We start from the raw sequence: 72,089 nt of genomic DNA on the forward strand, positions 1-72,089 counted from the left end.
GTCAATCTTAAAGGAAATCAACCCTGATTGTTCATTGGAAGGACTGATAATGAAGCTCAAGCTCAGATACTTTGGTCACCTGATGCGAAGAGAGGAGTCTTTGGAGAAGACCCTGATGCTGGGAAAGATTGAAGGCAAAAGGAGAAGAGGACGGCAGAGGATGAGATGGTTAGATAGCATCACTGAAGCAATGAGCATGAAACTGAGCAAACTCAGGGAGGCAGTGAAGGACAGGAAGGCCTGGCACAATATGGTTCATGGGGTCACGAAGAGTCGGACGCGACTTAACGACTGAACAACAACAACCACCAGGCACACAATCAAACAGTAAACATATGCTAATCAAGGAACTACCAGAGGAGCAAAACAAAACCCCCACCCGCAGCAGCACTGGCAAGGCAGGCCACACTATATAAATAGAGAGCAAACCCCATCCCATTTTAGCACTGAAGATGTTACCTAGCCAGGTAATGGAACGTTTGCAAGAAAAGAACCAAGCTCAGAGAACCCCAAGGACTCCACTGTTCAACCCTGAGCTGCATATGTTCTCCTCTATTGGGGTCACTTTTTCCTGTCATAAGCCAGAACCTGCATTTAGCAGAACTATATAAAATAACTAAACTTCATTTTGACAGCAATTCTACAGGAAGCTCTCTCCATGTTTATGTAAGTTATTAACTGACTTCTAAGGCCTCTGCATGAAATCACATCTGATTAACCATTTTGTATCTAGTCAGGTTGGTGCAGTTGCTGTACACAAATCAGGAAGCCACTGTGTGAACACCATATGGAGACAATGATTGATTCAAGATAGAGAAAGGAGTGTGGCAAGATTGCATTCTTTCACCTTACTTATTCAACCTTTATGCCGAACAGATCATGAGGAAGCTGGAACTTGAAGAATCAACAATTGGAGGAAAGATTGGAGGAAGGAATATGAACAATCTTTGATATGCTGATGACATAACTCTCCTCTCAGAAACTGAAGAAGGCCTGAAACATCTGATCAAAAGGATTAAATAAAAAGCGAGAAATTTGGCCTCTTCTTGAACATCAAAAAGACCAAGCTCTTGACCACTGTGAGGAATAGAAATGTCAAAACAATTGAAGGTGAAGAGATTGAATGCATGCAAGAATTCACTTTCCTAGAATCGCAAACTAATGAAAGCAGTGAATGCAGTCCAGAAATAAAGTGTTGAATCACACTGGGTCACATAGCAATGATGAGCATGAATTGAATATGGAAAAGCAAGGACATCAGCCTGGCAGCTAAATGCAGATTAGTTCGCACTATCGTATTTCCCATAGCTACTTACAGTTGTGAAAGTTGGACTATTAAAAAACTAGACGGGAGGAAAATTGACTCATTTGAGCTGTGGTGTTGGAGAAGGCTCCTGCACGTTCCTTGGACAGCAAAGGTGACAAACAAGCAAGTAGCACATAAAACCAGACATATTGCTGGAAGGCAAAATCATAAAAGTCTGCCTTACTTATTTCAGCCATGTCATGTGACCAAACTCACTGGAAAAGGCAGTTATGCTCAGAATGGTCAGCAGTAAAAGGAAATGAGGCTGCCAAAAAACACAGCGGCTGGACACCATCAAAGCCAACATCAACCAGAGCATAAAACAACTGAAAGAAGCCATACAACATTGGAAAATGTGGAGAGAGCGGGTCCATAGATTCACAAAGAATCGGACACCGTTGAATGGATATCATCATCATCACCATCCTGTTTAGCGTGACCTGGATTGCTTTCTCCTTCATGTCAGATTCAGCCGGCACAGCAAACGCCGCTGCTCAGCTGCTCAGTTTCACCTAGTCAATTTCACCGCCCCAGGCGCTAGCAGCGGAAAGGGGGAACTCATTGCCAACAGGTGCCGGCACTTAACTCCAACCACAAGTGGATACATTGTATCACTGCCGGCTTCCCTTAAGCGCTGCAGACAAAGGGAAGCTCAGCGGCTTGGAAGCACAGCAATCAGAGAACTCCTGGCTTTACACGCAACAGGAAAACCCAACAAAGGCAACAACCACACAACCAATAGATGCCAATCAAGAAGTCAAAAGAACCGGACTGAATCTGCCATTTGGGCAAGGGGGGATTACTGTGGGTAATCGGTAACTAAGCAATGGGGTAAAGCATGGGAATGGGGAAACTATAAAATACCATGTAAGTTATGCCAAGCCAACCTTGGCTTTGTCTGTACCTACCTACGTTACACTCTAGTAAACTTCTTTGCTGAACTTCCGTGTCACGAGAGTTTCTTTAGAGCTGAACGGGGTAAACCTTACACTTCAGATATTTCTTAATATCTTCCTCCATGACTCACAGAGGTTAATATCACTAAAATGCTGTCAAGATAAAAATGTTAAACATGCTATTGTTGTTGTCAGCAATAAAAATAAATAATGGCCGCTCCAAATTTTGCTTAGTTCAAGGAAACCTTGCATAATCACAGCTCACGGCTGTACAGCTGCAGACGCTGTAGGGTTTCCAAGTTTGTACTATAATACTACTTCACAGTAGCAGCAGAATGGCCAGAGGCTGGATGATGCAGACGATCCTTTACCTTGCAAGCTGCATTTGCTCTTTCGATGTATGAGGAAAAAAATCTTATGACATTGTTAAGAAAAACTGAGAAGTTTATCAAATATTGAACCACTCATATTGTAAGCATTTATGTATGTCTTAAAGCTTTGCTTTACTAGCCTGCTGCCTTCTCTCCTTCTTTTTGTAGTTAATGTTATTAAAACCCAATTCTTTCTAATTAATTTTTGACAATATCGAATTAGTACATCCACTGTTGTCTGTTCTTGCTATATCAAAACCATTTTTTCTGGCATAATTGTTTAAATCATTTCTTCTTAAAACATTTGAACTAGTTCATTGTATTGTAAGATGTGATGCTTTTGAAGCTTGGAAAAACAAGCATAACCTAAACTTTGTATACATACATACAGACACACAAAAGAGTTGAATTCAGCTAAAATAATGTTAGTTAATTAAAACTACATTAGTTTTGTAGTGGTAAAACTGAACGCAATTGATTCTTATAGCGTTAATCAAATTCATATTCCCTTTGATTGCAGTTGGTGAAATTGGGTCTTTTTACACAAGAGGTAACCAATGAGCAACAGCTATCAGATGAAGGACTCAAATGACAGAATTTAGCAATGGATTGAAAATATAATTTCTTTCAATAGAATTACTAAGGATATCCTTAAGTCCTGCACACTAACATGAATTATCATTGGCCTTGGCTTTTTAACTCTTAGTTCTTTGTTAAATTTCTTGCAATATTATCATCATCTTTCATGATTTATAAACCTTATTGAGATTTCTGTAATTAAAATAGGGTGTTTAATGAAAACACAAAATGCATTGAATGGGTTTCAATCAAACTAGCTATGTTTCACTTGTGCTTTGAGATTTTTTAAAATATAGTTTTTAGTTTATTTATTTTCTTTGGGTTTTTTGGTTTGTTTTGGGATATATCTGCCTTTATTAGGTTCTCACAGGAAGGCAACATAGTAAACACATTATGTTATAGATTTATCACCTTAAAAGTGTTAATTGGCCTTTTGTATAGCATTTTGAAAGTATGTATCAAAATATAATTGTCAAGTCCACAATGTCCAAAACCCTATTCAGAAGCATTCTCACGCAACCAGTCTTGGTTCAGAAAAATACTTCTTTATTAAGGGGTACCTGTAGCTTGCAAACAGAACATTGCTAAAACTAAAGCCTTGGGTAAACTTCCCTCTATTTATCCCCCCTCCCCTTATTGCCTGGCGTCTTGATTCTTCTCCACCTGGTGGTGACCTCTTTCCTTCCTCCCCCTCCTACCCGAGCTCCTTCCTGGCTCTTTGGGCCCCAGCTGCCTTGCCGGCAATCAGGCCAGTCTAAATTGCCCATATATGGTTAAGCTCCTTCCCACCTCCCGTTACTACTCCTATTATATAACCTTTAACAGCAACCACCCCCTCCTTAGTTACAAGTGGCAGAAACAAATCAATCCAACTCCCATCGAATGCAATACAATGGAAAACAACAATAGTTGGGTGATGCAGGTTCTGACAATAATTATGTGTGACAAATATGCCACATTTTTTTTTTAAAAAAAGCATTTGCTTGTTTATTTTGAAGAAATGTGTCAGCTTGGTTCAATTTCAAACAGTTCTCAATTTTTAATATTATATATTCAATTTAGCCATGGTACAAATTCTATATAAAAACATTAAATATATATATTGTCAAAATTGTTTTATTCATCTATAGGCATTCATCTCAATGAAGCAAGCAAGATCTTTAAAGTATATAGATTTCAGGAATAAAGCAGGATCATTACTGATTCTGGCAATACAGTATATTACCTTCGAGAATTCAATTAGCAGTGGCATCTCAGTTAAAACTGCTTGAAGGTGTCAGGTTCAGCCTGCACCGCCTGCCTAGGAACTTGCCCAGCCGCGCTTTACTCAATTTCACCGCTCGAGCGCTAGCGCAGAAAGAGGAAGTGCGAAACCGCAAGCTAATGAATGGGCCGCCTGGCGCCACTTCACTAATCTGGAGCGGATGCGTTGTGTTAACGCCAGAGGGCCGCGGGCGCTATAGACAAAGGAGAGAGCCTCGGAGGAAGAGGAAGAGATCAGCGTGAGGGGATGCTCCCGGCTGGGCGCGCGACAGAAGCCCCAACGAAGGCAACGACCACGCCACAGGCAACAACAGTCAAAGAAACAAGAGAACTGGGCTGAACCTGCCATTCCAGTAGAAGGGGGGATTACAGGGGGCAATCTGCAATCTAATTTGTAATATGTAACCTAGCAACCTAGGGGCCCGCGGGGGGGGGATTGAGACAACTATAAAGGAGTAAAGTAAATGTACCAAGCCAGTCCTGGCTTTGCTTGTGACTGCTACGTTACACATGAGTAAACCTCTTTTGTGAACCACACGTGTCACGGGAGTTTCTCTGTCAAAGGGCAAACCTTACAGAAGGAAGACAGATATCATTATAGTCATTTTAAAAATAGTTACCATTGATTTTAATTCTCACCCAGGTAATCATTATTATGTTGAGTTTTACCAAATATTAATTTGTTTTTTGCCTGCATTACTTCCTCTCCTCCATCTTCTCCAGTTCTTCAAATAGTGAAAGTTCAGTTAGGAAAGGAATATGTGAAGCTGTTAGTTTCAACTTCTGTCATGTTCTCATTTTACAATCTTAAATTTGTTCTGCCCAATTTTGGGATAATTCTGCAGCTATTTTAAAATCTGCATAAAATGTATGCTTATTTCACCACAGTTTTGCCTAATAACAATCTACAGGGCATTTCTCTACATTATTTTAATTATTATACACATTTCTGAGGTGTGGATATAAAAAGATAGCCGCGTTAGTGATTACTGGTCCAGAAACAGAACTACATTGTAAAATCCAGAAAAACATGAATATGAAACCCTATCTGTAGTGCCATCACTTACCTGAATCAAGTTGTTCCTGAAAGGAGGATACGTCAACATAGCATTCATCATTTCTATTATGACATAGGCTATTCTAATACGGGAGAAATGAACTCACATGAACTCTCCAAGGTCCCATTTCCTTCTGCCTTGCTTTGCCTTGCCTATTTACTTCAAGTAAGGTCCAGCCTTGATCCTTTCTCCCAGCTCAGCCTCCCACTGCAGTCCTTAAACAGCCACAGAGTAGGATAATCAGCAGCTACTGGAATATTTGCATGGACACATTCACCACCATTCACTACCATGGCAATGGTTGTGCTTGTCAAGCAAAGTTTTTGATGGCTTGGGTCCTTGACTGAACAGAATACTTATTTAAGAATGAATTCTGACAGCATGAAGTATTCAGCACAAGGTGTCTCCCACCGGTAGAAGAGGGCACATGTGTTAGTGTGTTTCCAATGAACACTGTCTAATTGCTCTTATCATTTCCTGAATGCTTAAATGGATTTGCCCTAAACAAGTCTTTTTAGATTTGGAGGAAATACTCAGGTGACAAGATAATATTCTAAGAGGGCTAATTCCTGACCATTGATCCATAGGACAGCCAGGCATTGTTTCCAGTGGCACAGGACTCCAGGGATTAACACTGCAGGCACAGCATCTAGTAGAACATAGGACTTATTAATACCTTCTATAACAAAAATAAGATAAAATAAAATAAAATAGATGAACCCTTACCAGTGCAAACCATTAAAATATTGTTTTAGTCTTCAACTCCTATTTGCACAATAAACACCAGACCTTTGAAAAATCAGAAAGTAGATTTTAAAATCATAGTGCTGAAAGGAGACACATAGGCCATAAATTCAAGCACCATTGCCTTTGTTTAAGCAGATCCTGAAAAGCAAAGTTCACCAGTTTCATCTGTAATTGTTTCCATTGTGAAACTGATCTTAACTTCAAGGTTTTTCCTGTCATTCAATCAGAATCTGTCTTCCTATATTCCTTAAACACATATTATATACCCTGCTCTCTGAGGTGATAGAGAACAAGTCTTGATCTTCTTTGTGCACCTCTTCATATACTTGAGGAATGGTATCATGATCCCCCTCTGTCATCTGTTTTCAAGGGTTAAATATACTTAGTTCTACCAGTCCTGTCCGACTCTTCGTGAACCCATGAACCATATTGCGCCACGCCTTCCTGTCCTTCACTGCCTCCCTGAGTTTGCTCAGTTTCATGCTCATTGCTTCAGTGATGCTATCTAACCATCTCATCCTCTGCCGTCCTCTTCTCCTTTTGCCTTCAATCTTTCCCAGCATCAGGGTCTTCTCCAAAGAGATTTCTCTTCTCATTAGGTGACCAAAATATCTGAGCTTGAGCTTCATTATCGATCTTTCCAATGAGCAATCAGGGTTGATTTCCTTTAAGATTGACTGGTTTGACCTCCTAGCAGTCCAGGGGACTCTCAAGAGTCTTCTCCAGCACCACAGTTCAAAGGCATCAATTCTTCGGCGCTCAGCCTTCTTGATGGTCCAGCTCTCACAGCCATACATTACTACTGGAAAAACCATAGCTTTGACTATGCGGGTCTTTGTCGGCAAGGTGACGTCTCTGCTTTTTAATATGCTATCTAGGTTTGCCATAGCTTTCCTCCCAAGGAGCAAGCGTCTTTTAATTTCAAGGCTGCAGTCTCCGTCTGCGGTGATCTTGGAGCCCAAATAAATGAAGTCTGTTACTGCTTCCATTTCTACTCCTTCTATTTGCCAGGAATTGATGGGTCCAGATGCCATGATCTTAGTTTTTTTAATGTTGAGTTTCAAGCCAGCTTTTGCACTCTCCTCTTTCACCCTCATCAAGAGGCTCTTTAGTTCTTCTTCACTTTCTGCCATTAGGGTGGTATCGTCTGCATATCTGAGGTTGTTGATGATTCTCCCTGCAATCTTAATTCCGGCTTGTGATTCTTCCAGCCTGGCATTTCTCATGATGTACTCTGCATATAGGTTAAATAAGCAGGGTGACAGTATACAGCCTTGTCGTACACCTTTCCCTATTTTGAACCAATCGGTTGTTCCATGACCGGTTCTGACTGTTGCTTCTTGGCCCACATACAGATTTCTCAGGAGACAGGTAAGGTGGTCTGGTACTCCCATCTCTTTAAGAATTTGCCAGAGTTTGTTGTGATCCACACAATCAAAGGCTTTTGCATAGTCAATGAAGCAGAAGTAGATATTTTTCTGGAACTCTCGTGCTTTCTCCATGATCCAGCGAATGTTGGCGATTTGATCTCTAGTTCCTCTGCCTCTTCGAAACCCAGCTTGTACATCCGGTAGTTCTCGGTTCATGTATTGCTGAAGCCTAGCTTGTAGGATTTTGAACATAACCTTGCTAGCATGTGAAATGAGTGCAATTGTGCGATAGTTTGAGCATTCTTTGGCGTTGCCCTTCTTTGGAATTGGAACATAAACTGACCTTTTCTAATCCCGTGGCCACTGTTGCGTTTTCCAAACTTGCTGGCATATTGAGTGCAGCACTTTAACACCATAATCTTTTAGTATTTTAAATAGCTCAGCTGGAATACTGTCATCTCCACTAGCTTTGTTGTTAGCAATGCTTCCTAAGGCCCACTTGACTTCACTCTCTAGGATGTCTGGCTCAAGGTCAGTGATCACACCAGCGTGGACATCAGGGACATTAAGATCTTTCTTGTATAGTTCTTCTGTGTATTCTTGCCACCTCTTCTTAATCTCTTCTGCTTCTGTTAGGTCCCTGCCTTTTTTGTCCTTTATCATGCCCATCTTTGCACTAAACGTTCCTTTCATATCTCCAATTTTCTTGTAGAGATCTCTAGTCTTCCCCATTCTATTGTTTTCCTCAATTTCTTTGCATTGTTCATTTAAGAAGGCCTTCTTATCTCTCCTGGCTATTCTCTGGAAATCTGCATTCAGTTGCTTATATCTTTCCCTTTCACCCTTGCTTTTCGCATTCCTTCTTTCCACAGCTATTTGTAAAGCCTCATCAGACAGCCATTTTGCTTTCTTGCATTTCTTTTTCTTTGGGATGGTTTTAGTTGCTGCCTCCTGTACAATGTTACGGACCTCCGTCCATAGTTCTTCAGGCACTCTGTCTACCAAATCTAATCCTCTAAATCTATTCATCACCTTCACTGTGTACTCACAAGGAATATGATCTAAGTCATACCTGAGTGGTCTAGTGGTTTTCCCTACATTCTTCAATTTAAGCCTAAATTTTGCAGTAAGAAGCTCATGATCTGAGCCACAGTCAGCTCCTGGTCTTGTTTTTGCTGTCTGTATAGAGCTTCTCCATCTTTGGCTGCAAAGTATATAATCAATCTGGTTTCGGTATTGACCATCTGGTGATGTCCATGTGTAGAGTCGTCTCTTGTGTTGTTGGAAAAGAGTGTTTGCTATGACCAGCTTGTTCTCTTGACAAAACTCTATTAGACTTTGCCCTGCTTCATTTTGTACTCCAAGGCCAAACTTGCCTGTTATTCCGATTACTCCTTGACTTCCTACTTTAGCATTCCAATCCCCTATGATGAAAAGGACATCTTTTTTTGGTGCTAGTTCTAGAAGGTGTTGTAGGTCTTCATAGAACCGGTCAACTTCAGCTTCTTCAGCATCAGTGGTTGGGGCATAGACTTGGATGACTGTGATATTGAATGGTTTGCCTTGGATACGCACTGAGATCATTCTGTTGTTTTTGAGGTTGTACCCCATTACTGCCTTTCCCACTCTCTTATTGCAATGAGTGCAACTCCATTTCTTCTAAGGGTTTCTTGCCCACAGTAGTAGATATAATGGTCACCCGAATTAAATTCACCCATTCCCATCCATTTCAGTTCGCTGATTCCCAAGATGTCGATGTTCAATCTTGTCATCTCATGTTTGACCACATCCAGCCTGCCTCGGTTCATAGATCTTACATTCCAGGTACCTATACAATATTGTTCTTTACAGCATCGGACCTTCTTTTCACTTCCAGATACATCCACAGCTGAACATCCTTTCGGCTTTGGCCCAGCCACTTCACTCTTTCTGGAGCTACTTGGAATTGCCCTCCGCTCTTCCCCAGTAGCATATTGGACACCTTCCGACCTGAGGGGCTCATCTTCCGGCGTCATATCTTTTAGCCTTTTGACATTGTCCATGGGGTTTTCTTGGCAAGGATACTGGAGTGGGTTGCCATTTCCTTCTCCAGTGGACCACATTTTGTCAGAACTCTCTGTCATGACCTGTCCGTCTTGGGTGGTCCTGCACGGTATAGCGCATGGCTTCACTGAGTTACGCAAGCCCCTTCGCCACAACAAGGCAGTGATCCATGAAGGGGTCCCATTCTGTACCTCTGTTTTTTATTCGGTTTGTTAAGGAGGATGCAATATTTGCCTTATTAAAAGTCATTCTGTTATTTTCAGCTCACTTCTCTAAACTATTAAGTCAGTCAGAAAAAACCAATCACCAGTCACTCCTCAGTAAATCTGGCAAGGTGGGGATACCTGATGGGTATGTAAGCTGTTGCTTTTATTGTTTCCTTAATTTTGATTTACTTTGCTACTGGAGTAACACAGACATATTGTGCACCTGTGCTTTCTACTACACAGTCTGAGTGCAGTATGCTTCACATTTCCAAGATGCCAGTCAGCAGCAGCAGCAGCATAGCCGTCATTGTCATAATCATAATTCACCTAATGAAAAAACGTGGAGATTTATTAAAATTATGAAATCTTTGGGTGGGTGTGTGTTGGTGGGGGGTATTCTGAGAAATAAAAAATGGAGCAAATGCTCACATTGATAAAATAAATATCTAAGTACTAGAATCCAAAAGCCACTTGAAGACAACTGGAGCACTGATCATACATTGTTCTCCCCACCATTGCCAATTAGTGACAGTCATACTAAAACGTATTTGTAGATGGTAAGATGGGAGAATAAAAGACAGTTGAGATATTAGCAGATAAATACAAAACCACTCACAAAAAATATGTGAGACATATTGAAGTAAGCTGAAGTGGATAATGGGATTATAATATAGAGATTGTATTAATATCTGCTGCTTGCCCCATATTGTTACCTTCTCAGGTGGAAATGCAACACTAACTAGGCATGAGCCTGCACTAGTAAAACATCCAAAAGTTTCTTAGCATTAACCTAGAAATTGTAGTAGTAAGAACTCTGCATTAAAAAAAAAGAATGCAAATGATTCCACAATTATAGAATTAACAATGATTTCATGCTATCAAATGTGGGCCACAGCAACAGTACAGTATTAGTGAGAGCAGAAAGTACGTATTGCTCCCCAAAGGATTTTGTTCAGTTAATTTAATTGGAGGGTGATGACCTTGGACTGGGCAGAAACAGACAATGAACTGTTCTCAGTGATGTGGCAATAATTTTGCTACCAAGCATTTTCCCATATTCTCTCTCCCTCTCCCTCTCCCTCTCTCTCTCTCCTTCTCTCTCTCTCTCTCTCCCCCTCTCTCTCCCCCCCCCTATATTCATTACATACAGTATTATATTATATACAGTATATGGAAAAATATTCTTTTTTAACTGAAAATTGTTGAGCTGCTGGAATTCTTATATCCCTATCCCATCTAGCTCAATCAATCTTGAGAAAGAATTCTGAGATAATTGTGGTTGGAAAAGAATTCCAAAGATATTTTAAAAATCAGTAGTTGTTCCCAAGTTGTTTGATGAATAAAAGTGGTGGTGAGGAGATATTCCCAGAGATAATCTAAATATGATCTTGATTTATAGATAGTGAAATATGGGGGGGGGGGGGGGGAATCAATCCATAGCCAAGAACAAATGGGCTGCCATTAAAAGTAACCTTGTGTTCCACACTCAACTTGAGTTTAATTGGAAATTAACCAAGAAATGTTCTAAATGCACTTGGAAATATTTTTCTCATTTCTGCCCCCTTATTCCATCAAAGTTCTTTTATCTGCCTCATTGTTAAAACATATTCTGTTTTTTCTCTTTTCTTAGCTCTGAATCAGAAGATGGAAACAAAAGATTCCTATTCCACACCAATTTTTGTCAGTGGCATCTTCAAAAATGGCCACCTTTCAGAGACTTACCTATTACCCATTTGTGGCCACTTACCAAACACTCATTTACCAAAAGGAAAATTATGAAATTGCTCCAGCCATTCTTCTTCTTCCCACCACCTCAATTTACTCTGTCTTTTATTGGGAGTGGGGAGGGAAGGTGACATACTTCCAAACACTCTGGTCTACCAGAAGCAGCCATTTCTTTTCTGGGGTGGGTTGGTACCGTGTTATCTTCTGAGGTACCAGGTTCTTTATCACAAAAAGAAGGCTTTTTGCCTTCTTATTTGTTTCCTTAAGTGAGGCAGGTTCCATGTTTCCATCTCTCTTCCTTTGAAGTTGGGCTGTTCATGATTACAAGGTGGATGAAGTTGCTATCATTGCTATCAATTTTACCAATGAATAGGGTTGTGCAGATTAGCTGCAATCTTATTAAGAGCAAATCTTCAATTTGAAAAAGAGGAAGACTTCAAATCACAGCATAAAAGTGTATCAATTTGCTTTGATCAGCTGCTTTGAAATGAGGAAACTGTGTTTTGTGCATATATGCACATATGCAGAAGACATCTTTATTATCTCAACTGAATATGACGCAACTACTCCAATCCAATTCTTAACTCTAAGGCACCACTTTGATTCAATGTTTTACTTTGAAGGGATGTTTTGATTGAAGTTTGTTGAACTGAGTGCTTCTTTGAAGCTCTGTACAGCCATATTAATGAATATTCATTCATGATTTCAATTTTTAAGTATTTTAATACTACCGAGCATTTCTCTCTTTCTCTCTCTCTCTCTCTCTCTCTCAAAAAAAGGCAGTATGACAAAGTTTTAATAAATTTGTCTCTGATAACAGTCAAATAGCAGTAGGGCAAATTGTAATTGTATAACCTTTGCAAATCATTTTCAAAATGATTTACTATAAATGAAACTGTTAAATTCTTGGACAACAATTAAGATTCTTTCTAAATATTGCCCTATTAAGTGACAGAGAAGCAGCTTTATTTCCTTAACTATCTTCCCTCACAACCCATTACTGGCTATTCCTACATTCATTTGGTTGGCTGCATAAATGGTGGCCAACACATGAATATCACTGGGAGTTGGGCAGCATATAAATTTAATAATAAAAATATATTCTTGACTGACCAAGCCTAATAGCATAGGGCTGCAATTGAGGCATGGAAATTTAGGCACTCCTGCAGAGAAAGAGCCTGACTCCGAAATTAAGCCTGAATCCGTGAAATTAAATCTGACCCATTACGGATAATGCTGTGCTTAATCATATCAGGATCACAAAATCAGTAAGACTTCAAGGAGTTATTGTAACTTAATCATCTCCATTTGCAACAGTGGAACTTGCATCTGGCTACTACAATTCTTCAACCCAGCAAGCTGAGATTTAACAAATAGCATCATGACTTACATTTCTAGAGAACAATTTATTAGTCCAACAATTTTAGAAATAATACTTTATTTTACTTTTACTGCCTCCAAAGTCCTTTCTTCATCTAGAATCGGTTCAAAACTGAAGGCAGGATCAAAGTAACCTAGTTTTTCAATTTCACCTAGAACAACAAATAGCTTGTCTGAAGATACACAATTTAGGTACCACATTTATATGGCACAATCTATGAATAGATTAAATGGCTCAGCTATTTGGAGAAAATTTCATAGAATAGCTCAATTGTATTCATTTGAGTTTTACAACTGCAATGCTTTTTGAAGGCAAAATAAAAAAGTGGAGCATGGAACAGAATGTTCATATAAAAAATAAACAAACAACTGCCTTATTTACCCATGATCTCTTTTTTATTTCTGCCAGGCTTTATATAAAATATTTTGCAAAACTGGATATACATTAGCTAGCAAAGGAATTTGAGGCTGATGTTCTCTAGATTATTTTAATCATTACATAGCAGGAAGCGGAATATAAGACACAAGTGAATAACCAAATTATCCACTGTTCTTGAATCTTGGGGATCTGTGACCAATTCTTCCATCATTGGTTACAGTGGAGAAAAGTGATCTTCCTCAGGGTTACTAGATACACACTTAAATTTCTCTTCCCATCCTGTAAATTAAGAGGATCTAAGCTGCTTTTTTAAAAATAATAATCCTGTAACATTTATTTATAAATAGTAGTTATAGTACACTACTGTATAATAGACGTGCTGGTCCATGACTATAATAAACTTTAGCATTTTATTAGATGTGCAAGAATCCAGGGAGGGGTGGAATAAGGAATTAGAGTGTATAGTACACGGACATCAGTGGAAGACCATTCTGGTACCTATATATCACATTTTTATTGATGTAAAGTTATGCTTAATTCAACAAAGAAATTCATAGGTTCAGATAATTGGTGGATGTGATACATGGTTCATATGTCTTGTGTTATACATGTTCACTTTGAATCAGAATATATATATTTCTAATTTCTATCAGTTATACAGTGTCTGAAAATTTTACATGTATTTGCACTAGCATTTTACCAATGGAAGTCCTGTTTGGAGAGTGATTTAGAAATTTGGGCCACATATTTAATTTCTCTTTTTCTTTCTCAGCTGATTAATTTTAATTAGTATATGGGGCTGAATATTTTTGTAGTTTTTATTCTTTTTCTTTTTGTTTCTGCATGCTACATCCTTCAATCAAGATGACAGGGAAAGAATGTTAAGAGAGGCTTTAATCATTCACCTTCTAGATCTCCCTGCCGTTTCCTTGCTCTGATTAGAAGGTGGAAATTTTTTATCATGATCTCTTGATTTTTCCTTTTCAGAGTTCCTGCTGAGGGGAACCAATGCATTATTCTGCAAAACGATAGTAACCTTAATGCCATTTTAAGCAATTAATATCACAGTTGCTTTTCTCTAGCGGAGTGAAGTGATTTGTTTTATTTTTATAATCTTTGATGCACTAGACAGTGGGAAACATTTTTGTGTGAGCCATAAAAACTGTGCAGGGAAGAAAAAGTATATAAGCAGAAGAGAACTGGCAACTGCATTTGGTGACAATGCAAGTGTGAAGCAACAGTAGCATCACGCTGAATCCAAAAGATCCATAAAGCTGGTTAGAGGGTAATCATTTGTGCAGGACAGAAACAACACTTACAAGATTAGTAGCAGCCTAGATCAAACAACTTACCCTTATATTATGTTAAATTGTCATTGATTAAAGTGCATATACACAAGAAATTCTACTGTTCAGCAAGCAGATTCAGTAGCTACCAAAGACTAGTCTCTCTACATGTATGTGTGAGTAATCTCCTCCAGAAGTGTAGCACACAGCAGATTAATACATCTTGCTTTAACAAGTGGGTGAATAATTCCTTCTGAATGAAGATCAGTTAGTTCAAACAGATCAATCCATGTTGTAAAATTGCAGAATTTTATTTAAAGCATATGTTACCAGAAAAGAAAAATATCTTGGTTTGGTTTATGTACAACATTCCTCACCCTTATCTTTGCTTTATGTACAGAGTTGGAAAGTGAGATAGACCCTCCCAAGAACTAACACACCGGCCTCTAACAGAACAATACAAAGATGGTAAAAAAATATTTTAAAGTTACAGAATAATTTTCTCACAATTGGTACTAACAGGATTCAAACAGGCTGTGATTAGGAATTTTGCAGCATGCATTGGTTAAAAGATGACTTGGTCGATAACTGATATTGTTGTTCTAGTCATGTGCACTCAGATCAGAGGAAAATATCAGAAACTGGCTGATGCCTTCTAATTATTCCTGCTATTTCAAGGAAAGCAGCCAGTGGGTGTCAGCCCTGCCCATTCATTCACCCATCAAACTACATCAGCTCTCCCTGTCTCTTATCTTCAGTGATGGAGTATGCAAATACATTAAGTTTATAAAGTCAATGTGCATCAGCCAAAATCTTGCCCTAATATGAGCAGTATGTAAATTTGGTCACTGAAATACCTGTACTGTCCTGCGTGATGATCACATGGCAAACATTTATTTGTTCAGATACAAACCATTTAATCACTATGGCTTTAATTATATACAATTTACATTCATAGTACTACCCAGGTTAATAATTTGGTGACAATTTAATTCCACAGTCATTTTTTTAAATGATGTTTTGATAATGAATAAGTCTACTGAGGATCTTCCAGGGAATGCAAAATTACCTCTCAGTTGACTTTCAGTTTCCTGCAAAATATGAAGCCTGTTAATTTAAAATAATCTTGCATGTTTTTACCATAATATATAAATAATGAAAATAATTAGTTTCCTATGGAGATAGTTTAACTTGAAAAATTAATGCTTAGGTGTTAGATCTGGGGGAGGGGGGGGGGGATTCTCTAGAGAAGCAACAGATCCACCATCTGTGTTTATTACCTCTGTGTAAGAACGGTAATGTGACAAATCATTTTAATAGCATAATTGGTCCCCAGTTACTAACTATTTCCATCCGTACTTGAGAAAAAGCTGTAAGCACAAATATATTTGCATTCCAGAAAAATATTTTAAATTGGTGATTAGCTCACTTCTAATTTAATATCCAATTTCTTTTTCTATACAGCTGTTCATACAGTATCATAGACACAGGGAGCACTTCTAAATTTCATTAATAATAATTTGTCCATGGAAGTATGAAATTTTCATTTGTCATCACTTTGGAATTAGATCAGAATTTTTCTCATTGTAGGTGATAGTCTGCAGTCCTACTGTGGAATAAATAGGCTGCTGGAATAGAGAATCCAAAAGAGTTTGTGTAAAAGTTGAACTCTGTTTTTCATGTCGGAAGATCTTAAAACTTGCCGTTCAAAAGATATGCTGAAATATTTGTAAGAGCCCACAGGATTTTGTTCACCTTAAACTGAATGGACAAAATCACTTTGAAGGATGCTTGTCAACATAGCATGATGTCAGTGTGAGTAGTTGTGGTGGGCAAACTGTTTTAAGCTGGCAGAGTGTTGTAGATACTCAGAGCCACAATCCTCAGAGCCACAATTCCAGACAGTATGAAAGTTCTGCTGGGTCCAGCAATAGCCTCTTGAGGAAAGAGTGGATGACCACCTCTTTCAAAGCATTTGGCTCATTCATCCCGCAAAGAGCAATTAACCACTGTGTCGACCCAACCACATGTGATGTCTCAGGAAGCCTTAACCAACCAGGGAGGGCCAAGGATCTAAGCCACGGGTGGCCAAACTCACAGCATTAAGGACTCCATTCGCTTCATCTGGACTAACACGTTCAAGCTCTTCCCAGATATCCAAGCAAGCCCACACCCTCAGCCCCTCCATAAGGCGTGTCCAGCTCTGGGCATGTCAAGTCCACGATGTCCAACTCTCAGTTCTGAAGCATTCTCACACAACCAGGCTTGGGTCAGATAAAGACTTCTTTATTAAGAGGTACATGTAGCTTGTAAACAGAACATTGCTAAAACTAACGCCTTGGGTAAACCTCCCTCTATTTATCCCCCCTCCCCTTATTGCCTGGCATCCTGACTCCTCTTCACCTGCTGTTGACCTCTCTCCTTCCTCCACAGCTTCTTCCTGGTTCTTTGGGCCCCAGCTGCCTGGCCGCAATCAAGCCAGTCTAAATTGCCCATATATGGTTAAGCTGCTTCCCAACTCCCCTTACAACCATTAACAGCCACCCCCCTCCTTATTTACAAGTGGCAGAAACAAATCAATCCAACTCCCAACGAATGCAGTACAATGGAAAACAACAACAGTTGGGTGATGCAGGTTCTGACAGGGCGACTTATCTGATGATGCTCAGAAAAACCCTCCCAGGGGTCCTATAAATGTAATTGAAGCATTTTAATCAAGCATTCTTGGTTAGAGTAATAAAATGTTATGCCTATTTAACTTATGGGCAGAATAAACCCTTCCTTGGAGAGTTCAAATATTAGAGCTTGGGAAAAATCTAATGTTATGCTGGCAATAGACAAGTTGACAAAGGGAAGTTTGCATCATTTTCCCTCCTTCTGTTTGTTTTGGATTTCCTTCTCCTCTTCTTCCTGATCCTGAAAAGTCCTCTGCCAAATTCTTACTACACATATGGGCATTGGGAAACTGACAAAAAGGTGGAGTGAAGACATTTGCCACACTGAATTCTCCCTCCCAAGCTTGGAGCTTTTTTTTTTTTTTTTTGTCCTCAAAGGAGAAATCTCATTATTCCTGTGATGAAAGAAACACAGGAAAGGCAACATCGTGTTACAGATTTGAACTCTGGGACCTTATGCAGGAAAGGAGAACACAAGAAAGCACAGGCCAGACAGCAGCTCTGTTAACCTTAGCTTTATTGATTACGTTTGCTTAAGCTACCCGCCCATACATTCATGCTTCCCAGGCTCCACTACAGTACTAACCAGGTAATGCAAGGGGTGGAGAAGACGATAGCATTGGCTGCAGGCATAGATGGGGTCTTCTGACAAGTCCCCAATCAGCCCTTCTTTTAATCCAACAGCCCTGCAGCACATACTACCTCAGCTGCCATTTTATCCAAGCTCACTGGGTGCTGCTACAGCTGGGTTAAGTTAAACTTGGCTCCTTGTCATTTCATGGTCATGAGCATGTTGTTTTCTTGTTCACTATAGAGCAATGCTGGTATGGTTTGCTGCTGGCTTCCTCTGGCACTGTTGTGCCCCCCCCCCCACCTTCCCCCCCAAGTCTATCATACTCTTGTAACCAGCAGGTCAGTTCCAAAAATGGTAGTTAGGACTAAATGGTCCTGTCAACACTGTCATCTTCTTTGCAGGCTGTGGAGCTGTAAAGCATTTTGATGGCATTGGAGTGATAGACGATGTTATATAATTACATACACATGCTGTATATTTCATATTTAAGTATTGAAACATTTAGGCTTTTATCAAGGATTCCTGTATCCTGTTTTCTTCTTTAAGTCTGTAAGCTTGGAGGCCTTTTTCACTAACCTTAATAGATAAGGAGCTGTACCCATAGAGATAAGATAAAGTGTACATTCCAAGGATAGTTTTTCCTAGGAAAAAGGTGTTTAGTTAACTGTCAAGGGGCCTGGAAAGGAAGGAAGGACGTTCCTAATATGGAATGATGCTGAGTGGGAAATGGGTGACAGAATAAGGGGTGGTATTCTACAGGAGGAGCTGAATGAGTTGTATATATTGTGCCAAAAGGAGGGGGTCAAGTGTGGCCACCCACCTAACAGCTTGCTGTCATTGCTTTTGCTCTTGGGTGAAGAATAAAGAACTTAATTTCATGCAACTGCCTATTGTCTCTTTGATCCTGGCTCAGAAACAAACCGGTAGGAAATAATTCTAACAGGAGACAGAGAAAAAGTAAAGACTGCCTTGAGTTGAGCTTGAGGGTTGGCTGCCTGGACACATCCATATTGTTCTTCCCACACCAATATAGATGTACAGTAGTTTGCTATTCCTTTTTTTTTTTAAGGGTTTTTTTCCCCCAACTTCCTAGTCATTGCTCATTCAAGCAAACTCTAACTTTTTCAGTATCAGTCAAGGTCTGCTAGATCCTGTGCTGTTGTATGCAGTCTATTAATTTACTTAGAATATTTCTCTACTAAAACTGGACCTTCTAGTCTGCTAACAGTGAAACTATATATTTTGCAATTTATATTTTACTTTGAAATCAAAAAGTAGGTACATTGGGTGAGCAAAGAACAGCCAGACAGATGAGGTCCAAAAACATAATGCTGTCCAGAACATAAATGTTTTGCATTCTGAATAAAAATGATTTGTAGGGGCCTGATGGGAAGGGATATTATAAATGTTAGACACAACATCTGTGTTCCCACCCATCTCGTCAGATTAGAACAACACTGGAGCAGAACAGCCTAAAAGCTGTTAAACTGCAAATAATTAAATTATTAATTAAACCACTTTGCATATAGTTGAATGATGATTATAAATGTCAAAGGAAGTTCAGACTACATAGTCATATTTTTGCTGGTACTTTTATCATGAATAACCATCCCAAATAACTGTTTCCAATTGTTAGGGGACTAACTATAATGTATTATGTAGACCAAAAAAAGCCCCAAAACAAAACAAAAACAAAAGTAAACTAAACCAGTCATGAAAAAGTATAAGGTGCAAAAACATCAGCCAGCATTTACAAGCAGCCAACCCCTTTTCCATCTGTACAAAGAAATGTGTTCAATGAAGCTTATCACTCATGTTAGTTTACATAGGATTACAGCCTAATTAATTTTTTTAAACAGTGCAGAGACAAATAGATCAGCAGAACTGGCCAATTTTATTGCACAACAGATCTTTGATGAGCTCTGCTTTAAATATCTGTGCATCAATAAAATGAAATGTAAAATTGTTATGGCTCTCAAAATGCCCATATAAAAACCATAGAATTTAAGCGACAATTCTCTCTCTCTCTTCCACATTTATTGCAGCATTCTGTAGTAAGTTAATCAGATGTTTTGGAATCCACTAAACACCTCTAATGAAGATACTTGGCTGAGAAGATAATTCACAAAAACACTTATGCAGATACAATCAACTTAAAATGTCAAAGTTCTGCACTGGTTTGGATTTACACTATTTTAAATAATCAAAATACATTATTTGTGTCTAGCACATCTGTGTATTGTAATTTCAGTAGATGTCAAGCAATCGCTAAGGCACAGCCACAGCAGGCAAAGGTATCAGAAAGACTTGGTGCCTTATCATCATTTAGAAAGGTTAATCTATTAGGCAATTCATGGCTTTTGCTAATAGCCATTTACTGCATCATGAAGTTGATGGTCTAATAAACTATTTCTTATTTTAATCTTTTGTTATGCGATCTAATTTCTATATATGATCTCTATAAACAATTACCCCAGTACTTAGATGCCCTGTTAACTAATCCATCATCTCTCATTGTAACAGAATATTGAAGAAGTAGGATGTGTGTGCACACATGCATTCTACAGAAAGATCATTAGGTTGCTAATGATTCTGTGAAGCTTTAAGAGAAAGGATGCCTTTAAAAAAACTCAAGACATTGTATAAGATAGTTCTATAGTGAATATGCCATATGCTTATCACATTCCCACAGGTTTCATATAAGGAGATTGGCCCAAAGATTGGCCCAAAGAGCTTTCTCTTACTGCTTTCTATATAGTGATGCTTCTGAAGAAGATGTTACTTGGAAATCTTTTGCAGGAAATGTCGTAACAGCAGGCATGACATATAAGATTAGTGCTACAGTGGGAAAATAGTGCCAGCCGGCAGAGTACTTTCATCCTTGTGGGGAGATATGATGTATTTATTCTGCAATGAGGAAGCATATTCCAGGGCCACTCAATTTCCCCAAGGACTGCAATAGGATCCTCTATACAATTTCATGTGGCTCTTAGCCTAGTTTCAAATCCCTCTGAAAACAGTCTGATTAGCTCTCCAGCCAGAGCTTTCTCTCTCTTTCCCACCAGAACTGGGTTGGCTGATCTGCATGACCAACTTGTCCTCACATCCTCTACCCACCCACAGCCCCCAGGGAAGGCTACCTCTGCCTGTCCTTTTCTGGTGTCAGCTCAAGGAGAGCAACTTACCTGCTGAACTTCATTCCACTGTGGACAGATGCCTCTACTCCAATTGGCCACTGTGCCCTGTCTATGAATGGCCCTCCCCTCTAGTCTCTGGGTGCTGGTCTTCAAGGTCATTTTTTGTTTTACAAGTTCACTGATGGAACAGCAAAGAGATGGACCTCCCCCCCCCTTTTTTTTAAAGTTCATTGTGTAAGGTTTACCCCATTCGTCTCAGAAAAACTCTCTTGACACATGTGTTCAGCAAAGAAGTTTACTCAAGCGGTATGTAAGTAAGTACAGACAAAGCCAGGGTTGGCTTGGCGTAGCTTGCATGGTATTTTATAGCTTCCCCGTTCTCGCACTTCCCCACTGCTTAGTTACAGATTACGCACAGTAATCCCCCCTGGCCCAAATGACAGATTCAGTCCGGTGCTTTTGTCTTTCTGATTGCAGTCTATGGGTTGTGCTGTTGTTGCCTTTGTTGGGTTTGCCTGTTTGCGCGCAAAGCCTGATTACTTCGCTTCCGAGCCTCTGCGCTTTCCTTTGTTTGGAGCGCACCGCCACCTGTCAGTTATCAGCCCGCGGTTTCACTTCCCCTTTTCCTCTGCTTGCGCCTGGGCGGCGAAATTGACTTAGTCGAAGCTGAGCGGTGCCTTCGCCATGCCGGGCCATGCCGGCTGAATCTGACACATTGAAGGAAGAACAAAATGATACTTACAAAAAAAAAAAAAAAAGTGAAATTGTCAATAATTCTGTCACTTTTCCCTTTTAGCCCAACTTACTAAAAAATGGCAAAACTCAGTTTATCCTGCTCTCCAGGCTAAGAAGAGTCAAGAAATAGAGAATCTACAGCAGGGCTGTGATAAACAGGGTCAGAGCATCAGGCCATCATTGTGGCCAAAAGGTTGAAATCTGGAAAGAGAAGGCTGCATTGTGCATTCCATACAAAGTGGGGAAATAATGCCCTTATTTCAATATATGCCTTAGAAATTAAGTTGCTGTTAACAAATTGACAATCATTCTATGAAACAAACAAACCCTTTAATGGTCCATTGGTTTGTTACAACCTATTACAACCTTTTTGTAATCTAAAGATCTTACCTATGTCCATGCTTTCTTACAATAAAAGGACCTAAACTTATTAGATATTTACGTTTTTTAAAAAACTCTTTAAAGAAAAAGATCTGAATGAACTTGGAAATAATAACAAATCAGAAAATGCCTCTGTACTTAAACACAATGCAAAAATGTTGTTCTAGTTACCTGTGATGACAAATTCCTGCATGAATGAGGAGAAAATATTCTTAGGTAGACCAATCTCCTCATGGGTGGACCAAGTCTTTAATAACCTAGAACAATTAAATCTGCTATATAAAAAAAGTAGCATTGTATGAGGGACTTAGTATAGTCTTCTGAGAATCCTATAGAACAAACAAGCTGCAAGATTAAAATATAGTTCTGACTCCTGAGCGTGATTGTACTGAGGCTTATGACAACTCAGTAATGAAGAACAGGACTCCTCTTGTTATTTTGATCATTACAATTTTGTCTCCAGAATAATCAGAAAAGTAGGAGAATCTGAAACACACTAAACAAGTGTAATTTTTTTAGCTAATGTTATATTTTGCTGGGAAAAATAATTTTAAGAAAAACTTGAGGAATTATTTCTTTATTTGTAGAGCCAAGGGCCACATACAATCTTTGAATGGTATTCTGAGTGCAATTTGATTTAATTAATGTAAATTTAATTATAATTACATTGGTTAAATATAGTTTAATAGGGATTACTCCTCATATATTTTTTCAAAGAAGCCTTTTTTTCACACACAAAAAGACCACTTTGGGACCATCTGGGGGCTGTACTCAAGACTTTAAAAGGCTGCAGGTTGTGCCTTAAAGAGATTTAAAATCCTCTAAGCTGCTTTTCTCCTATGAATCATCAAGCCTGCATCTTCCATATGATTTGTATACAGTTCTCATAACTCCATTGGCTCTACTGCCTGTGGCTGATGGAAGCTGATTTTCAAAACATCTGGAGCATACCTCATCTTGTCAAAATTCATCAAAATTTTATACTGTCCTTGTTTATCTTCTACGTTTCCTCACACGTTATGGGGAAATGAAAAGTTATCATCATTAGAACAATAGATGAGTAATACACTTTTAATAACAACCTGTGATTAAAAGATTTAGCCAGTGAGAATTTCTCTGAGAAGGAGAAAATTAGCATTTATTATCTCATTTATTATCTGCTAGAATGATTTTTCTATGGTTCTAGGCGAATTTTCTAACACAGCTTTTTGCAATGGGTGGTTTCCACCAATTGGTAATTTCCAGCATGCACAACTCCCAAGGGTTCCTGCAGGGGTAAAAAAAGTCAAGATGGCAGCTACAACAGTGCAGTCAAAGCTCTACCTGTTTTTTATGTGGCTCACATACATGATGCACATAAAAAACAAGCAGAGCTTCAACTGCATCATCGTGGTTGCCATCTTGCCTTTTTTTGATCACACCCCACAGACACCCCTGGAATTATGGGAGCTTCAAGCCCAACACCAGATTAGGAAAACCTATTTTAACAGAGTTCTTGTTGAAATGCCTCCCCATTTCATACCAAGGTATACAATTCCTTTTAATAGGTTTTTACAATGAAATACATATTTTTAGTTTATTAGCTTTTGGTAAATATATTTTAAATTAGAATTACTATTAAAACAGAAAATAATTCTTATTAAATTATCAATCTTTTCATTTTTTAAAATTATTTTTTATTAAATAATTTTTTACACAATATAAGCAATACAGTAAATAAAAGTAAAATAAAAGTGATAAGTAAATAAGAAACACAGAAAAGAAAAGGGACAGAAAAGAAAGAAAGAAAAGAAAAAGAAAGATATAAAGGAGCAGCTTTTGATCTTCTTTACGGCAGTTATAAATGCATTTATATTTTATCCTCTCTATAGTTATATTGTGGCTCCCTTCTTTCCATATTCTACCCTTTCTAATCATTAAAATCATAAACCATAAGTTCATTTTTTTCCACTTTCAGCAAAAAGTCCATAAAAAGGTTTCCAGTCACCAACAAATGGAGTTTTCGTCTTTTCCCTAATCAAACAAGTCAATTTTGCCATCTCTGCAAATTCTGTCATCTTCACCAACCATTCCTCCACTGTGGGTGTTTCAGAGTCTTTCCATTTCTGTGCATATAATAATCTCAGTGCAGTTACGATGTACAAAAGCAATCTTCCACAAGTCTTTTCTAGTTGTCTTGAACATGGTCTTAATAGTGTGAATGATAATGATAAGAATTCATTCTTCTAAGCTGAAATAAAAACCTCAGAATCATATATGAGACAGTCCCTCCTGCAGTTTTTTCCACAACAACAACTCTGTAGTATAGGCTTGGCTGAAAGACGCTGGTCCAAAGGTACCCATTGAGCTTCTATTCCCTCCTGTGGAATTGGCTGCCCTGCAGAAATAAGATCAACATCCACATTGCTAGCATTTCAAAAGCTTGATTGTTTCAGCAAACATTCAGGGATTGAGACTTAGAGGATGTATTAGGACAGGTCATGATGTCTTGTTAATGTGACTGTATGATGATGTCATTTATTACTATTATATGTATTACATCAGTCTTTTAGAGTCACTTTTGACTGAAGTGGCATAAAAGCACTTCAAATAAATAAATAGGTAGAGTAGCAAAGGCCCAGTCTGCTAAGGAACGGAATGCCATCTGGCAGGGCCCAGGAAGAGAGCCTTCTCTATCATGGCGTCCACCCTCTGGAATATCATTCCCCCAGAGATAAGATTGGTCCCGTCGGCCTTCCGTAAGGCCTTAAAGGCTTGGTTTTGCCACTGGGCCTGGATGCTAAGCCTGTATGTTGGCTCTGCTGATTCGTGACTAATGAGTCTGCTTTCATCCTGGCAGCTGTTTCTATGTGTACTGTTTTTCTGTGTTTCTTTCTGTTTTCTTTTAATATTGCTAGCCTTCCAGAGTCATGAATTTGAGATGGGTGGCCATATAAATTGAACAAATAGATAAACAAATAGATAAATAACTGCCTGCCTGAAAGTGGATGTATGAAATTTAGTGTCATTAGCATTCAAGACCATGTATAGTTCCATTATTAGTTTTTAAACAAGTTACGATTTGAGATTCCTAGGGCCTCACTTCTGGATAATCCCAATTAGGTTCATAGTATTAGTCAAAACTATGGTTTTATACAAATGATACAGCAACCTTGTTGAATTAAGAAAGATTGTCGCTTTTTGGGGTTCACATAAACGTGAGACCCCTTGATGCAAGCTAGGCCATGGGAAAAGTAGCTTTGGATATTCCTGATACAGTTACATGGAGGCTGCCACTATATGGACTTCTACCATCCCTAAGTCCATTTTGTAATCAAAGTTATGTGTATCCTACCCTACAGATTTGGCATGAATTGTATTGTTACATAGATAAATCTGTCAAAAACTTTTAGCCATTTTTCCCCCAGAAAAATAAATCATGATAGAGGAATGGAAAGGCAGAAGAGAGACTGTTTATGTTATACAGGGCAATGCAAATCAATAAAAGTTCAGGGTTGAAAGGTTTTCATTGATTGGAACGTTCTGGTAGCACAGTAATTTCAAAAACCAATGTAGGGTTTGCTTGCCACACCACCTTTGCTGATTGTACACAATGAATGTTGTGACCTACAAAGCACTCTATACAAGAGGGGTCTTTTGAATGACTTTATATGTTTGACTCTACCATGACTAAGCTGAATATTGACCCTGTCATATATAATTGTGAAGAATTATATTACTCGAAAGTTGTGTATAGTGAAATGTTTCAAAGATGCGTACATGCCACAAAGAGAAGAAAAAGCCATTTGAATTCCAATAGCACTTTAAATACATACAAATTTATCCAACTCAATGTTCTCTTCCACTCCAAATTATTCCTCTCTATATCATACAAATAATAAATAGTTCTTTCTTACATATGATGGCTTCCTAGGCCATCATATGTATACTTACCATGTTAGATGGGGCAAGACAGTGCAAACACCACCCTTTCATACTTGCATCCTGATGTCTAATGCAATCTTGTGACATTTGATCACTTGCTCCTGCTGTCCCCTTTGGAGAACACCTGTGGATGGCTTATATAGTCCAACTGAATTCTAGCTATTTATATTCTGTATTTGTCTTGCAAATCCCTTAGTTGCAAATTAGCTGGAGTCATAAAATCATAGGATTGGAAGGGATCTCAGAGGTTTTTTCCAATGCATTGTCCAATGCATTGTCCAGGACAGGAATCCTTAGACCATCCCAGACAAAAGGCCATCCAACCTTTGTTTAAAAATTTCCAGTGATGGGGCACCCATGACTCCAGGAAGAGACTCATGGTCAGGAAATTCCTTCTTATTTTGAGTTTGTTTCCCTCTGTAGAGCTTCCATCCAAGACTATTCTCCTATCCTCAAGTACTATGGAGAATAAATCAACACTCTCTTCCCTATGACAGCCCTTCAAGTATTGGAAGATTTATCAAGATTCTTATCCTTCTCTTTTTTAGGCTAGGCTTATTCAATTCTTTCAACCATTCTTCATAGCATTTAGCCTCCAAGCCCCTCACCATCTTTGTGGCTATCCTGTGCATTTTTTTCTAGTTCTTCAGCTTCTTTCTTGTATTGTTGTATCCAAAACTGAACACTAATCAGTGCACCTAATCAGTGCAGCATACAGCAGAACTATCTCAACATTATATCTCTGTTGATGTAGCCGAGTTTTCATTGGTTCTTTTGGCAGCTTCAGCTGGCCATGCTTGAATTGAAGGACATGCAGATCCTTCTCATAGGTTCTACTGCCAGTTTTATACAGTAGTTCACCTCCAGAACCATCTGTTCCTTCATTGGGCCATGACTTTCAGTTGCAAGTTTAAATGAAAACACCAGCTGTTCTTCTAAGTCCTATTTCTTCCTAGCTCCTTGTAGTCCTCAATATTCTTTCCAGGCTTTCTGGTAGTGTTATTTGTTCCAACATGAAACAGAAGAAATGGATAGTGTCAGTATTTTTGATCAGTCAGGGCAGCTCCTCCATCATATTCTAGTTCTTCACACCTAGGAGACAACAACTTCCCTGGATATCATGTCTGATCTGCAGATTGCTGATTCTGAACTTCCCCAGCAATGAACCACCCATCACCACCACGCTCCTTTCTCTCTTTGGGGCAGCCACTGGATTCCTCACTTCCATGGAAGTCCAAGCTGCTCTCCTCCCCAGAACATTGTGTGGAAACACATTTTTCAGAAATCTGTGAGTCACTATCCATGGGGAGAACCTGAAATTGATTGCAGAACCCCAGCAACAGAGAGGGACAATAATTTCTTCCTTTCTGTGTTCATTTTGCAGACATCCTTTTTGCCTTATTCAGAAACACCTTGCTTTCCTTTAATGAGTCTCAGTGTGACAGATGCCTCTTCAGACCATCCACTTTCTCTTCCAGCAATGTAATGAGTTTGCATTTGATGCAGGTATAGTTGGAATCCTCCTCAGGCAGGAACACAAACATGACATATACCTTGCACATCACTATAATACCTACCTCCCTGTCCATGTCTATATGACCAATGATCATGCAACTCCATAAAGTTCCTTCTTTCATATATTCCCTCATCTAGACTCTCCTGGAAAAAAAAAAAGAATGAAGCAAAACCAAAAAAAAAATGTGTGTCCTATATGCTGAAGGAAAAGAGAGAGAAAAAAAATTAAAAAGGGGGAAGATAATTGATTTGCCAGCTTGAGATGATGAGACAAAGTCACAAAGTCCAATTTCTGTGCTGTTCATGGTGACCTTCTGCTCACTTTTCAAAGTCCTCTAGGAGTGGGATAGCCCGATGTGTCGGTGTTCAAGAAGTAAAACTCCTTCAAACAAATGTTTTCATGAAAACTCCTATCACCTTATTGATTAGTATAATTTTCATCCTTAAAAATAGAAGTCTTAATAATCCCTCATTTTTGACAATGTGGGGATTTTAAAAATATTCTTATAAATTCCCAATCTAATAGCCAATGGTTCCTATATAATAACTCCATATTATCACATTTTGGAAAGCTGTCAGTACGGGATATAGACAAATTTATAGATACACACACACACAAATTTATTTTGTGTGCCATTTGTGCCTGCAGCTGGAAATAAAAAGATACAGATCACTGAAGGAAATTAGATCCATGGCTTTATTATAGTTGTAATTCAGCTACAAACAAGATAGCAATAACCAGCCTTAAATAGGAGTAACTCATCTGCAACAATACTTTAGAAGCTAACGTTATGTAGATTTAGGGCGAATCATATTTGGCATTGATTGGTGGCAACCTGTTACCTACCACTACCCCACCGGATACATCTCTTCAGGTGCTGAGGAAGGCCTTTCAGTGTCACTCCGTCCCCAGTCCTGGAGCCCTTGGAGGGAATGAGCCAAATTGTTTCCAAGCTATTCTGGCTGCAGGCCTGACGTTGGCTGTTTCACCAGCAGAGCAGCGTTAATGGAAGGCTGACAGGCCCCTCGAAGTTAGCCAGCCAGAGAGAACAGTGCCAGCAACTGAGCTAAAAGGGTGGACAGGAGGTATCTGCACAAATAGAACTTCCAGCTGTTTCCCCTTCCATTGGTTCAAGTTGGTGAACCATGAGAGGAGGATGGGGGGGGCGGGGGGGGACAATTCTCATGCCAGCTCCCATGACTAGCTGGAAGTGTGGAGTTGTCGACTGTCATTTATCCACTAGAGGCTGCTCCTGCTCCTTCTGTGTTTAATAAAGCAAGGCCAGTATAGGCCCCGTGATAACCACCTGTACAGTCAGTTAGTTATAGTAAATGATGGTTCCCAGAATCCTGTGAAAATCTCCCCAAGATTTGCAAAGTAGTTTTTCAAATAAGTCATTAAACATCATTCTTAAAAAAAAAAAAATCAGAGAATCCCTGCAACAGTAGATCTCTGTCCTTATCATAATACAAGCAATCTCCAAATACAAGATCGTTTCTTCCATACCACAAATATCACACTGTCTCATTTCATCTCTTCAAGTTCTGAAAAGATTCCTCCTTAATGCACAATGACTTGACAAATTAACTTGTTTAACTCAGCCCTGACAGTTAAAATGGAAATATCTACATCAACATGACACAAGCTCTCCTTAGCTGCATGATATATTTTTTACTTAGCCAAAATACCCACAAGCACAATGGCTCTTTCAACAGCAGGAAAGCATTAAGACCAGACCAGCAAGGGCAATAGATTGAAAGGGCCTGGATATTGCACAGGTTAATAATAACCTGGGGTCATAGTCAAGCTACTGGGTGGTAAAGTTTGGGCTCATGGTGTCGCTTCTCCCAAAGGACTGAATGATTCATTAAGATGGCCAGGTCCAGGACAATTACTGAAAGCTGATAGATTCTTCAATGTTTTAGGAGATATTCCAGAAACCATAGCCAGTGATCCTGTCAAATTGATTTAAGGATTGGTAAGAAAGAAATGGCCATGGGTACAATTACTTCTGTAGAGACTGGGTTTCTTCCTGGTTTCCTGGGGAATTCCAGATGATGTAGCAAAACAGGGGATGGCTAGAACTAAAGGTGTAAGACTCACCTTGAAGCTGCTTGTCCATATTTTAGTGAAATGTCCTGTACGAGCCAACACAAAGTAGAAAGCAGGCAATTACAAGTTTGAAAGGCTTTATCACCATGTCATAACTTCCTGATAACAGCCAGGGAAGTAATTAGCCATACTAGAAAAGTTCACAAAGTCTAGTTTGCCTTGTCATTTGAGTTATGAGCAACTGCAAGCAGAAGAGATACAAGAATTGTCTGTAACAATTCCAGGGTTTGAGTGCCAGAGAATTCTGGGAGCTAGCCCAAATGTCAAGCCTCGGGTCCAAATGCAGGGCAAAGAACAAGAATGACAGGAATTTCAGGCCAGAGTCAGAACAGAGGGGTAAGAGCCTGGAGACTGCTCTTACATAGTCCCAGTTGTTGGCTTGGTTAGAAGTGTTGCTCCTCTTCTCAAGGAAGTGTGCTAATTATCTGCTCAGCCTTTTGTAGCTCCAGGTATGTTCTTGAGCTAGGCACTCTCCTTACCTAAATAAGCTGTTTAGGCTCATTGCTCCTGGAGCAGCCACAGGTATCTGTTTGAGATAATTCAGAGGATTCAGACAAGACCATAACATGTATACAGCCATAGCTACTGTGTGGTTGTGAAGACTACAAAGGAAGTTAATCTTGTAGCATCCATCTTGCAAGACTCTTTAGGATGTTAAGGGATTAATGTATTGTCACTTGCTTAAGAAAATGTAATGTTGGAGCTCACAGAGATCAAGTGTATCAGAGTTTTGAGAATAAAAGTACTCATTTTTGTTGACATGAATGCAGAACATACCTAGATGTCTACTGCACATTCTGGGCTGATGGATCCCTTTGGTAGTGAGGCCTGAGAACACGGACTAGCACATGTACCTGTTCTCTTGTCTTCTGGACATTCTGGTTTAATCATGCTGACTGGGAGGAGATTGCAACCAAGGAGTGGTTGCATTCCTTTTTTACATAACAAAGTGGCCCATCTATTCTTGAAAATCAGTTTGCTAACTATTATCCTCTTCCAAATATTCCTGTTTGGGACAAAGGTTTAGACAATTGCTGCTGAGTGTAACATGTCTTGGCATGGTTCCATGCTCAGGGTTTCTTTCTGTAGTAATTTTCACAATGTGCAAATTCTTAAGTTATAACACATGTCACAGTAAAATATTGTACTCTAGAAAAGTTCCTTCCCTCCCTCCCTCCCTTCCTCAGTTAATTTGCTGGTTTCTTTTATTGAGTTGGACTCTTGGAGAGAGGCAGAGTTATGGCTGTGAAGAATGTTCCATCTTAGCACTTAAGCAAAGTTTGCCAAGGAAAGATGTCTGCAAAGCTTCATAGTGTTGTAGAGATGCTCCTTATTTTCCCTTATTTATTCCTTGTATGAACTAAATACCTTTGGAATTTCTTATTAATTTTACCCCTAAGAAATAGGTGACAGATTAAATAATATATTTTCTGCTTCAAAATAACTACAGTGGCTGGATTTTCTTTGTATCTGATATACAATTTTTCTTTGGACCCCATTTTACCTACTTGCACTAAAAATGGGGATTTCATTTGCAATCTTTCTAGTATATGGAATTTTTAAGTTTTTCTGTCCTTCTAACAGAGAGGGTTTAGGCCTGGTTGTACTCACTTTTTTTCCCTTACCCATCCCATTAGTATGAGAATTCAGGTTTCATATTTTCCCGCTGTACATACAAGTTGCTACTAGAAAAAAACAGGTCACAGGGACAGAATGTTCTAAGCACAGCATTCATTTCTTTTAAATGTAAAGCTGAATGTGTTTTTCTTTGGGTGCAAAGGAAATGTGTGGATCTCCTGGACAGCATGCACAAAGTTCCCTATGCAGAACCTCAAAAGTATTGAATTTTATTTTGTACAGAACAGAGAATTAGAGACACTCTCAATTTTATTCCACTGGAAGCCTGCTAATTCTAAACATTCTGATAGAACATTCTTAGTAGTGACTTGTTTGTCCTGAGTTCAAAATAAAACATTTTTTCTACCTCAAATGCACCCCAACATCTAGAATGATGGGGGGGAAGGATTAAAACTTGTGGCTTTAATTGAAGAGAATACATGTAGCTCAGGGTTGAACCGTGGAGTCTTCGGGGATCTCTGAACTTGGTTGTTTTCTTGCAAACATTTCATTACCCGGCTAGGTAACATCTTCAGTGCTAGAATGGAGTGGGGTTTGCACTCTGCTTATATACAGTAGCTTGACCTGCCAGTGTTGGTGGGGGTGTGGTTCCCCCCAGTAGTTCCTTGATTAGAGTATTGTGTGTGTGTGTGTGTGTGTGTGTGCATGTGTATAACTATATGTGTGATAATGAGCTGAAATAACAGGGCAAAGATGGTTCTAGATCCTTCCTCAAAAACCTATTGGTTGCAACAGAGTTTGGGAATAATTTATGGAGTTAGTTTGATACAAACTAATCTGAGTTTGTAACAAGAAGTTAAAGGCTGCTGCTGTTGTTAAGGATTCAAGGGAAATAAAGACCTTAGAAATACAGAGTAAATAGTAAGTTAGCAAAGAAATAAGTTAAACCAAATGAAGTGAGTGAAGAAATGCAATCTCCAAGGTAGGAGGGGTTCTCTTTCAGAGGAGCAAAGCTGCAGAAACACAATTTAGGAGCTATGAAAAGGAGCAAGCTGTGTGTGCACAGGAAGATGCACTGGGCAGGGAGAGGTGTGGAGCAGAAGACCAGCCTGGCAAATGGTGTCATGGCAAGAAAATAGAAAGGTAGCCTAAGGGAAGCAACCTAAACAGATAAGGAGAAAAAATGGAACATCTTTACTCTTTCTGAAACAGGAGGAGAGAAAGATACCCATGAGCAAGCCAAGAGGTAAAAAGGAGGAATAAATAGGTTTTTCACCTCTGCAAAGTGGAGGGTATGAATTCCCCTTTTACTGAAACTGGGAGAAGGGGCAGCCTGGAAGTGCAAGGGGGTAAGGTGTCTCAGGTGGCAGAAGTGAGCCAACAAAGCATTTGGAACCAGCGGCGGCGGCATGGCCATGGAGCATCAAATAGCCTGCCCAGGCATTTGAGGCAGAGGGGGAGAACGGCTGGCAGAATGATTTGCCTGGCACTTCAGCTAGGGGAAGGGGATTGTAGCTCATAGACCAAGAAGAACAGCAGGAAACAGAGAAATGGACTAGATTAGGCAGAGGAGATTCAATCCAGAAAGAGGGACTGGGCAGAGTGGGAACTGTTACATGTGACCTTTGCAGACCTGGCTGTTGAGTTGGGGCATTCTGCCAGGGTGTGCACGTGCATGTGTGAGTGTTCAACCTATTGTGCAGGCTCTCCGTCTCTAGCATGTACTTACTGTTCCTACAAGATTGCTCAAACTGCAGCTAGTGAAGAACAAAACAGTGACAGATCATGATATACAGATTCTTGGTAAGCCTTTCTTAAGTGGTCACAGTGAAGTGCTGCTCAATAAATATTCCTTATTTTAGCATAAATCTGACTGCATTATATTTAAAATAGTTCCATATCCAGGACCTAATAAAGCTACAGTTTTCTAAAATAGAGATAGGCAAAACTTCCTAGAAATAATTTATATGGCTTAAGAAATATTATATATCTCAAGTATCTACCTATTAGGTTGAGTGAGCATTACCTTCTATAATATTATTGTATGTTTTAAGAGCTTTTCAAAACAGATTTTAAATCTTCCACACTTCTGAGATAGCCTGCTAACACTTTCTGGACCAGATTCTTTAAATCTTTATCAGGGTGTTATATTTAATTTCAGGTGAAAGATGAGAAATGTCTGGCTTCTACCCAGTAAAATCATTTATGTTATTACATCTTGGAATTGGCCCTTAATAAGATGAATATGCCATGTCTTGTCAGCTGCCTATCCTACTCAGATAATATTTCTTGTGGTTTTATAAATCAAAGGCATCATTAGCAATATTTATATTAAACACATCTTTAAAAAAATGCATTGGTTTCATTGACTGTAGGTTTTGAGAAATCAGAAGTTAATGATTTTACAGCATACACAGAACTGAGAAAAGAATTATTTACACTCACAAAGTCAGGGGAATCAAGGTGCTGTATTTATAAGAATTAATTTTAAAATGAAAAACACCCATTTAATTCAGGTGATGAATGAAAGATTTCTCTTTGCTTTAGAGAAGGGTCAATGAAGAGCAAAGGAGGATGCTGGAAGAAAAACTGCTGTTACCTTTGCTGGAGGGAAAATGCTAAATAATGTGGCATGGCTCACACTTCAATGACCTCATCACCTGGGAAAACAATAAGATTATGGACAGCACATGATATGAAGCTGTTTCAGCTATTCCAAGGCATCATGGAAAGTGTTGAGACCCACAACCTGAGGGTGTTGGGGGATGGGGGGGAGAGAGAGGGAGAGAGAAAGTGAAATAGTGAGAATGAATGAACTCATATATGTGTGCTGCCCCTTGACCTATCTCAGCAGCTTGTATGGCCTTCAGGATCAAAACGTTTGTATACCAATATAATTGTTATTTAGACAAGGCTGTAGAATTTGGACACAAATTAATCAAAGTTGGCCATTTTTAATGTCTTTTAATTCAACAGGGGGGAAAAAAAGATATTTCTCTCATCAACCTTGACTCCTGGTGACTACATGACATAGCCATGTTGTTTTCAAATGGGTTGCCATTGTCTTCCAATTTTTTTAAACTATACAGTCTAGCCTATAACCCTGGAATTTTCTGATGATATCCCATCCAAGTACTAACTTGGTTATCAAGCCCCGCATACTCTGATTCTACTTTGTTCTGAAACATGTTCATTGTATTTACCTTTACCTGAAATAGAAAAATTATTGGGATAAATCCAGATTTAGTTCTGCTTAGATGCACTGATTTCAGTGAATTTTAAAGAGGTATAGTTTTGCTTTGCTTTTCTTTTGTTTTCCTTCTTCTCCTTCTTCTCCTTCTCCTTCTTCTTCTCCTTCTCCTTCTCCTCCTTCTCCTTCTCCTTCTCCTTCTCCTTCTCCTTCTCCTTCTCCTTCTCCTTCTCCTTCTCCTTCTCCTCCTTCTCCTTCTCCTTCTCCTTCTCCTTCTCCTTCTCCTTCTCCTTCTCCTTCTCCTCCTTCTCCTTCTCCTTCTCCTTCTTCCCTTCAAGTCAGCGTTGACTCCTGGCAACTGCCTGGTCAAATTCCTGCAATTTTCTTGGCAAGATTTCAGAAGTGGTTTGCCATTGCCTCCATTCTAGGGCTGAGAGAGAGTGACTGGCCCAGCTGGCTTTGGGCCTAAGGCAGGACTAGAACTCCCAGTCTCCTGGTTTCTAGCCTGCTGCCATAACTGCTACACCAAACTGGCTCTCATGTATAACTTAGTCTGAATTAATGAAGCATAAATGAACTAAAAGAGAAGAATGTATTGGGAACAGTGAAGACTACTAAATATGGAAAGGTATATTTCAGTGGTTGTAATTGCAAGTAGCTAATGGGTCTTCATGGGATCTGCATTTGCTTCTGATCAGAAGCAGCAGCTCCCATATCTAAGCATTTATCATCATATTTCTTAGTTCAATTTTATGAGTGTTATGATACATTAAATGGACCAGTCCATCAGTCACTATTTTATTATCAGGCTTCTTTGAAGGCCTGTTACTAACATGATCACATTTTAAATGAATGTTAATGTCATTTACAAGAAGCAACATTGAAGTGTTTTCCATGTCCTTTATTCAATTTATACTATGTAAGATTTATGTGCAACTGAAACATTATGGCCAGATGAAATAATAATATGCAAACTCCTGTATAAACTCTGGTTCATTTTCAATAACTGTTGATTTCTTGATATACCTTTATCACAGGTACAGTTGTTTGCCTGGAGGTTGTTCCATGTGTGCAAAAGGAATGATTCAGGCGCACCGACTATAATTTGAAAAATTACTGCCAAGGAACTGCTGCATCCAAAGTATAACTTAATATCTGGAATGATGAGATGGATCAATATTTTCCATTCAAGGCAGCAAAACTAATAAGTTAAAATGTAATAGCAGGAGTTACTTCATATTAAACAGCTTTTTCCACACACTCCCAATTATTTGGCCACTGATTTCAGTACACGAGAAACAATAAAAAAAAAAAAAAAGAATAATATCACTGATGTGGCATGAAAGAAGAAGAAAGGAAAGGAAGGTTGTGAACAGTTTGCTACTGGTCCTGGGAGAGTCTTAAAAAGGGCCCAACCACCGTACTGCAGGGTCCTTTGATAAATTGGGGCAATTTATTATCGTCCCTGCATATTTGTTGTGCAACTGACTGAAATGGCAAACACAAAGCAACTTCATAACTTCATTGTTTCAAAATTCTAGTGGATTATTGGGTATTGATTAAAAAAAAATGAATGGACCCCAAGTTGCAAATGGCTGGAGCAAATGTCCAATTTAGAATAGAGTGTTGTTGACATCATATTGTTTAGTGCTGTTATGAATTCACAGGGGGACATTACTTATATTCAACTACCTTCTGCCGATATGTCACTAGGGAGATGTCTAGGATGTTTGTTTCTGCAACCCTGATGTCAACATATGCTTGCTACAAATTTATATGGCGTAACTTGTGTTCTGTATCCGCCATTGGGAATTGGACTGAGTATTTATGCTCCTTGAGATGAGTAGCATGGCACTCGAGTTCAAAAACGTTGACTGGATAGAGGAGGAGTGGGGGATGTGGAGGAGTGTATCACACATTTATTCAATCAGTAAAGGACCACCATTAGGAATTAATTTTCTGTCTCAGGTGCCCTTGCTAGAATACAGTCATTTTTCTTAACTGTCAAGTAAGGGAACAGCCAGATTAAACCTAGTAATTCAGATGTCTTAAGTCTATAAAATATTTCTATTTTTAAAAGCGACCTAACAAAATAAATTGAAAGTCCTTCCACTGATAACATTTCTCCTCAAGAAGAGACAACTGACAGTTTAGCACACAACAAGACAAGAATTGTGCAGTATTTTTCTTCAAAGCTAAAGACTAAAATTCCATTCCCTTTAAATAGCTTCAGAAAATGATAGAGGGAGGACTGCCTTTTTAAAAGAAAAATATAATTAAATGAAAATAATTTTAATAATATGTTCCAAAGAGCTAAGCAAAGAATGGTGGTGCCCACTGTAGGGGTCAGAAAAGGCTGATGGCAGTTGCAACCATGTGATTGATGCCCCACCCCTTTGTACCTGCATCTCATGTTGGCATACATATGAACAGGGCAGGGCTTCGACCTCATGCTTGTGACTGTTATCTTGCCATCTCTTCTCTCTCACACACACACACATACACTCCACTGGCCAAGAAACAGGAAAGTCCAGAATGAAATGCTGATGCTACAGCTCATTCTAAGCCACATTAATAGTCTCAGCCATTTTTTTCAGAGCCATAAGGAACAATGCATGGATGACAAAACATTACAAAATGATTTACCCTTTTATTGAACACTTCTGGATAATTATCATACTTAGGCTGAATTGTTCCTTTATTTGGATTTTAATCTTCAAGTTAGCTCCATTCATTAGATTGCTCCACCAATATCCCTTATCATCAGCAAACTGTAAAATGTAGAAAAAGTATCCTTTTTTTCATACTCAGTGAAGTGAAGCTGGTGGGATGAAGTAAAATTACATTAAGAAGTGGCATACTAAGTCAAACAGAACCAACAACAAAGGGTTAATGGTACAAAATCAAATGATAAAATAGCATCACTATGCATTTAGGAAGCAAAGGAATTAATATTAATTTATGGAAAAGAGATTAGCTAGCTAGCTAGATAAGTAAATCATAGGAACATTATGTGAGAGTTGACAGTAGTTGTTCTGAACAGCAACTCTATTCTGAACAATTAATATGAGCTCTACAATTAATATAATTTTCACAGAGATGGTTGTTTAATAATTTTACACAAGACAGTGATGAAAAAATTAAGGGCAAGGAATATCCATGATGATTAGGAGGGTGGAAATTCTTTCGATCAGAATCAGAGCCTGTCATGACTGTGAGATTAAGCTTACCTTTCCAGACTTTTTTTTTTTTAAAGAACACATATATTTTAATTTTAATATTTCTCATCCATACTCAGTTGGCAGAAACTATTGAATATTGATGTGGAATTTTGGAAAACTAATGTAAATCCATCCTCTGCTTGTCTCTAGAGCCTTAGGACCAGAAGGACTTCATAATCATGTGGTACAGCTGACTTTTATTGCCTTGTTCTGAGCTTGTCTATGCAGACCCTCTACAGATTTTCTAGATAGTTGGCTACCAGGGAAGGAGGATTTAAATTGGGGGCCTTGGCGTTTTTTTTTTTTTTTTGGCATTGTGAAAGAATAAAGCAGCACAAACCTCTAAGAGAAACTTTTTCTTGCTCATCCTTCAGGTGAATTTCAGCTTTATGAACAATCCAAAGATCAGAACATTGTCCAAAGTTATCTCGCCTTTTTTCTTGGGTTTTAAGGAGTGCACATTGGAGTTTTCCATAGCTTTATCCTCATAGTGGGGACTCTGTGAAGTCGGATGGACTGAGAGGTCATCCCTGAGCTGAAATCACCCAATAAGTCATAGTCAAAGAGATACTTTAATCTGGGCACTCCTAGGCCAACATAGGGTTGCCAAGCATTCTGGGCAGAGAACACATTCAGAAAACAATATGGGAGGTGATCAAAGGAAATAGCTGTTATGGTGGTAGGGTTTTAACAGAATGGCCATCACATTTTGAGTGCCCTTTCACCAAACACTAATGTACTGTAAGTCAAATTGTTGAGGTTGCTCCTGCCACCTTGCCTAATCTCACAGAACATGTACTATCAGCTCTCAGCTTACCATTGTTTTTCTTCTGAGCAGCTTTGTGAATGAAGCATTGAAACGCAACTATGTAGTATTTTTATTTTGCAAGAATGACTACAAGGCCTATATGGAAATTAGGGGCATTCTTGGAAACAGAAATGGTTCTGGGGCTAGGATTTTTGCTTAGAAGTGTGCTGACCTCCATTTTATTTTATTTTATTTTATTTTATTATTTTATTTACTTCTTTAAAAAAAAAAGTGAAGCAGAGGGAAGACTCCACAAAGGTTTCCATGAGCATAATAGTGCCCATGAGTACTGTTACTGAAACAGTCCTACTAGTATGTCCTGATTTGAACTGCAGATCCCTGTTCAAATGATTCATTCAGCAGCATATGATGCAGGACTTTCCATTTTCTTTCCAATCACCCACCAATACTCTGAAGATTCACTCCCCTCCAAGTTCAAGAAGCCATCAAAATGCTTCAAGCAAAACAGTATTGATAACAGGTATGTGGAAAGGATAAGACTATGAACTACAACTAGTGTCTGGTAAAACTTTGGCTGTTCTTATTTTTAATCCATTGGGGTCACTGACAAATTAACATGAAAAACTTGATCAATTTCACTTAGAAAGACGATGATGTGTGTTGCAGTCCCTTTTTACTCTTTTATAAATACTATAAGTTGGCATGAAGAGTATTGGTGTAATTTATATTTTCAGTTAGTGTTTGCTTCCCTTGCTGATGTCTTAGTTGTGCAAATTGCCTTAGCAATGCAGAGCAGGAAAAAAAACTGATAAGCAGATATTATCAGCTGCCCATTTCTGGACTTTTTATTATAGCTGAACATTTAAATCAGACTGTGGTTTGCCATATTAAAAAAGTTAAGAAAGCAAGGTTTGTAAATGAAGGCTGGAAGCTGGAAAGATTTTGCTATTAAACCTACCATCTGAATTATACCCTTAAAAGATCTTATGAAACATATTTCATATAGAGCTCCATATGTTAAAACATCTAGACATCGGAATAGTTTTTTCCCTTGTGCCATTGCTCTGTTAAACACTGTATGATTTGATATGTACTGGACAGTGGCTTCTTCTTTGGAAAAGTTATTTTATTGGGCAGTGTTATTGTTACTGTTTATTAATTTTTTGTTGCTATCCAAACGCACCGTTGATTTTGCTGTTCGTCACCGAAGACAAATTCCTTGTGTATATTTTATACTTGGTCATTAAAGTATTTGTATTTGTATTGTATTGTATTGTATTGTATTGTATTGTATTGTATTGTATTGTATTGTATTAATTGTTGAGCTGTCTCACTGTTAAAATTTAGCATTTTACACACACTGATTATGAACTTTACATGATTAGCCTGCATTGCAGTGTGGAACTGTCTTGTAAGAAAGTTCCACTAAACTCACTAGAATTTACTTTTCATAAACTTAGAATCATGCAAATGTTTAACAAACTTTTCCCCATCTTTTGACAATTTCACAGCAAAATTGTACATGAATTATTCCATACATACACTTGGATCCAAACATTCTTACTCTGAATGGAACAAGACCATTTTTGGCCTCTCCCTTCTTTCTGAAAATCTCTTAACCATCTACAGTTCTGTTCCTAGACACTGGGAAAACTTTGGAAATAATTGGTAACAACTACAGATGGAGGGGAATGTCGGTAGAAATAATCTTACATCAGGAGCTTGTCCTGTCAAGTAACTGGATCTGGCCCATGCAGGCTGAGGAAGAGCCACATTCCACCCTATTCATCTTGAGGGCTTCCTAGAAGAGACATGAGACAGTAATAATTCTCTACCTCTTCCTGACAACATCCCTTTTTCCATTTGGATGAAATGGTGAGCAGCAATTCCCCTGTTCCTTCTGTAGAGGGAAATTATTTCCTGCCTTCTCCTGCACAGAGAAAGGTCCTTGAAATAGAGTGAGAAAGCATCATCACTTCCTTCTACCTAGAGGACAGATTTGGGAGGGGGAAAGTTGGGTTTAAGGGCTGAGATTTCCTCCCTAAAGTCCAGCCAGACCCCTGGGAGATGGGGCAAGCCAGTCACTGGACTAGATTTTGTTTTCAGCAAGTTACTGTACAAGCTTCAATGTGTAATGAGATTTAAGTTGGTTTTAATATTACTAAGGTTTTATGGCATTATCATTATGATAACTAGCCCCAGTGTGGCCAAAACTTTGAAACGACTGTTCCCCATTCCTTAAATTTAGGTTTTACAATAATTAATGATTAGTTCCTGCTGTGAAACTGCTGCCAATCTATACAGAAACAAAAAATTGGAATAAGCCAACGTCCTCTATTTCAGACTGAAGGCAGACTACAGGACAACTACAACCATTCCAGCAATGCCAGATGATGAACGGATCATTTCCTGAATCCAGAGATGAAAGAAATTTGCTTCTCCAATGTGTTGGGATACTCAATATACTAAATATTCTGTATATATTCTTCAAGCTTGAATATTGGCCAAATATTAATCTGTCTTTGATATCTGAACTACAGCCAGTTTTGCTTTTAAGAAAAACTATTTAAGAGTTTTATTGCAGTTGCATTTAATACTTAACTGGTAGTTATGATTCAATACTATTTAGGATATGCAATTATATAATAGTTTGCACTGGCAGCAGTGGTAGTATCTTTGTATTTGGTGCCTCACAAATTGAAAGGAAATATGCCATAAAATCTATTTTGCATAAATTTTGAATGCTGGCAAAACTTCATGTTCAAGTATTTCATATTCAGAATTAGAATGGCAGCTGATGTTATGTTTCAAAATATTTGTTAATATATTTTTGGTTGAACACAAAGCTGTAGACCATGTTAAAGTGGCAACCAACTAACATTATTTGAAATTATTGAAGAAATAAAAAGGTAATTCTTTGTTCTGGAAGCTTTAGTATCATGACATCATCCTTCAACATACCATTAGAAATTGTAGAAGAACACATCAAAGAATGGAGAAGCACATCAGCAATCCATTTCCTATTAAGTGACTCTCCTTCCCATCAAATGCATGTTCACAACCAGAGGCAGAAAATATTCCAGCACATTGTTCTCCTCAAATATCCCTCCCCTCGAATCACAGCAAGCCATTATTCAGCTTTTAGGAAATCAAAGTGCATAAAAAGTAAAGCAGAGTAAACAAATCTAAACGATCAATAGGTTTTCAACTTCTTTTATTCTTTCTTTGTGTGCTGCTGGAGGTTAGTTATGAAAACTGCTGATATGGCTGATAAAGAATAGACTGTGGTTTATTTTGGAAGAGAGAAAAAATTATATACAGGCAGTATTTCCTCTCTTCTGATGATCTGCTCTTTTATTTCAGAAAACTGATCCCAAGAATACCAAGGCAGCATTCTTAATATGCAGGATTATTAAAATAAATAAATGTTACCCACATAACTAATTACTCTGACATCATATACAGTGCACTGATGCCATCTGCAGATGAGATCCATTTACACATTTTGACATCCATTTTTCAGATTAGGAATCAGTGTACTGGTTCAATGAATTGTTGTTTAAAATCAAGAATCAAGATTTAAATAACATGAAAAAGTAAAGAATATTTTGCAATATTGGGAGGATGTTTTATAAATACAAAGACAGAATGATCTGACCTTCCCTGAAGTGTTAGATAAAAATGTTGGATTTCCTTAGGTGAATAATGCAAACACTTAGCCAGTTGTGTGCTGTGAGGCTAAGTCTCACTAAATAAGTAAATTGAATTTCACTAGCTCTTACAAAGAGACATTCCTGAGAGCTGTCAACATAAAAGGAATGAAAACTTGCACCCATTAAAATTGTTTCTTAACATGTTGGGGAAGCTTAGTCTTGCTTAATCAAACCGCAAAGATACCCTTTTAATGTACAGAAAGTCTTCACTATTTTGTGTAGGATCCAAGGTAGCCTAAATTTGGAGGAACTAAAGGAAATGCATGGGTAACTTCTTCTCTCCTAACTGCAAATCCAGAACCCCAGCCTCACTTTTTCCTGAAGCTTCACATAGGACATGAAAAGCCCTATAATGCCTATTTCTTTTCTGAAAAGCAGAAATAGAAAAGGGGTATTTAAAACAGGAAAACACAAGGTAGTGTGGCTTCTACTCATCTCTTGGTCTGCAGAATTCACATTGTTAAAAAAACAACAACAACACATTAGGCTATCTAGATGTCATGAAGTAGAATATGATCTGCTGTATTTATATCTGTATTGGAGACAGTAGGAAGTCACTTTCTGTTTTATCTATCTATTCTCACTATTTTAGTTTTTTATCTTTTTCTTTTAGTTCTTTCTTCTTTCTTTGTGATACTTCTCGATTTGTGTTTTAACTGTGTTTTTATATACCATAATAAAAGCTTTAATTAAAAAAAAAGAAGAAGATGAAGTAGAATATGATCTGCTTGTATCCAGGCTTGCAACAGATGGCCCCATGGATCATTTTCTTGGTATCCACCAACTTTTTCTCTGGGCACTTGGGTCAGAATAAGTAGAGTTCTCAATTGGTGAGATATAATAATCTATTGGTATTAAAACAAAAGAGCACCAGAAATGATCAATTTATTCTGAAATATAGTTTAATAACAATATGAACTACAGTCAGGCTTCTCAATTTTTCAATCCCTCTGGATACAATTCTCTGTAACTGCTCCCATCATGAGTGTCTTCTAACTCTACTTCCCCTCTAGATTCAAGACATTCAGAATCCTTTGCAGGTTCTCCTGGACATTTGCCTAGACCAACATAGACCTTAAGTCACCCACGATGGCCATGGCACCCCAACATTGCTTCCCTGGAGTGCACAGGTATGTTGGCACCAAATTATTATTATTATTATTATTATTATTATTATTATTATTATTATTATTATTTTATTTTGTTATTGTTATTGTTATTGTTATTGTTATTGTTATTGTTTATATGGGAATTTTGTTGAAAGGTATTTTAATTAATATTTATTCAATTTTAATTAATATTTATTCATTTTACTGTAAACTGCTCAGAGTCGCTTTGCAATGAGATGGGCAGTAACAAATATAAATAAATAAATAAATAAAAATTTAACAAACTGTCATTTTTAAATGTAATAGTTGGGGATATTACCTTATTCACTATACAAAGATAATTGTATCTAATTAATTTTTAAAAATTAATTGAAATGTCACTGAGTCTTTTTAGTCTCTGTCGTGTCAACAGATAGGCATAGCCCAAACTCCAAAAGATGTTCCATGCCTCTATGTTACCAGCAAAATGAAGTCAGTGCATGACATTTCTGTTCTTTCCCCAAAATCTTTGGTACTTTCACATTGCTGTTAGCAGAGAATTTACAGTAAACTCCCTCCCATCCCAAGAATAATTTGATGCTGGGATGTTAAGAAATCAAAGGTAACCCTGCCAGGTAGAACTGAGCTTGTTCACAAAACTGCTTCTACCTGTCCACCCATTTTGCCAATAGTTTCATGAAGATAAGATGAAGGAAAGAGCAGCAGTTAGTAAACCTTTTCAAGATCCAGTTTCATCATTTAAGGTGGTGACATGAAACCCTCCCTGAATTAATTGCCCTACATTTCACTATGAAAATGCTAAAATCTTATGTGACCTTAAATGAAATTACCAAAACCCAACAGGTTTTCAGTGTTCTTGTATAAGATGAGCTGATGTAAAGAATACTGAAATCTAGCAAACTCTGGCAACTATTGCGACTACAGATGCACACATTCACACATAAATGTACCTGGAGATATTCTGGGAGAAACTAGGACATCCTGGTGATGTTATCACCTCTTGTGTGGAAACCCAGTGTGATATTGTGATTACGGCTGAACAACTCCTTGGCTGTTGAGCTCACCGGGTGAATTTGAGCAAGTTACTCTCTCTCGGAACAACCTACTTCAAAAAGTTTTGTTCTTGTAGGAGTAAAATTAGGGCCATCCTGAGAATTGAGAATAAATGTGGTACATAAATACAATGAATATATAAACATAGTAAATGGCAGAAAATATGGATGCAAGAACTGGACATAGAAAACAGTAGAAAGACAGCAGAAGAGTAAAATATGTGCAGACAGCCTGAAAAATATTTCAGAGGGAGAGTGCCTATTACTGCCCACATTAGAAAGAAATGCTTTTTATACAATTTTGGCTAGGTTGCAAAAGTAGTAAAATAACTCTTGCCTTTCAGAATTTTTTAAAAATATAAAGTAGGAGTTACTGAGACTGGCTATAGACTTAAATCTGATTATTTCTTATATTTATATTTTTAAAAATCTCCTTTCTTCATCATTAAAAAACAATCCCAGAGTAATTTGAGGTAGACAAAATTGGAATGAAGACTTGGGGTTCAGGCAGCCACTTAGCCACAGCTCTCAGAGAAAGGACAAATTAACCTCGGTCTCCGTTAGCCTTTAGGGTTTGCCCTAAATGGGGAGGGATTGAAAATGGGGAGAAGAGGGGGCAGCCTCTGCCCATTTTGATCTTCATACACTCATGCTTCATGAGGTTCCAGATTACACTGAGGGCCATATCTGCATTTCCACAAAGATGAGGACAGTTTCTCTTCAGACCTTCATCTGAACACATAGAGGGTAGAGGGACTAGAGGATGAAGCTGTGGTGGTGGTGGTGGGGGTCATCTCCCCACCTTTAAGCTCTCCACATTTAGACAAATGCCTAAGGTGGACTTAGCTCATATATGATCCCCATATGATACCCACCCACCCAAAAAAACAATGTTCCTGTGCACTTATAAAAACAGCAACAGGAATGTTAGCAAGAGACAACATCACCTTCTACAGCAGTGTTTTTCAAACTTGGCAACTTTAAGAAAGTTAACTTGAAACTGGTTATTTGAGGGACCACCTGTCTCCCATAGTATCTGCCCAACTGGTTCGATCTGGCAGGGTTGGCATGCTCTGGGTTCCATTGATTAAACAATGCCACCTATGGGGACCCTGGAAGCTTGCCTTCTCTATAGCAATGCCTGTCCTCTGGAATGAGGTTCCTCCTGAAATTTCAACAGCTCCCACCATACTGGGATTTTGAACGGCCTTAAACACCTGGCTCTTCACCCAGGTCTTTGGAGAGGATGATTGACACCCCTTTCTTCCTCTGGATTTATTTTCTTTGCCATCATTGTTCCTTTGTCTTGTGTTGTTTTCATGTTTTTTAGTATTCTTCCCTGTTTTTCAAATGTTTTTACAATTGTAAACCACCCAGAGTCACTGGCAGTCAGTTAGCATATACATTTAATATATTATTATTTATTGTTGGTCACACAGCCAGATGTTTAGACTTGATTTGGCATTTTTATCCACCTATCGAGTCCTTCCCAAGGACCTGGATAGCCAGATGTTGTTGTTTGATGGGGTTAAAGGTATTGTCACAGGTTGTAAGCTATTCCAAGTAAAGCTGTCTTTTGCAATTGACTGATGGTGATTTTGTCAATGCCGATGAACTTCAGCCCAATGTACCTATTACTATTGGTACTCTCTTTGCTTATTGTTTGCCACAATGTTATATTTTTATTTGTAGGTCTTTGTATTTTGTGATTTTCTCCAGTTCTTTCTCTTCTATCCTGCTGTCTTCAGATATTACAATATCTATTCTCCAAACTTTTTTTTTCTTTTTTATCAACAACTGTTAAGTCTGGGGTGTTATGTGGCAGGTGCTTGTCTGTTTGAATTGCATTCAATTTGCATTGAATAATCAATGCAATGAGAAACAGTAGTGGTGATAAGAAGTCTCCTTGAAATATTCCTTTCTTGATATTTAACCTCTCTCAGTCTATCACCATTGGCCAACAATTGTGTCTTCCATTGTGCCATTGATCTTTGTGCAAAGCTCCTGATGTTTCTACTGACTCCTGTTATTTCTAGGCACTTGACTATCCGATCATGTGGCCTGGACTCGAATGCCTTCTTGTAATCAATTCAAGCTACATTCAAGTTGGTCTTTCTTCTTTTGCAGCTTTCCAAAATCATCTTGTCAATTAGGAGCCAATCTTTTGTTCTTCTGCTGTTTGGGCAGTTTCCTTTCTGCTCAGGTGGAAAGAGCTTGTTTTCCACTAGATGCTGTTGGACTGCATCACCTACCACACCAGTTAGCAATCTGAAAGTTGTTGACAAGCAAGTAATTGGCCTGTAGTTGCCTGGTGCTGCCCCGTTTGTTGGATCTTTCCTTATCAGGTAGGTTTTGCCAGATGTTAACCAATCTTCAATTTCACCTCCTTGCAGTATGTTGTTAAACTGCTTGGCAATGCAAGATGATGACGATGATGATGATGATGATGATGATGATGATGATGATGATGATACTTCAACTCCCAGAATCCCTAGCCAGAATGCTTCTGGGAACTGAAGTTCTGGGAGCTGAAGTCCACACATCTTAAAGTTGCCAAGTTTGAAAAAGACTGTTCTATAGCATTGCACCTGGATATGGTGTATTCAGTTTTTTATGGTATGAACTGCTGCTTTATGTCTTGAGGCTTGTTCTGGTGCTCAAAAAATAGATAAGAACATTATTAAACAACAGAATGTTCATATCTCAGACATGCTTCAATGTGGAACGCTTTTTATTAAAAATGGTATTTACTATTCAGTATCATTTTCAAATGTCATTGTTAAATTTGTTTTCCCTGAGAGGCTGAAAATAGTTATATATCAATCCACTTGTTTATATTTAAACATGGAGTATTTCCCATGTTTGAAATAAGCACATTTTAAGTCAGATATTTGTTAGTCTGTTTGGCAGGGGATGACAACACGCAAGCTGCAGGTACCATCTGTAGCCCTTATGACTGCAAAGAACATTTTGCAAATATGGTTAATGAAATACTGATTATTCAAGTGCTGTATTTAGTCACTAGGAAGAAAATATTTTTTCTCCCATATTATCTGTGAATTTATAATAATAACAAAAATAGATAAAAATGGAAGCTGTTGAAAATAAACACACATAAGGTATAAATGACTGAAGACCTGCTACTGGAAATAATAGGTGCTTCTGAAGACTAGCTTGAAAATTAGCTCATACTAAATCAGGGCCATCTTAGATCTAAATGTTGGATGAAAGACCATGCTATTTCAGGAAAATGCATACAGGTTCATACTATATAGGATGAGAGGGATATGTATCTTGGCCCCATCCATCCATATGTCCTGGAAGATGTTGGCACCTAAGTTTTCAGTTCCAAACCTCCCCATATTGAGCATGGAGTTCTACTTCATTCATGGACATGACTGGAATTCTTCTGATAAAGCACAAGAGGACTGGGATTCAACTCAGGGCATCTGGGGACTGAATTGACAGGACTAGCATGCAGCAGATATATGTAGTAAGGTCACATCTGTAAGGCTTACCCCATTCGTCTCAGAAAAACTCTCGTGACACGTGTGTTCAGCAAAGAAGTTTACTCAGGCGTAATGTAAGTAAGTACAGACAAAGCCAGGGTTGGCTTGGCATAGCTTGCATGGTATTTTATAGCTTCCCCATTCCCGCGCTTCCTCGTTGCTTAGTTACAGATGACCTGCAGTAATCCCTCCTCGTCCAAATGGCAGATTCAGTCTGGTGCTTTTGTCTTTCTGATTGCAGTCTATGGGTTGTGCTGTTGTTGCCTTTGTTGGGTTTGCCTGTTTGTGCGCAAAGCCTGATTGCTTCGCTTCCGAGCCTCTGCGCTTTCCTTTGTTTGCAGCGCCCCGAGAGAAGCTGCGCTGATACAAAGTATCCGCTTGTAGTTTTGAGTTAAGCGCCGCCACCTGTCCATAATCAGCTGTGGTTTCACTTCCCCTTTTTCTCTGCTCATGCCTGGGCAGTGAAATTGATTTAGGTGAAGCTGAGCGGTGCCTCTGACAACATCTACCCACCACATGCTTGCAGCCTTCACTTATGCCCCCAAATATGTGAGTAGGGCATATGTATCACCATACTAGGGATTTCTGAAAACCAAGTAAGATGTTCAGGCAAACAGTTATGCTAGCCATGAGAAAAAAGAACCAAAATCCTAGAGACAGGACTTTATTAGACCAGCTGAAGCTATACAAACCTGTTTCAGGTGATGTTTCAAGCACTCCATCAGGCATGCTGATTTTTAAAAAATGAGAAAGGAAAATGTGGCTGATTTTGTAATTTTCTCTGTAGCATTTTCTATGAATGGATGAATTGACAGATAGCTCCATGTTAAACATATAAGGATCAATTCCTATCTTCTTGGAAAATGCTACCTGACTGGTTTTGAGGCAAATTCCAGGAAAGTTTGCAATGTTTTGATTACAGTGATAATTCTTATTTACTGTATATTATCTTTCCTAACAGAAGTGGAACATGGTTTTCGACTAGAGTTCCCAAGATTTTAATCTGACAAAGGCTCATGAAAATTTCAAAGCTATCAAATTCTATACCATGTAAAATGTGACAACACCGTCAGCCAGATTATAAGAGATGTGTATAAGAAAACATACCAGAAAACAAAAGATGTTTCAGTTTGCTGGTGAATTAAGTTACGATGGTTCTGTGAAAAAGTATTCATCCCCTTGAGTTTTCTGAAGTTATGCACCTTTGCCATTGGATGTAATCATAGCTTCAAGTGGGTCATACTAATAAATAAAAGAAATCTGAATGAACAAATACCAAAGGTGCTTGTTTCATTTATTTGATAAACAAAATTATCAAGCTTATGATATACTAGCATGAAAAAGCACTTCCATAGTTCAATCAGTTCAATTAAAAGGATAACTGGGGCAAATTATCTTGAGTACTTCATTAAAAATTGGAGCTGATTTGAGCCAATCCCACCCAATACAAAGCTTACAAACTCTGGTTTACAAACTCATCACATTGAGGTTTGCATTACACAGATTCTATAAGCACATCATGCACTGGTCAGAAAACATTTCTGAAGATCTCCTTTCAAAAATCATCAATGCCTCTTATCTGGAAAGACTTAAAAAAACTATTTCTAAATCTCTGTGGCCTCACTAATCCACAGTCGAACAGACAGTTTTAAAATGGAGACAATTTGGGGCAATAGCAAAAAATGGGTCTCCTGTCAAAACCATTCTAAGACTGCAACGTAAAATAATCCAGGAAGTCACAAAAAATCTCAAACAATATCCAGGAATCTGCAGTCCACTCTCATCTTGGATATAGTGACTCCATCGCCATCAGACAAAACACTGGTAAAAATGGGATTCATGGGGGAATGGCAAGGTGGAAGTCATGGCTCATGAAGAATAACACTGATACTCTTCTCAAGTGTTCCAAAATGCACATGGATGACCCTCCAGACTCCTGAAGGAATGCCTGTGGAAAGTAAGTGAAAAGTGATACTGACAATATGGGTGTTGCTAGTCCAGTAGAAACTAAATATTACCTTCCAAAATAAGAACCTCTTACAGCTATCAGACATGAAGGTGACAGTGTCATGCTTTGGTGTTTTAGGACCTGGATGACTTGCCATTAATGAAGCAAGCATGAATTCTGCATTGTATCTGAGAATTCTAGTGGAGAATGCCAACCATCTTCCACTGAATGTGTAAGTATCGTACCAAAACAATAACCCCAACATACAAGCAAGTCTGTAAGAGTCTGGATGAATATGAACACATTCAATGTTTTAGAATGACCAAATCAAAGTCCAGACTTAAATCCCATAAAAATGCGGCAGGAGCTGAAACAAGCAGTTCTTGCTAGAAAACCCTCAAAGATTATTGAGTTGAAGCAGTTCACCATGAAGGAAAGGCCAAAACTCCTACCATTGCTAATTTAACTTCATTTGTAGTTAAAGATGGTGCAACCAGTTACTGAATTTAAGGGAACATTTTTTTCATCCAATTACTTTGTTTTTGAATTAAATAAAACATGCAGCAATCTGTTATTTGCTCACTCACTCCCTTCAGTAGGGCCTGTGTGAAATTCTGGTAACTTTCAGAAGCAAAGGTATGCAAAATTCAGGATAGTCAAAAGAGAGAGAATATTTTTTCACAGATTTGTAAAGCAAACTGGTTTTTAAAACAGTATTCTCTAGCAGTCAGAGTCTGCTTGAGAAAAGAAATGGTATATTCAGCAAAGCGAAAAACTTGCTGAAGGTCAGAAGAAAAGCTTTTCACATTAAAGATTTAAAAGTCTGACAGACTTGAAAAACAAACTTACAGAGATGGCATTTTGTGTCATGCTGTGTAAACACTTCTAAGTTGGAGACATTTAGTTATATCAACTGGTCTCCAGAACAAGTGGAAAGCTAAATTTTAATCCCACAGATGTGAAAGTCTTTAAACATTAAATTCACATTAACAGCAACAAGAGTAAGGCATTTTGGCTTCTAAGACAGTGCTTTGAAGTATTACTCCAAAATGCCACAACCTTCAGTAATCCTCAGGGGCAACTACAGGAGGTCAAAAGATTCAAGATGGCAACTGCAACCATGCAATCAAATCCTACCTCCTTGTCTGTATGTGGTTTGTGTGGTACACACACACATATGCACAAAATGGTGTGGGGCTTCAATTATACAGTCAAGACCACTGTCTTGACTTTTTTTATGCACACACATACACACAAATCTCTGCTAACTCTAATATCAGATTCAAATCTTTGATATGTTTAGAAGCTTGGTCCCTGAGACAGTAACTGGTATTGTACAGGATGGTCAATGTTTTCTATAAGAAAGAGAGACAGACAGAGAACATCACCAGAGTGAGATATAAGTGAGATCCAAAACAAGAAAGATTGTATACAACTTTAGATCATAAAGTCTTGCATGACAAAATATTAGTTTAAGTACTTAGCTGTATAGGTCAGAAAGCCAGCCACTCCTGAGGTGCTGTTTCCACCTCTACAGGAATTGGTGTGACATGTGTCATGAAGGGACAAAGCTTGCTGGTGAGGTGTTTGCTCTGTCCACAGAACCTGCAAAAATGCTATTTCAGACATTAGCAAGATGATGAGATTTAATGAGACTTGAGAGAGCTAGTTGGACTAATAGTATAATTATCAGCTTCTTAAGTCTTCTTTGGCCTAGAAATTGGTGCATGTTTGTGTGAATGTTAGAAGTTAACAAAACAGAACAGCCTCAATAATCTCTAATACGCATGTCCCTAAAAAAGTTTCAGCAATCCTAGTTGGTTTTATTTTCTGGTAAAAAATAATGTGAAATGCCCTAAGCATCATTACTTAGTAGATGTTTCCTTCTTTTTTTAAAAGCTAGGATCACCATTTAAAAATGGCAAGTAGTGCTTGGGGTTACAAGCAGTTGAAAAGCAGCTTCTCCCCTCCCCCATAACTCCCTGCACAAGGTATTAAATCCAGGTTTTAAAAGTACTGAGCTGCATCACTGATTACAAACATTAATTTCCAACGACGGCAGCGTCCTGATGTCCCAAGACAGCTCTTGCTAGCCAACTCCATAGTTTTATGTTCAAGGTCAGAAGCTTCCTCATTTCCTTGCAGCTCAAGTCCAGGACTATTTTAACTTCTGCCTCATGTTTGCAGGGAGTGGTTTTAACCAGCCTAAATGGCTCATTAATTCCTCATTGCTGGTGAGCATGAACTGCTTTGTGACTTAATTCCTGGCAGCTTCCAAAATAGTTGGGCATGATTCAATATGGATTAGTAAAGTCCATGCCAAATTAAGGCGAGTTGGTGCACTGCAGATAGGTCTGGGGACAGAGAATGCTAGAAGGGCTTCAGGATCACTAGTTCAGCAGGTGAGGGTTTACTGACAAGTCATCTCTCACTTGTCTTTCCAGATTGGTGGCTGTCAGAAGTTTCAAAAGAAGAATAACCCACCTTCACTATTGTTAATTATTCTGCTGCAAGCTACAAAAGGCCCACTGTTATTTCCTTCTCCAAGACCTGCATTCATTGCTCATTAACTTTATTTGGCCAAAAAAGGCAAACGCCTCCCTTTTCAAGGAAGATTTCAGCTTCCTTCTCAAATATAATTTAAACTTATAACAAACTCTGAGAAACGGGTTAGATTTATGAAGAATAACCAACCCAGGACCACCAATAGACTCCATCAGAGGATGCAGAATTATGTATATTCTGATTCTAGTATGTTTCATGTTTATAATATGTAATATATCCATTCTCTTCACAGTAGAATGAGAGAGAGAGAGAGAGAGAGAGAGAGAGAGAGAGAGAGAGAAATCTTTAAAAGTGTGTTTTTTACGCTTTCTGCACAGAGTTCATGAATATCAATAGTGTTCTTAAACTGTGTTGAAATATTGCTTAGAATGTAGCTCCACTCTGTGGCTGAGCAAAGAAGTTGCATCGAACAGGTAAAATAAATTGTGTGCTGAGTTGAATAAACAAACACAATTCAGTTGCTATACATTATTTATGTTTTGCAAGTTCAAATCCTCTGGTTTTTCCCATTCCTTAATATAATAAGACAAGCAGCTATTTTTAAAATGAGAAAATTAGCTATATTTATACTTTGAAAGTTTAATATGGCTTTAGCTTCTAAATAGTAAATCTCTGACTTAGATATTTTAATTTAAAATCATTGATATTAAATTTTAAATATTTATATGCCTTCTTAAAAAGCCATTCAAGCACTGAAAAGTGGTCAACATAGAATAATTTACAATGTATTTGTAAATGTTTTGTATACAAAGCATTTATAACCCCCTCCCCCCATATAACTCAATGTGGGTTACAACTCAGGTTAAAAACAATAATAAAACAATTTTAGAAATATAAAACATATACAGATCAAAGACAAAATAAAACTTTTTTTTTTCAAGTAAAATCTGTATCTACCATTTATGTAAGGAAATCCTGGGTGAGAACATGGGTCTTTAGTAGGTGTTAAGTGATGAAATAGTAGGTCTATTCGTATATTGATGGGACAGCATTATAAAAAAATGGCCACTGAGAAGGCACATCCATGACAAACTACAAGATGACAATTTACCATGTGTAGCATCTGCAGTAGGTTGAGTGGGGAAATTCTGGGAGTTGAAGTCCACACATCTTAAAGTTGCTGAGGTTGAGAAACACTGGGATAGACTATCCCTCTTCAAGACAGAGGTAGCCCGTAAGTCAGTCAAAGTTAGTAATAGGTGTTTCTAAAAGCAAAGGACCCTTGGATCTAGAATGATAACCATGGTTCTAAGAACTCTCCCAGCTACACACCCCTTTCTTCTGAGGGAGGGTATCCCCATTTAGAACAGGCAAATTCTCCAATTCCCATATTTTGTTTGTATAATTATATTTTACCAATAAAATGACATTATTATTGTTGGTCGCACAGTCGGTCAGATGTTTAGGCTGGCTTTGGCATTTTTATCCACCTATCAAGTCTTTCCCAAGGACCTGGATAGGCAGATGTTGTTGTTTGATAGTGTTAAAGGTACATTGCAGGATATAAGCTGTTCCAAGTAAAGCTGCCTTTTGCAACTGACTGATGGTGATTTTGTCAATGCCGATAGTCTTCAAATGGTGCTCCAGATGTTTTGGGATTGTACCCAAGGCACCTATTACTATTGGTACTATCTTTGCTTTCTTTCAGTACAGTTGTTCTATTTCTATTTGTAGGTCTTTTGTGATTTTTTCCAGTTCTTTCTCTTCTATACTGCTGTCTTCAGGTATTGCAATGTCCACTATCCAGACTTGTCTTTCTTAGCAACAATTGTTAAGGCTTGGGTGTTGTGTGGCAGGTGCTTGTCTGTTTGAATTCTAAAGTCCCAGAGCACTTTAACTTCTTCATTTTCTATTACTTTGTCTGTTTTGTGGTCCCACCAGTTCTTGCTTGCAGGCAAATGGTATTTCTTGCAGATATTCCAATGCACCATTATTGCTACTTTGTCATGCCGTTGTTTGTAGTCAGTCTGTGAGATCTTGCAGCAGCTAACTAGGTTGTCCACTGTTTCTTCAGCTTCTTTGCAGAAACGTCATTTGTTGTCTGTTGCTGCCTTCTCAATTCTGGCTTTGTATGCATTTGTTCTTAAGGCTTGGTCTTGTGCAGCCAGAATTAGCCCTTCTGTCTTTTTCTTCAACTTTCCTGCTTTTAGCCATTGCCAGGTATTGTTGTTATCTGCTTTGCCTGCTAGGTTTTTTGTGTACTGGACTAGTAATACTTTGCCTTGCCATATCTCTTTTCTGTTCTTCATTTGGTCTTTCTTTTAGGCAAGCCTAGTCTCTCCAGTATTCAGTAAGCCTTCATGGTGTACTAGATTCAGTGCATCTTCTTCACTGCCCTGCAGATATTCTAATAATGCCTTTTTTTCTTCTTCAATTGTCTGGTGTACTTGCAACATTCCATGCCCATCTACGCTCCTTGGTAAGTAGAGTCTGTCAATGTTGCTGCGTGGATGAAGGGCATGATTCATTGTCATTATTTTTCTGGTCTTCTTATCCAGGGCTTCTAGTTCTGCTTGAGTCCAGTCCACTATTCCAGCTGTGTATCTAATGACTGGAATTGCCCAGGTGTTAATTGCCTTGAAGGTATTTCCTCCACTGAGTTTGGACATTAACTCATGATTTATTCACTACTAACCTTCTTCTTGACTTCAATGTGCTTGATGTTGTCAATCTGAAGGATGCCTAGGTATTTGTAGTGATCTTCTTCATCCAGACTCTTGATGTTATTTCTATAGGGCATCTTGATTCCTTCAGTTTTCACTATTTTTCCCAGGATAGCATATTTGTCCAGTCCAACCTCATTGCAATATATTGGCTATATAATTGGACAGTGTTGAGCAGCAATTCTATTTCAGATGGTGTTTTTCCCATACAGCTTCAGACTGTCCATGTAAAGGAGGTGGGATAGCCAGGCAGATGTTTTTGATGTTTGATAGACATGGCCTGACTTTTCAGTATTGTCGACAGAGGAACCAATGCAATGACAAGCAGTATTGGTGATAGTGAGTCTCCTTGAAAGATTCCTCACTTGATATTAACCTTTCCCAGTCTATCACTGTTGACCAGCAACTGTGTCTTCCATTGTGCCATTGATTTCCTGGTTTGGGAATGAAAACAATTTAATAGTTATGCTGGCTTCCTCTACTGCTGATTCCCCCTGGTTTGCCTCTATAGTCTGCTACTTTTTGCAAGGCTTTGATTTCTTTGCTCTGGGTAGACCCTGCAGTTCTTCCAATTTTACTTCTATGAAGACTTCATTTTGTATTATAAATCGATATGGATATGCCAACCTCTGTTCTGTTATTTCTGATTCTGGATGTTCTTTCCAGAACTGGTGCATTCTTTTCAGATATCTTCTTGTTGGACTTGATTTGTAATAGCAGATCATTATTTCTTTGTTTTCAGCCTTCATATATTTGTGACAGGTAAACAACTTTTCTTCCAGTAGTTCTGCAGCTGCTGGCTCTGGTTGCTCAGCCAACAGTCCTGAGTCCTGTAGCTTACTTGTCACCAGATGTCCAGGAACTAGAACACCTAGCGTGGTCCTTGTTGACCTGGGTGACGACCGATCCAGTATGAGTTTCTGTAAATTACATCTCACTATATTGTTTATGGGAGAGACACTCTTTGTCTGGCTTCTCTGGTGAGACCTGTCTAGTATGGTTGAACCTCTGGCATATCTCTCATCCTCCTTGGAGCACACAAGCCCCTCAACCACCTTAAGGTAGTGTCTCACTGGGGGACAATATTATTATAATCTTCCCAGAAGCTGATGTCAGGGGGACACACTTCCCCAAGAATTTGTTTAGAAGGATCCTGACCAAGGGTCTGCAAAGAGATGTCTACAGGGTGTGGTTAAAAAAGTTAAGATGGTGGCTACAATGGTGCAATCAATGCTCCAGCTGTTTTTTTATGTGTTGCATCTTTGATCACATTGTTGTGGTTGCCATCTTGACTTTTCTTAGCATACCATGAGGACACCTGTGGTTCTGCATAAGCTCTTTGCCTGCATGTGTGATACATAGAGCCTATCTTGCATGCAAGTAAAAAGCCTCAGAAATGGTACTATTACAGATATTGGTAGGAGTGTTCTTAATTTTGTTTGGGATCTGGATGCTGTTTTGTGGATTAAGAAAGTGCTTTAGATTCATGCAATTGTGAAGCTATTGCTTATGCCTGAACTTTTCTCAGTATTTTATTCTTATAAATATCAGCTTTTATTAGGTTCCTAGAATATGTCCATACTGTGCAATTACAAATTTAATTGACCTGCCAGCATGTTAATTAAAACAGTGTCTCAAGTTCATACTTTGCATTTTATGAACCCATTTGATATCATCTGGTAAAAAATGATACTTTTTCAATAACTCTCTCTCTTATTATCTTAAATGTTGATTCTAAAAACAAAGAGAAAAAATTGTGGGATGTTCAGCACAGGGAACAACAATATCAGGAAGCTGGATATGATACAGGATGTAAACACCTCACCATGCCAGCTTGTTCTTTCAACAATTCTTCTGTAAGAGGCAACTGAAAAATCAGACAAGGTTGGAATCCCAGTCAGTTAAGAGGTGTTTCACAGTCTCATTAACACTGATGAACATTTCACATTTACAATCAAAACTGTGAAACGATACAGATGTCAAAACAATGAAAATGTAAAAATAACAATAATAATCCAGCATAGAAAGCATATATCTCACTGAAGCAACAGATAAATCATTGCAAAAATATGGTTTGTGAAGGGGGTTCTCTTCTTACTAGGAAATTAAATCTATTATTCCTCCAAGAGATAGTTGGGGCATCTGAGTGAAACTGTGTATATAGTGTTATAGAACAAACACTGTATTAATATTCTGGAAAAGTTTACACTTGAAATATTTCCCTAAGCAAATGTGCCAGAGATTCCAGGAATGCTTTTTTCAGAAAATTGTTACAGAGAGCCCCATTGCAGGGTGGCACAATTAAGACCAAATGTGCCAACAAATAACCAAACCAGAAGCAGGATTCCTAACTATACATACATAGCATTAACACAAGTATGCAACAAGGTAAGTTACTTTAAAATATCAATACCATGAATTTGGCAGAACAGGAAAACGGGATGATGGAATGCATAAAATACCATTTAAATTCAACTTGAATTTCTAAAAATAATGGACTCCACATATTCTCCACTAGGTGGCAGCCAAACGCCACTTTTATACTTTTCCAAAATAGACTGTTTTTTTCACAGCACCTGTTCCTTGGCAGATTGCAAGCAGCTAAACCCAGTCAGTGAATGCATTCAGAAAAAGCTTGCTGAAACATGTGCTTGCAACTAAGAAAGGAATCACTTCACAGGGCACTTCAAAGGGAAGCACACATTTTCAACTGTTCTGTTACCCAACAGAGGAGACATTTCTTTCTGCTGCCTTGAAATACTTCCTTCAAGTACTTTCAACTACTTGAAGAGGCAGGATCATATAAGAACACCAGACATGAATAATGAAATCATTACTGTTTGCATTGATTTCAATCATTTGTGAGCCTTTAATAAATGTGCAAATAACATACAAAGATGAAACAAATCTTCTAAGCAATAATAGATATGCATTATTCTGCATACTTAACACTTGTATGTGTATATATGATTGTGTGTGTGTGTGTGTGTGAGAGAGAGAGAGAGAGAGGGAGAGAGAGAGAGAGAGAGACCGCGATGTGACACAAAATGGAAATGATTTTTCAACCCAGGTAAAGGCTACCTCAAGTTGACCTCAGCTGGAGACCACCTGGATATGATTGATTGATTGGATTTTTATCCCACCTTTGTTTCTGGTCAACTCAAGATGGTGTATATAACTAATGATCCCCCCTCCTATTTTTCCCACAGTGAAGTGGGTTGGGCTGAGATCCAAGGGAGGACTAGAATTCACAGGCTCCTGGTCTCTAGCCTAGCACCTTAGCCACTGTGCCAAACCATCCAAAGAGCCAGTTTGGTGGAGTGGTTAAGGTGCTGGCCTAGAAACCAGGACCCTGCCAGTTCTAGTCATCCTCTAGAAACACGAAAGCCAGCTGGGTGACTTTGGGCCAGTCTCTCTCAGCCCAACCCACCTCACAGGGTTGTTGTTGTGTGGAAAATAGGAGGCAGGAGTATTAAGTACTGTATGTTTGCCGCCTTGAGTTGACCAAATATATATATATATATTAGAATGAAAATCTAATGCAGGTAGTCCTTGGGTTATGACCACTCATTCAGCAACCATTCAAAGTTACGACAGTGTTGAATGAGGGAGACATACAACCAATCCTTGGAGTTCCAGCCACTGCAGCATCACCATGGTCATGTGATAATGATCCTGGTGTCAGAACCTGCATCACCCAACTGTGGTTGTTTTCCATTATATTGCATTCGTTGGGAGTTGGGGTGATTTGTTTCTGCCACTTGTAACTAAGGAGGGGGGGGTTGCTGTTAATGGTTGTAATGGGAGCTGGGAAGCAGCTTAACCATATATAGGCAATTTAGACTGGCTTGATTGCTGGCAAGGCAGTTGGGCCCTAAAGACCTAGGAAGGGGCTCGGGTAGGAGGGGGAGGAAGGAAAGAGGTCACCACCAGGTGGAGAAGAATCGAGAGGCCAGGCAATAAGGGGAGGGGGGATAAATAGAGGGAAGTTTACCCAAGGCTTTAGTTTTAGCAATGTTCAGTTTACAAGCTACATGTACCACGTAATAAAGAAGTATTTTTCTGAACCAAGCCTGGTTGCGTGAGAATGTTTCAGACCTGGGAGTTGGACATTGTGGAGTTGACACCTGGATGCTCAGGTGCCCAGCTTGAGATTACATGTCGCAGTGAGTTGTGCTCAGAAGTGTCTGCCTGAGGCACTCACCCATCTACCCACAGCTCTTGCCCACCAGCCTGTTTGCCTCAGACTCTGGTCACATGAGGTCCTCTCTTAACGACTTGCACAGTCTCTGGGCTACGATGGCAACTGGGATTGCTGTTACTAAGCAATGCAGTCACGTGATGTCACACTTTTAGACCACATCACTTAGCGATGGAAATTCTGGTCCCAATTGCTGTTGTAACCTGAGGACTACCTCTAATAATAATAATAATAATCCCCGTTGCTTCCTCTCCCTCTCTTTATTTTCTTATTATGGGACCAGCAAGAATTTCTTCAACAGGAGGCAAGAACTGTGATAATACATTGCATGTATAGGAGCACCACCATTACAGGTCTCCAGTTTACCTAAGCTTGTGGGTCCTTTGCTGCTCCGAGTTTTATGCCAGAAAAACACCAGAGTGTCTTAAGAATTTCCTAGATATGCTTGGCTACCCCTGCCACAGAGGGCCTTTCCCCATGGCACAACCATGCCCTGGCAACATCCGGTTTCTGCTGGCTCCCCGTGATATCGCCTTCACCTATCCCAGCCCACGACACTTAAGACTCCTGTGGCTCTATCAGTGTTAAAATTGTTTTCCTCCCTCAGGTGAACAGCATCCAGCTGTGGTTGGGCAATGTGACAAAGCCATTAGCCTGTACCACCACTGACCTTGCACGATGCTTGATATGCTGGCTTTACAAAAAAGTCAGAGTCAGCAGCAGGTGGGGTGAGCAGGGGGCTTGTTGGCCTTTACAGGCTGATGGTGGGCAGCCTTCCTCTCCCTCCAGTCCCTGGTCAGCCTCATCGGCTGCCAATCTAACTTTGCCTCCCTAAACAACTGGATGCTGCTGGAAAAAGAGTAATAAAAACAACTTGCCAGGGATTAAAATAACATTAGAGTGAAACAGCCTAAAAGGGAAACAGCATGAGGTTGAAATATAATATTATTCTATTACTGAAATACAACAATGAGGGGACTAACCCACACCCCATTATCACCCAAAATAATGTTAACCGGAAGTCAGCATTTGTTGCTATAGAGCAGTGTTTCTCAACCTCAGCAGCTTTCAGATGTATGGACTTCAACTCCCAGAATTCCCTAGCCAGCATGGAATTCTGGGTGTTGAAGTCCATCTTAAAGCTGCTGAGGTTGAGAAACACTGCTATAGAGTCAACAGAAAGGAAAGGGGGGGGGTCAATCCTATATAAAACTGATGCTTGTGATTCAGCTCTTTTTTATTTTAAGGGTTAGGACAGGATGAGTTGTAGGAAGACGGCAGATGATGTGCAATATCCTGCCGTCAGTCCTGCCTCACCCCTCCTGCACCATTATGGTTGCTAAATATTTTTCCCGCCGCGCGGCAGAGGAAGGGCGACAAAGCCAGAGAAATCAACCAGTTTCTCAAGGTACTGCATGCACATCATTCAGCAACAAAGCAGAACAGAGACTGCAGAGGCCAGATAGGATTCAGGAGCAGGGCAGGCCGGAAGCTGCAGCCCTTCCCCGAGCCTTGGACTCAATGGAGAGTAACAGTGGAATGGCAGGGAACCAGGGGCTCTGCAGGGAGGGGCTTAGATCACATGGTTGTGGCCCCCATGCTGACTTTTTTGACCCCCCTGGCAGGGATTATCTTTTGCAGTGGAGATAGGGGGAAACGGATAGGCTTGGCCAGAGTTTGGCCTTCACTTTAGTTCCACATGAGTGGTCGCTCCCTTTTTTTCACCAGTTTGTCCCCAGAATTGCAGAGTCTAGGTCTGTTTTCATGTTTAGTAATCATTATAAAATCCAGGGAGCATCAGAAAACAAATCTACTATTTCCTGCAATTCTGCTGAGAGACCCTGAAAAAGCTGAAACAAACAACAGAGTGGCTACTCTACTCAGAGCACCAACCCAAGAGTGCTCCACTGTCGCCTTTCCTCAGCCTTGGCAAATTTAAGACATGTGGACTTCAACTCCCAGAATTCCACATGTCTCAGATTTGCCAAGGCTGAGGAACACTGCCGTGCTGTATACTGTTTCCTAATGCTCTAGCACTGCCTTGCCGGACTGGCGAAACTCACCATCTCAGCCATCAACCTGTTTTCTGGCAACGTGCATGGACTTTGCATGCTTTAGCAGCATAACTTTTTAAAACAATGTTTAGAAACTAAAATATAAAGTAAAACTAAAAAAAAAAATTGCAAATTCTTATCTTTCTGTCTTTTGATTTGATGCATTCAACTACATTTCTGAATAGTTTTGTATGGAAGGAAGGAAGCTTTTAGTTTAGGGGGAAAATGAATTGGGAACTTTCTTCTTCAGGCTGTTCTTGCTAGACAATTATTCTAAAGCGGGGGAGGGGGACTTCCTGACAAAACGAACAGTAACTACATGTTTTTGCTTTGCACATTAGTTTCTAGACGTGCTAGATACTAGCTTTTTTCTTTTTTCTTAATGAAAGCTGGGAATCTGGGATTTTAATCGATCTGAGGGTCAGCTGCCATCTGGCAGGTCAGCATGAGGATGCTCAGGTTCACAATATTTGTATACTGTATTTCAGACAGAATGGGTCTTTCCTTACTGAGGACTAGAAACTTGAACCATTCTTATAGGTCATGAACAAAAAAGTGCCAATATATTTCAAAAAAGTGGAGGAAGAAAAAGGACTTTCATAAGAGCAACAGTTCTGAGAAATATTCTTAATATCCATGCAGCAGGGTAAATAGTACAGAAACACTTACTGCAAAATTAGCAATCCAGCCTGAAAGTATAAACAAAATATATTTAAATAATTAGAATGTTAGTTGTACAAAAGGTCAACAAGGAAAAGATTGCAAATTGCATACAAGTAGCATAATAATGCATTTATATTTTATCTCTGCTGAGATTATTTACATTTTCCCACATTCCAGGGATAATCAATTTAGTCTTCAATTGGATATGTATAATCCCCAGAATGATATATAAGAAACTTATTCAATAATCAATACAGCTGATCATTTCAGTCATTCAATTTTTCTTCCTTCCTATTAAAACAAACAAATCCTTTCATATACCCAGAACAAAATCCAGTGTCTTTATTAATTTTGCATAAATATTTGGATTGTTCCATTGAAACGAATGGAAATTAAAATGTTAGTTTTTGCTAATACCTGGATGATAAAGAAATTATACATTTTGCCTTAAAGTTATCCATGTTTTATTAATTTAGTATGATATGAAATGTCATAAAAATGTGAAAGAGTAATGTATATTCTTATAGGACTCCTTTGTTTACAGGAATATTCTTGGGACCTGCATAAGATCATAGATGTTCTGAGATGATGATGATGATGATGATGATGATGATGATGATGATGATAATAATGATAATAATAATGAGGAGGAGGAGGAGGAGGAATAGTAGTAGTACTTTGGAAATGTACCCACTTACCTCTCCAAAAGACAGCTATAAACTGATAAGGAACATCTAAAAATATTCGAGAGCTTGTGCAAAGTCACTTCACTATCATCATCATCATCATCATCATCATCATCATCATCTCTTCATTATGGTCATAGACCAGCATATAGAGAATAAACTAACTTTTTTTAAAGGAAAATTAGCACCTGTGTCAGTAATTATTATGGGTCATTTGTGAGCAACATTTAAACATAATAACAAAACATTGCTACTTTTAAAGAGAGAAAGAGCTATCTTGATTATCTAACAGATAGAAATTATTGGAGTGCTCTGAAAATGTATTCAAAAGAGGAGTAATCAGCTGGTGACCAATGTCTCTGTAAAACTACCATAAAGAAGAACATGTGGCTTCTATCCCACCCATGTTGCAGGGAGAATAACATGCTTCAAAAGGAATTCTCTTCCAAAACAGCTGTGGGAAGAACATTAAAATGGGCTACAGTTAACACTCTGAATTCAGGGGTCCAAATTTGGTATAGGGATGAAACTGGTTTGGGAGCAAAAATTTGCTTACAGTATTTATACATGTTTCCCATGAGAGGGTTCCAGTTTCTATTTGCACTTTGTCATCTAAGATCCTTTGCCTTAAGGCTGATTTATCTCGATCTGGCCCTAATGGTAAATAACATCACTGGAAAAGCCATAATGGCTCAATTTCCTTTGGATCACTTTTTCCCAGGAGGATTTGAAATTATCTGCCAGTGTTAGGTGAACCAGTCCAATGGGGTTGTGAAGTAGGTTCAGCCAGTAAAGATACAGTATTTATCCAAAGACGGGATTCAAGTTTACTTGCTTCTTGCCAAATTATAGTACCATTTCTGAAATGCAGAAAGTAACCCAAAAGATGTTTTTATATATATATACACACATACACATACATACATATATATTATACACACACACAGACAGTATATGATTTTGCAGTCCTTTTTAATTAATAACAGAAAAGAAAAAAGAAAAACAAAACACCAAAATAATAATACACTATCAAAAAGAAGAAAACTTTAAAAAGTGTTATTACAAAAAGTGACAAAAATACAAAAAAAAAAAAAACCTTAGCGTAGTACAGTATACCATTATAACAGTAAATAGTTATAAATTATATATATTTATCTAATGCAAATATTATTCAGATGCATATATATTTCTAATGCATTTATGTGACTATCATTTTTTTAACCTATTGTATTTTGTATAAATGAGTCCCATATTTCATTATCCTTGTCCATACAAAGTCTACGTCTATAGGCAATCCGCTCATAAGTGCCAAGTGCAATCAGGTCTTCAATTAATGGAGTGAATGGGGCCATACATTTATCTTTCCAATGCTGCAATATCAGTCTTTTGGCTATAGTAAGGGCACAGAGAATCCATTTATGTTGTCCAGATGTCAAATTCCATGTACTAGGTATATAGTTCAAAAGAATACTATTCTCTGAAAAGTTTAGTTTTTGTTGCACAATCATATTTATGTAGTCCACTACTCTCCCCAAATTTAATAAGTATAGGACATTGTAAAACCATATACTTTAAAGAGGCATTATCCTTATTACATCTCCACAAAATGCTGTTTTTTGACAATCCTTTTCTATACAAACCTAATGGAGTCCAATAAATTCTAAATATTATTTTTTGATGTGTAAGTCATAGTTTAAGGTCCACTGACACTCTTGCTATAGAAAGTAAGACACTCTCCCATTATAGAATATAGAAACCTCTAATTCTTTATTCCACTCATCCCTTAATATCTGCATATCAAATTGATTTATTGATAACAAATATCTATAAAAGCTAATTGGTTTTTTTTTTAGTTCTAAAGGATTTAACAAGTAACCTGAAAGAGGCTTCTTAAAAATTAAGTTTAGACTCTCCCTATGGTTAGTCTTGTTGTTACTGCATTGTGCCCCATATAGCACTTGTGCTTGTGGTTTAGCTGCAAACAACTTAATTGCAGCAGGTATAAACTGTGCTCCTTGGGTGAAATAACAAGCTTGGATGGCTGATGCTGATCTCTGTGTGTTCTGAGATACACATTCTAAGTGAACATTTTGGCTTTAGAAGTTTGAAAGACTACTCCTAAATATTTAAAGGTCTTAATCTGCCCAATGGTGTGTCCACCTAACTTCCAGATTCATTGTTTTGGGTGTTTGGAGAAGGTTAGGATCTTGATCTTGGTAAAGTTTATTGTTAATGTCTCCTCACTGCAGTAATTAATGAGTGATCCCAAAGTTCTTCTAAGATCAATAAGGGTCAAGAGCAAAATTACTGCAACATGCATGGCATACAATAATACACAAATATGCCTGTGGGCTGGTAGGGGAGGATGGAGGGTAGAATTACTTAAGCAAGGTACCAGTGAATTTATATACAGTGATAATTAGATAAAACTGAGGCTAATACACATACTCTGGTTTCTCTTCAGATTGTATAAGTTACCGCACTAGTCTTCCTTCTACCACATGGGCATTTTATTACATCCTACACCCATCAGGTAACCACTATATGACATGTCAAACCCCATTATAGTATCTATTTTTGTGAAAGCACCAACCATATGCTGTCCAAAAAAATTTGCCTGCTCTCTGGCCTTAAAATTCTACTTATTCCTATCTCATTTTTATTTCCACTTGTCCTCCTAATGCCATCACTCAGAGGAACTAATAACACTTAAAAAACAAGAAGAGTCAGCCTCATTAAAAACAGTATGAATAATATAAGTATGAATAATAATAAGCAGATAGATACAACAACAAAAAGAAAATTTCCAATAAAATATTACCTTCCTAAGAAACAAATGCCTTTGTAAATAGGGAACTGCTAGCCAACCAGAAAAGGTCATCAGAGAAGTTGCTATCCTATCCAGCAGAGCAAGAAATTATATAGTTTAGTTATGGTTAATAAGAAAGTCTGGTTTTTTTTTTATCTTTATCAACCTTGACTTTGTCACCATTGGTATACAATACAGGGAAAGGTTTCTCCATCAAGCTATTACAGGATTGGCAGGCTGATTTGGGAGGGTCTTAAATCCTATCCTAAACTGAAGTGCAAAAAATGAATAACATCTCTCTGAATTGAGCTTAGAAGCAAACTGACTGCCACTGTAGGAATGGCAAAATATGATTGCAGGATAAATATAATATGGTCCCATCTGTGAACATCAGCATTTTTGTCCTTAGCATTTTTGGTACTGCCTGCTGAACCATCTGCAATTTTTAACATTTCTTCAAAGTAGCCCCAAATAAATTCTAATGCAATAGACCAATCTAAATGAAACTTGCATTGATGTTACCATGTCCAGGTCTGATTTCACAAGAAATGAACAATGTTGCAAACCGGCTTAAAAATTAATAAAATCATTTCAGGCTTCAATGAACCTCAGTACAAAGCTGAACCCAGAAGCACTCTTAAACTCTGAACCTGACTCTTTAGGGGAAATGCTACACTGCCCAAACCAGGTTGAATTTGTTCTCCATTCTACAGAAGGAATGGAGCAAAGGACTTCGTTAGGAAAACATGACTGTTCCCTCTCAGAAAGTGTGATCAACATTCATAAAACATTGTGTAGAAACAGCACTGATCACAGCCATTTACAGTAGTTTGCAATTGATGCAGCCAGAAGCCTAAGTAAATAAATATATAAAATGATGTTTGTGAATTGGAATTGCTTGCTATGAATTCAGCCAACTCCAAGCCCCAACAAAGAGAGGGGGGTTGAATTAGCTTGCTTGTTGTCAAATGTATTTGCCCCTTTCATTCCTAGACAGAATCTTCTCATAAATGGCCAAATACTTGTATAAAGATTGCTTATCACTTGGTAAAATTCTGTTTAAATTAATGTATACTGAACGTTTTTCCAAAGTTCAGTATAACCATGTAACACTTCATCTGCTGCAGAAGAACAGCCATTCTTGGAATAGTACTTACTCACACTGAATATCCAGCAGCTGTGCTATAGCTGCAAAAAGGGAAATGCAATTTTAGGCTGCATCAAAAGAAATGTAGTTTCCAAATCATGGAAAGCCTTGTTTCATTTTATTCTGCAATTGATCAGAACTTCCCCCTGAGGATTCATAAAAACTGGAAAAAAGAAGGGCAACAAGGAGGATACTCCCCCCCCCCCCAAATAATTCCTAGGAAGAAATACTGAAGTATCTCTATACATTTATCCTTGAGAGAATAGGGACATCATAGCCCTTTTCAAACACCTGGAACAGTATTATACAGAAGATGATCCAAGCTGGTTCTCTGTTATTCTAGAAGACAGGAAAGGAAATAATGGTCTTAAGTTACGGAAAAGCCTGATCTCTAGTGGAATTCTAGGAGGAAACAAGCTTTTAATAGCAAGAGTCGTTTGACAGTGGAGAGGTGGAGGGCTGCCTTTCATTGGATGCGTTCAGGTGAAGGCTATCCATCCATCCATCCATCCATCCATCCATCCATCCATCCATCCATCAGGGATGCTTTAATCTGGATTCCCGCGTTGAGCAAGGTGTTGTCCTCAGTGCACTAAGTGGTTCTTTCAACTCTATGCTTCAAAAACACGAGAAACTGTCAGTGCCAGATGCAGATGATTAACCTCAACTAACAGGCTTTGGTGTTATGGAGAAGTGAAAGCGGGGGGGGGGGGGATGAATAGCTTTTCAGTGATAAAATTGTGGAGTCTGAGAAAGAAAAAAGTACATAATTATTACATATTGTTCTTTTATTACATAAATATAACCTCTTCTTCTCCCTCCCCCCCCCCCAAATATTTATGTCCTAAAGGTACAAATGTTGCATGACAGGAAACAGATTGGAGACTGGTGACCTTTGTGCTTTCTGAACTGGGGAGGGGGGAGGATCAGCCAGTATTCTTTGCTTCTAAATGCTAAGTGTAACTGATACCAGCAGGAACCACTGCAGACAAGTGCATCTTCGTCTTGACACTTAAAAAGGGATCAAAATGTTTGGGTCCATGAAAAAGAAGCCAAAAACTCATAGTTTGCTAATACCTTTATTAATGTGTATTTATTTTACACAACAAACCATACAAGCTCTCAGGTTCTCCAGAACTCTTCATCAAGCAAGTTGTTGTGAAAAGCAAAGGATGGCAAAGAAACAAGAAAATCCAGAAATTAGGCCAGTTATTTCAGCTATGAGGCCAGCAGTTCAAAAGTCTTAAAACTGAGGTTTTGGAATGAAGATGTATGTTAGTGCTCAAGTGCCATTGTTGACGTGAAAACAACTGCCACCTCCCAAACGGGAAAATGCAAGGGGCATCAGTGCTACCGAATCCTTTCCATGAGTGATACTGCAGACTAACCAAACATCTGGTCTTTCAGTTTCTTCCCATCCTCTGCTTTTTGCTACATCCTGCCTGATGAAGAATTCTGGAAAACTAGGCCACTTTGTTTAAAATACTTCATTTGTGTTTCTGATGGCACTGCAAGCTGGAATTCTTGTAATGAAAACTAGGGATGGGCAAGTAACAGTGAAAAACACAGCAGCATGCTTAATCAAGGTCTAAAATATAATGTCTTTTTACAAGGGTGCCCACAGGATACGGTCAAAAAAGTCAAGATGGCAGCCACAATGGTACAATCAAAGCTTGGCCCTTTTTTATGTGTGCTGCAGTGAAGCTTCAATTGCACCATCACATCTGCCATTTTGACTTTTTTGACCAAACTGTGCAGATTCCCCTGCCTATTTATAACAGGTGATGTTTTCAAAACCATCCAAAACAGGCAGAAAGCTATACTTTAAAAAAAAAAAAAAATGGTGGATTTCAAATTTAAAATATAGTATTCCAAGAGTTAACACTAATATGCCATGAGTCAGAAATCGGATACTTTCCTTTCCTGCTTGTTTGGAAAGATAATTGAATGAGAGTTAATTGACTCTTAAATATACTCAACTAATAGTCTAAATCATGAACACCTCTGTCATAAAGACAAAAGAAAAAAAAACAAATGATACTTTGCTAACATGAAATACAAAAAAGGATAAAACTATTTTTTTCATACTTGATATTAAGTAAAGGTACCAAAACCAGAAATGAAATAATTATCTTTCTTCCAGCTGTGATCTTTATTGTTTCCATATCAATAAGTACTTCTATCTAGGAAATGCTTATATTTTCTCTTCTTTCCCTAATTTTCCTTCCTTGATTCCAGTTTTTTCATGAGCCAAAAAGTAACTCTGACCTTATCCTAGTCATTTCTATCATAAAACATTCTGCAGTTATTCCAATTCTTTATTCCTTAACAAATTTTCTCTGGTTTAAAACCCGGCAGGAATAGCACTAGGAGAACACTGGGAAGTGTTTTGGTAAAATTGTGTTATTCACTATAAAATTCCATGAATGAGGAAAACTGATCATGTAGTTAAAACACCCGATCTCTGATGGTCTGAATTTATCCGTTGTTAATTATTGTTACCATCTTACCAGGGGAACAAAGTATTAGTATTCACCACAAACACTGGCATGTTGTGGAGAACAATGAATGTCATAAATCCCAGGAATACTGGGACAAATTATAAAGTCATCCCAAAATGCAAAGGGAAGTTGGGGGTTCTCAAATTTCCCTTCATCTGCCCAATGAAATTACAACTAATCTCTCTCTCTCTCTCCCTCGTCTCTGTGTTAGTTTGCCAGCACGATTGTACTGGAAGCAGCTCAAGAACTCACCTAGAAACTTCCTCTAAAATGAAACATGCAAAGCTATTTGCAGTCCAATCGGTGGGAACGTGACAGCAAAACCCAAATGCCAGCCTTCCCTTCAAAGCAGCCCTTGTTCTTAGGCAGGTCGGTTCCCATAAAACCGGCAAGGCATTCTCATCTAGGAGAACGGAGGAGATCCTAGCGTCAGGGATAGACGGTCACCTGGCTGGACGGCGCGCAAGAGGGCTTCTTCGGGGACACATCTTGCGTGAAGCACCGATCCGGCTCCAGCTGTTTCCCCGCCGGAACCGACTGCTGCGGGATCGGCGCTGCAGAGGAAGTCAGCGAGTCCCGGCTTCGCTCCTAGCACCGGACGGTAAGGACGCTCTGGTTGAGGGAGCCCGACTCCTAGGCTGGGCTTACTGGCGTGAGGCCGACAGGCGCAGGAGTATTCTCGTTATCACCTCGCCTTTCACCCCCCAGCGGTTTTCAATCCATAGCAACGGCTGCAAATAAAAACGTGGTCAACCTGTTTTAAAAATAAAGAACTTCCTAGGATCTTTCCCCCAACGCGGTTGATGGAAGTGGTCCTCGCCTGCCTCCCCGCCGCAACTACTACTAGTTAGTATCGGCTATTGCTAGGAACATTTCTGCCCGCCAATTGGGAATTGGGGTTGGGAATTTTTGAGACCCACGGCTTCCAAATCGTGGTTTAGGAAGCACAAGGGCGGGATTTATCTCAACACGTTCAACTGAAAACCATATGCACCTCGCTATAGTTTGCGCCAGTCTCTTCCTCGAAGGGTTGTCGTGCGGGCGGCTTTCGGGGAGGGGACAGAAAAATAAATGAGAATCAATATAAAATAGAAGAGACAGCCACGTACAGCTCCTGAGCTTTTGCAGGAAAGGGGAGGGGACACAGTGGGCTTAACAATAACTATTAATCAGAACTGTTCTCTACATCCTCCGATTTTTGCCTCCAGTTGCGATTGCGGAAGAAGAGATAGGTAAAAGATGCAAGGAGAAGAAAACGATTCATTTTTACGCATGGACATTTAAGGAAAAAAAGAGATTCGTGTAGAATCAGATCAAAGGCAAATCTAGCGCATATCCAGCCCAGAACTCAGGAGGGATTCAAAACAATTGAAAAGTCACTTTATTTTTAGCGCTGAAACAAACGCCATTAAAGGAAAGCTTCAGGAACACTCGGCGGCTTAAATCCGTGAATACAAAAGCCCTCTCTCCTACCTCTTCGCGGCGGAATCTTGAGCTACCGCTTTGAAAACTTGCAGAACTTACTTTCTTTCCCACTCGCAGGTTTGCGTAGAATTGCTCAAAGGGGTCTTGTGTCAGTCCCTTTTTCCGATATCTGTTCCAAACTCTCCGAATTAGCCTTAGTCCTCGCCTCGCCTGCCTGAAGGGGATCCCAACAGGTGGAAGCGAAGACGAACCGCCGCTCTCGGGGCTCTGCTTCCCGTGATAAGGCGAAAGCGCCTTCTGTCTCCAAGAGATCGCCCGTTGCGAGGACCGGGAGCGATTTTACAGCGTGGTCAGTCCCGCCTCCAGGAGTGACTTCGGCTCCTGTGGAAGTCTCCCCTTCCAACTCTCCTCTGCGGCGTCTCTTCTCCCTTTTCGGAAAGAGCCAGCAATGCAGTGTGACACTGAAGGAGGCGAGCCCAGCACGGAGGAACTCCACCCTGATCACTGGAGAAGGGTGGTTGAGGTCATTGCATGCACTGGCGTTTCCGCAGCCTCTGCAATTTATTAGGGCCAGAGTTTTCATTAATCAGATAATCTGCCCTTATGTTAAATATGCTGTACAAGAATCATCAAACCATTAGCCCCTCCTCTTGCTTGGAAAGGCTTTAGGGGGTTGGGGAGAGCAAATGTTGGGCACTCCGCTCCGTGGAATGCACCATTAAGGCACTTTCTGGAGGGAGGCTGTATTAAACTGTGGCAACAGAAATAATTGAGGGTCTTTTGACAGTTTAGTACATGTACCAGATGACTGGTACAATGGATGTTTGTCACATTACTATGTAGATCAGGCTCAGCTGCACAAAAATGCCTGTGCCACAAGAAATTGGTGTGTGACCTGCTACTGCCAAAAAAAGCAGTTATCCCTGTGCCTTCTGATTGAATATAGTTAGCAACCAAGTATATGCTCCTCTGTCAGAAGAACAGAAGGCATCTGATGAAGTGAATGGACAAATGCTGATGCCCTTAAATGCTGAGATTCAAACGACATGTAAATTTAATTAATTAATAATAGTAAGGTTGTGAGAATCTTGTAAGGCAATAATAACTGATGCCTTAGAAGACCCTCACAGCCTCAATCCCACCCCGTCTATACTATGCTAACTTGTCTTAATGGATTTAATGGTAATTGTATTAAGAGAGGGAAAGGAAGCCCTCAAGCAGTGTAGCACTCAGTGGGTGAAAGGTGCTAAGTACACAAAATATATCCTAACTGGTTCTGTTGCTCTTTGCTGCATGCTCAACAAAGAGAGTTTACAATGTGTTGTGCTTCACAAGAAGATTCCCATTCTGAGGAATCCAAGATTACTATCATGCTTAATTGAGAAGCAAAGAAGTACTGTAGTTTTTAGTTGATGGTATTGTACCCATTATACTGCAAGGGAGGACCAGATACCTTGTGATGGGTGTTACTTGGACCAGCTACATTTACTATGGAGCCCTTGGATGAGTCCCATACACTGAAGTAGGATTTTATAGGCTAAATTATACTAAGTGTACCTGACCCCACACCATGCTTCTTGCTTACAACCACAATTTAGAAGACATAATTACCCATATAACACA

The sequence above is a fragment of the Python bivittatus genome, unplaced genomic scaffold (assembly GCF_059951505.1).
Source record: "Python bivittatus isolate LINGU-HERP-01145 unplaced genomic scaffold, Pbiv_v1 ctg000060_np1212, whole genome shotgun sequence".
NCBI classification, from domain to species: domain Eukaryota; kingdom Metazoa; phylum Chordata; class Lepidosauria; order Squamata; family Pythonidae; genus Python; species Python bivittatus.